We start from the raw sequence: 72,089 nt of genomic DNA on the forward strand, positions 1-72,089 counted from the left end.
AAGGACTCCTTGATTGGCACATGAGCATGGTGCTTGATTACCACCTTGTTTCTGTCAGTCGTAGAAACATTACTTCTGAAACCCTGGTCATGGGACCATAACTGAGGTTGCTCTCAAGAGGGGACGATGTAATGACCATGGTTTCATGTCCCAGTGGTAGCATTCCTTTTATGATGAATGATTAGCACTGGAGATCCTGGCACCACGAGTGTTGGGCTGTGAAATTGATCGTCATGATCAGTGGACCGACAGTCCCCAGTATATTGTTGAATCTCCCTCTTTCGTTTTCCCTTCTTCTGTCAAGACCTAGATAGAGGACCCGGGTAGAAAAATCGACGTAAAGACCTAGGTGGTCGAAGTTGAAGGTACCTTGATGAATGACTTAGCGAAAAGACCTGGTGGACACCGATCGACCGTGGAAGTTATGAATCCCGTCCATGAATCTCTGGTTGCACGTTGTATGCTCTGGAAGCTGTAGAAACCTCATACGACGTCGGAATTCGATGCTTGACCCCAACTTTTGAATCTAAGAGATTGAGTTATCACATTATAAAAGAATCACTCAATTTGGAGTTGTATAAGTCAGCCAAAGAGGTGTGCACATTTGTAATTTGTAATCTCGTACAGATTTTTCAGATCTCGTAGACCTGACAGTAAAGGCCATATCTTTTAGCTCGTATGTCCGATTGATGCGCCCTTTTGGTATGTTGTAGAAGAGACATAGACGAACATCTTTTGTTGAGGAAGTATTGTCCTATTCCTCACTCATTGGTACGTTTTTGTAAACCCATGGGCTGAAGTATGTTGTACTTTATCTGTAGAACATCTTGTAGAAGACTTTGGCTTGTGACCGTCCACCATGCAAGCTTTCGGAAGATGCTCATGCTAACGTGTTTTCACGTCTAGATACCTTGATATGAATCATTAGTGCTTGGAGAAGCCCGCTTCATGTGTAACGCTTCAGAGAACGGTTAGTTGATGAAGCCATGTCATGAGGATGTTTCTCCCGTTGTTGATGCTGAGATCACGATTGAGTTTTCTCCATATATTCTTATTGATGCTGAGACCATGGAAGGATTTCCAGCAGATATCTTTGCTGATGTCGATGCTATGGTTAGAGCTGCTTCAGAGATCGAAAAAGGCTGGAACCATGATTTATTCGTTGCTCCATTCAGTGAGCATTTATATTGACGAACTAGTTAGTGAGTTGAGAATCCGGTATACTGGGAGTTCAACCTGAGTGCTCTTGAAAGCATGACTGTATCGTGAAGCGGCTTTGTAAGTGAATCCACATTGTTGTGGAAGATAGCAGCATAAATCTCCATTCTGGATCGGTGAAGGGAAGAAGTTCCTCAGTCATGCAGGGTTTTGTAATGTAGAGAAGTCCCCGTTGATGAAGTTTCACGGAATCACCTCAGGTTGTCCAGTGTATGTTGAAGGAGTTAATGCCATCCACGTATGAATGATGTTGCATCTGCTTCAGAAGTATTATCATGGGATAATGAAGACTTATTGATTGTAGTTTAGTAATACTTTGATCGTGCTGGTGTTGAATCAGTGTAGAGATATTTGTGTTGAGGCCAGAGGCGCCATTATCGAAGGTGTACTCTTTGATTGGGAATACAATTTGAAGGCTTCTTAGATGCTTGATTGTTGAAGCATCATATCCCTTAAGCATCAAATGTTGTAGCTTCGATCATCTCGTCCCTGGGTATCTTCTGTTGATGCAGCATTCTTCTCGTTGCGGTAGTAAGATTCAACACTTGTGCAGCCATCAGAGTTTTCTGATTTTGTGGCACACATGGACGCTCCTGCAAAGCTATGGAGAAACTCCCAAGGTATTCTTTGCCATGATTGGACATCATATCGGTAATGAATGTTCAGTGCTCGATTTGGAGAGGCTACCATTCACAACGTCTTGCAGAGTTTCTAGAAGAATTGAGTCCCCATGCTAGGATAGCATGTGAAGAAATAAATGACGTAGACACGGGAGGAATGAGACTTTCCTGAGTGTGGAACCTCTTGATGAATGTCTATGCATCTTTTGCAGGTTCTTGCTTCAATCTCGTCAAATTTCGAAATTCCTCTAAGTGCTCTGATGATGGTATGTCCGTAAAATCTTCTGGATCAGAAATTTTTCGTTGGGGATATGTGTAACCAGAGGCGCTTTATAGGTACCCATATTTTCAGCGTGGATCCACGTTCTTCTGAAGGACATGTCATGTCCTGGATCTTCCTGGTTATGTGAAACATAGTTTCTGCCCAGTTTGGATTTATGTTCATTTTGAGAGTGATGTAGCCAGAAGTATTTCCGAGCGCTCCTTCAAGGTCTATGAGACGGGAGCATGAGCGTCTTCTTGTCGAGTGATGCCTGCGGATCTGATGGTTTTCAGTGGAATGTTGTTGATGGCGGTGCCAGCATCGATCAACGTTCTTCCAAATTCGTTTCTTCTGAGATTGACTGTGGTAAGCAGTCCCCGGTCGTGCATCTTCTTGTCTGTGGATGAAGGTTTCAAGGAGTTTTCCAGGATGGAAAGACGTCTGACACAATATGATTCGGTGTTGTGAACATGTCTTTCCTTTGTGCCTTTGATGAATAGAGCAATTCACAGATATGCTCGATCAACGATTGAACTGCTTCTTCAACTGGTTGTTCGGAGAGTGTAAAGGTTCCGATTGAGAGAGGATTCTTGTTTACTCCTTCGGTCCCCAGTTGAAGCCATGGTGGATCCACCTTATATGTTGCAGTTACTTGTTGGATGATTGATGAGTCTATGAAGACGGCTGTACCTGGGATTCTCCATTTTTCCTTCAGTTGGCCCTCTATGATGAACAATATATTGCATCATCTTAAACCCAGAATTCCAGTAACTCGATCACTTCTTCAGTTGGAAGATGGCAGTTTGAGTCCCCGATCATTTCCCCGTTCTTTGATGTCGGGTCGAGGTTTGTGCATTTCAAGGTTGGTTATCTTTTGCGCCTTTAGAAGAGTCTGGGATGTTGGAGAAGCGATCTGATGCCGTGTCTAGGATTTCCTTTCACTTCTTTCAGCAACAATGTTTGTCAAAGGCTGGAGATTTCACTGATTGCTGACTAGGCGTCGGCTGATTCGAGGTTCTTCGATCTTGTAGACTTTGTTTTTCAGGAAAGCAGGTGCAGTAGTCGCGGATCGTTTGGCTTCTTCATAAAACTCTGAGAAAGCATGGAACCGGAGGTTTTCCAGTAAGGCTCTGTAGACCGGGATCATTCTGTTGATGCACAAGTCTACTAGTTGTTGCGATGTGACGTTGGGTCGTGGCAGTCCAAGGCTTGAACTCTGAAGATTTTCACATAATCATCAAGATGTTCGTTGCTCCTATGAAACATACTTCCTAGATCAGAGAGAGTGACTTGCTCTGACACGAAGAAGTATTTTCTGTAGAAACCATTAATCATCTCTCCTAGATCGGTGATACTTCCTGGTGCGATGTTGTTGTACCAGGTGTATGCTCTGTTTGTCAGAGACTTTGAAAATTCCTTCAGACGGACGACATGGTTGTGCTCGTGTTCTCCCAATAATTCCAGAAATCGAGAAATATGTTTTTGAGTATTGGCAGCAGGATATGGAGGTTGGCGAAGATGGACAAATGATGTCTTGTCTTTTCCTCGATCCTCAAAAGAGTTCTCCAGGTCTTCACGAGTGATGAAACTTGCAGATTCCATTGCTGGAGAGTCATTTGCAGCATTGCAGAATTCTTCATCATGTACAACATGGATGGGAGAGATTTCAGGATCAGCAGTTGAAGATGTTTCTTTAACTTTTCCTTTCTCGCGCTGAGGATGAGTTCGTTCAGGCGCAAGCTTGTCTGTGAGAGTTTTGAGATACGTACACAACTCTTTCTGTGCTGCAGCCACGTCAGTCTGAACCTTCATGAGATCAACAATGGTAGGCTGATTTTCTCTGGTTTCTTCAGGAGATCAACCGAAGAGTAGATTGTTGATGGAGCCAGTGTCGTCGCTTGCAGGGTGATTAATGGAGCACCAGTGCTCAGAGGAGTAGTAGTAGCAGGTTGCGTCGGAGAAGTGGTGTTAGCGGTACCACTAGAGCTTGCGATATTAGGATCGGGTTTTAAACCCAGATTGGCAGACCTAAGACCATCCATCCTTGTGAAAATTGAGATTGCAACCGAGAAATGATCTCCCACTGTGGTCGCCAATCTATAGATGGGGAAAAACGATTTGCTGGTTTTTAAGGAATTGAGGAGACGACCGTACGGAGGAGACTCCTCGAACCGAGCGAAATGATAAATCTCACACAGATGCACCGCTGCAAAGGAGGTGCTTTAGATTCGAGAGATCAATCTGTAGTACTCCGTCCTAAATCAAGACAATGACCGTTCCAGAGTAAATTCAGTCATAAGAGAGGATGGGTTGATCTATAGGAGGGAAGCTAAGAAATGTGAGGAATCAATGGTAATCAAAGATTGTGGGTGTGTGAATTATGAATACGATAAGCTCTGAGTGATTGAAATTGCTCAATTGAGAGTAGTTGCTCAATTGATGAGTTGATGATCCCGTGTTGTCAGTTTGACGTGAGATTGATGATACTGATGATGCTGATGATTCAATCATGATTCAGAGACTTATTTATATTGTTGGAATTTTAGACACCATGATTCCATGAAGTGTGACAATTCATGAATCAAGGAGTGGGGAAGAAGAGATCGTGTTTGAAACCAGTTGGTCAACGTGTGGAGACTTGGTCGATTTTCCACCCATTACCTCGTGAATTCCTTCAACTGATTGCACGACTTTCTCACATTCCATCGTGTGTTTGAACACACGTGTCGTATACCGCCAGACCAAAAACCCTAAGTGATATCCCCCCAAGTGACACGATTGACGTCTCGTGGTTTGTTAGTAAATTGATGACTTCATGGTTTGACGGGACGATGAGTCCACGTAGTTGCTGAATGTCGAACATGATGTTCTGAAACTCATGAATTGAACATGTCATGAGATAGAAGTATAGTTCTTACGATGAAGTGAGCAAGTATTGCTCATTCGATGGATCGTTGAATATTGATTGTTAAACCAATATTCCTTGGTTTGAATAAATATTTATCATCTGAGAAAGTGTTGCTCATGTGATGAATTGTTGAATATTTGATCGTCTGAGCATGTGTTGCTCGTCTGATGGATTATTGGCAGCGTACCAAAAATATTAATTAGAATATTGGTCGTTGAACTGATCATAATTAATAAAATTAATGACCATGAGGTCGTCGTAAAATTATTAAGGTTAGAATCTGGAATGATGATCCTTGGATTCAGAAACCCTAATTTGATCAATTGATGATCAATTCATGGTTCGTCAGAATTTCAACCATGGGACGAAGGAGGGAGCGACTACATGGGACCGTGGACCAACCATGTAGTGTCCATATGCTCACGTGAGCAAATACGGAGAACTCCTGAAAAGTTGACGATTTGTCGGTGGAAGAATGATTAAATGCTGGCTTAATCATTTCTTCAAAAATGCTCGTCTGAGCCTTAGGTGAGAAAACCTAATTAATTATGACGAGGCGAGGGACCGACCACGGAGTCATGAAACTGGCCCTGGGTTGTCCCATGACCACCTGACGATCACTTCATGAAAATCCAAAGTGTTTGGGAGAGTTTTGGACCTAATACGAGCAATTGTGCAAATTAGGCCAAAACTGTGAAAATTGATGGGACCGGCTTCCGTGAGCCAAAGATCCAATCTTGGTCAGTCAAGATAGCGTGCTCGTGTCCCCAAGGCATTCGCGTCTCAGTCCTGAGAATTTTGATTTTTTCTGGCGTGCAATTGAGCATCCATTCGAGAAAATATGTCAAAATTAGGGTTTCGACGAAACTGAGGGAAAACACCATGAGATGATGAAAAATAATTATAAAATAAGGAATAAGGAGGCGTGGGACCGTCGTGGTCAGGGCATGGTCGGCCGGTCACGTGGTGCCTTTTCCTTAATTTTATAATATTTTGATGATTTTATGAAAAATTCATGAATTTTGAGAAATTTGATGAATTTAGGGAGTTTCCATGAATTGAAGGAGTTTTCATGAGTTCAAGGAAGCAAAAAATATTAAAATAATAAAAACAAGGGCGTGTGGGACCGTGGAAGGCATGGCCGGCCGGCTAGGGCCGGTCCCACGAGTTTTCCTAATTTTTAATATTTTGATGATTTGAGGGAATTTTTCCTAATTTGAGAGAAATACCATGAAATCAAGGAATTTGATGAATTCAAGGAAAAATAATAATAAAATAATAAAACAAAGGGGCGTGTGGGACCGGCTAGAGCATGGCCGGCCGGCCAAGGCCCGGTTCCACAAGTTTTCATAATTTATTTTGTTTTATTATTTTTGATGATTTGTGCAAAAATACCATGAAATCAAGGAGTTTTTCATGAAATTAGAGAAATAATAATAATAATAATAATAATAATAATAAAATAATAAGGAACGATGGGGTGTGGGGCCGATTGGGACCAAGGCATGGACGGTTGGCCAATGGTCACGCCCCACACTCCTTTCCTTAATTTTATATTATTTTTTATGAATTTATGGAAGTACCATGAAACCGAGGAGTTTCCTCGAGACGAAGGAGATTTGATAAAATGAGAGAATTTTCATCAAATCATGGAAAATAATAAAAATGCATTAAAAATATAAAACTGGCGTGGGATTGACCACGACACGGTCGGTCAGTCGTGTGTTCGTGCTCCCAACACCCTGGTCAATATTTTTAATTATTTATTATTTTCTCCTCTATTTTGCATAGGTTCATCGTTTCGTTGTATTTTTGAAATACTCGTTCATGCGGTGACTGTTAGTGTATCGTCGTTGAATACACCTTCACCATTTGAATCGGGACTTACTTAGAGGTAGCTCAGATGCCCAGTTGTTGATTATTTATTACTAATTGTGGAATTCGGTGGAGAATAATTCACAAAACTGAGTAATAAGATGTTTATTATTAATTCATAAGACCAGCTGAGGATTCGACTACGAATTCAGAATAATAAAGTGACCATTACCATTCCATGGGATCGTAGATTCGACCATAGAATCAGAGTAATTAAGATTTATCTATTACCATTTATGAGACCAGTTGTGGATTCGATCATGAAATCGGAGTAATGAGATAATATAGTTATTGTTATTCTATGAGATCAAGCCGTGGATTCGATCATAGAATCAGAACAATTGTTATTTCCATTTCATGGAAACAGTCGTGGATTCGACCAAGGAATATGAGCAATTGTAATTATGAATAATTAACTTTGTGGCTCTATACTGGCATAGAAAGCTGTCTAGGAGCATTAATTATCCCGATACGAGCTTGTCGGTAAGTCATATCCTTTATATAGTCAGGGTAAACTTGTTGTTTGTTCCTGAAGACGTTATCGCTCTATACTAGCAGAGCAAGCTGTCTAGGAGCCGTCCATCTCGTGATGCTATATAGAAGTAATCACTGAAATTATTCAGTATTCATGAGATATGCCGTTGTCCAGTCGTGATACTACATATCTACATGTATTCTGAGAGAAAGTACTCTCCGTTGAGAATTTAATGAGAGACCCGTGTCTCGATACTCACGTCTGATTGCTGAATCAGAGCTTCGTATAATTATGAGTTTACGAATTTAGACTTTATTGAAAATCCACCATCTACAACAGCATCAGTGCCTCAACACTTATAACTGTCTTATGACAGCGTCACTGCCTCAACAGATCATCATAATGTTGAAACAACATCACTTCCTCAACACTCATCACTGTGTTATGACACCATCACCGGATCAACCCATCATCCTAGTCTTGAGACGATATCACTTTCCAACACTCATCATTGTATTTCCACGGCATCACTGCGTCAACACATTATCTTAGTCTTTTGATGATATCACTGCCTCAACACTCATTACTGTGTTGTCACAGAATCACTACCTCAACACATCATCTTAGTAATACGACGACATCCCAGCCTCAAGACCCATCACTGCCTCAACATATCATCATTGTATTTTAGTGGCATTACTGCCTCAACACGGCATCCTAGTGTTGAGACGAGATCACTTCCTAAACACTCATCACTGTGTTATCACGGCATCACTGCGTCAATATATCATCTTAGTGTTGTGACGACATCACTTTCTAAAGACTCATCACTTTGTTGTGATGACATCAATGCCTCAACGCATCATCTTATTATTGAGACGACATCATTTCCTCGACACTCATCATTGTCTTGTCACGACATCACTATGTCAACACATTATCTTAGTGTTGTGGCGGTATCCCTGCCTCGACACTCATCATTGTGTTGTTAAGGCATCACTTCCTCAACATATCATCTTATTATTATGAAAACATCACTGCCCCAACACTCATCAGTGTGTTGTGATGACATCACTACCTTAACACGTCATTTTATTATTGAGACGATATCACTTCCTCAACACTCATTGTTGTCTTGTGATAGAATCACTGCGTCGATATGTCATCCTAGTGTTGAGACGAAATGAATTCCTCAAAACTCATCACCGTGTTGTCACGGTATCACTGCCTCAACACATCATCTTAGTGTTATGAAAACATCATTGCCTCAACACTCATCTGTGTATTGTGACGGCATCAGTGCCTTAACACATCACCTTAGTGTTGAGAAGAAATCACTTCCTCAACACTCATCACTTTGTTGTGACGGAATCACTGCCTCAACACGTCATCCTACTGTTGAGACGACATCACTTCCTCAACAACCATCATTTTTGTTATCACGACATCACTGCCTTAATGCATCATTTTAGTGTTATGACGCCATCATTGCCTCAACACTCATCATTGTGTTGTCATGACATCACTACCTCAACACATCATCTTAGTTTTGTGACGACATCACTGCCTCAACACTCATTACTGTGTTGTGACAACATCATTGTCTTAACATCCATCATTGTGTTGTGACTGCATCAATGCCGCAACAATTATTTTATTGATATGAAGGAAATATTTCACTAATACTCGTCTATGGTCATGAAAGCAGCAAGGCGCAACCACCACTTCATGACAATCCATTATTGGGAGGACCACCAACTCATGCTCTTTATACGATGCTTCCCTCGTTCCGCCCTACGGATCATTGGTCCTTGGATAGCTATTTGACATCACTACACCAAGAGTATCAAGTCAAGTCAACTACAAAGCCTCTGGTAAGAAATGTCACAGTAAGTTAAGTTAGATCTCACAATTATGTTAAAAAAATTTACAAAATCACCATCTAGTGCTTATCATACAACAATATTATTATTCTGGGCTAAGCAAGAGACTTAACGTTGATAATGGATTTTTGACAAAGGGTTTAAACAGTTATTTTTGGGTAAATTTTCAGACCAGGGGTGGCAAAACGATCATTTTATAATTTAAAGTGAAAATTTATATTCATTGAGTTTCGGAAAAAGGGTAAAATAGTTATTTTTACCAAAAACGATCTAAGAGGGAAAAAAGGTCAATTAGGGGGTTTTCTCGATATTTTCCTTAGTCTTAATTGTCAAAATGTTTTAGTGTTATGTTCCTCAACTGAACTCCTAAAAAAACAATACCTAACATCAACATTCGTTCTCAGCTGAATGATACAAATCTATTAAAGTGTGTGAACAAGTTGTACTCTAAAATAATTGATTGAAGTATCATAGTTATGTTCATAAAATCAGACAATTATCATGCCAGATGCAAGAACTAAAAAAGCTAGCATTTTTGTGTGATCACAGAAAATTTGGCTATTTGGCTCAATTTTGTGTCCACACACAAAATTCGATTAATTTACTCAATTTTGTGACAACACATAAAATTTGATTATTTTGCTCAAAATCATGTGAGCACCATAATTCACCTATTTTGCTCAATTTAGCGTGACACACAGTATCTTGACTCCCATTGGTCATAAACTATCTTACCAAAGCAGGGAGTGAAGACCTCCCATGATCGGTTACAGTAAAACCCTAATTATGGTCGAGAAACTGTTAGAGCATTGCTCGGTCGAACTCGCATGCGTTGCTATCTCAAGCATGTTTGTCAATATTAGTGATCAAAATTGTAAGTCTTGATTTCTAGTCTATTATAGCTAAGTCTCGGACTAGGATAGAAAGTGTAGTTGAGCTCAAGGACTTCATGACGATTCATCATACAAGTAGAAAAACTACTCAAGGAACCGGTGGAACTTCTCGACAAAAAGGTATGTGAAGACTTGAACTTATCTGTCACTCAAAAGTCTATCTACTCTATCTCCTACTTCTTGAGACATCGTCTGCTATATATATAGACTTAGATTATACACATTTGGTATTTCGAGCCGAGTATACCTCGCCTATCTATATCTCGAAATATTTGTTGGTAAGCTTTTCACTTCGACCAAGTTTATCTTTACCTAGTGACGAAAGTCATGATATGTTTCAATCATCTTGAAAATTGCTTGACGAGAAATGGTGTAACAACTATATAACGTCCTCTAAGAATGTATCAATGATTGGAATGAGAGTTTAGATTATATAACCAATGATGGACATAAGCATTGTTGTGGAAACACATTTATGTATAAGTCATATTCCTTGAACCAAAGTTTTCGAACTTTGTTGATCAAGAGAAACCGGAAGAATGGCTTGTTGGCAAGTCCGCGAACTGAGTCCACGAACTGCCGAACTTCTCATCTCGAGGAATTCTGCTGGAGTTGACAAACTAGTTGCGTGAGTACCAGTCCGCGAACCCAGTCCGCGAACCGACGGAAGGTCTCTTGCCGAGATTTTCTGCAGGACTTTGTAAACTCTGTCCGGTTGCTTAAGTCCGCGAACCTAGTGTGCGAACTTAAGAAGGTTATATATCTGAAGATGATTTCTGAACTTAAACTTTAAAAAGACTAAGGAATGCAGTTTTCAAACCGTGGCTATAAAAGTTCATGAACCGATTCAAGTGAATCAAATCATCTTTGTTTCAATTGTGTCTTGTGTAGTTACATAAGATTTCCTTGCAATTAAACAACTCTCTAACTAGTTCATTTGAGTCATTTGAACTAGTTATGGTGAAGAAGAACATGGTTGATATGAAATGCTCATATGGCTAACCTTTTGGTTAACTATTGTTGAACCAATAATGTACACGTTTGGGTACGGTTAACAAACCTAGAAGCGTGTCTTTAATTTGTGTATACCAAGCTAAGTTTTCGATCTAACGGTTGAGAAATATTAGCTTGAATCTAAATCAGGTTTTCATCTAACAGTGAATATTGATTGCTTTGTTACCAAGGCAAAACCCTGATTTGAAAGACTATATAAAGGAGACATCTAGTATTGTGCAAAACTAATCCCCACACCTTACATGTGATACTAGTTTGCGTACTAGAGTCGGTTCTCCTTTAACCTTTGGTTTTCTTCTTCTAAAACCAGGTTAACGACTTAAAGACTTCATTAGGATTGTGAAGCAAGACCGACACTACTTTTATCGTAGTTGTGTGATATGATCTTGCATATTCTATCGTACGAGTACAATCAGATTGATTGGCTTGAGATTTGATATCTCCGATAGGCAAGATATAAAAAATAATCACAAACATCTTCGCCTCATTGTTTGTGATTCCACAACATCTTGTTTCGCTACCATACGATTAAGATTGTTGTGAGGTGATTGATTAATCTAGGTTGTTCTTCGGGAATATAAGACCGGATTATCAATTGGTTCCTGTTCACCTTGATTATTATCAAAAGATGGAACAAAAACTTTAGGGTTTTTCTGTGGGAGACAGATTGACCCTTTGATAGACTTGTCTGTGTGAGACAGATTTGTTTATTGTCAAAGCCTGCGATTTTGGGTCGTAGAAACTCTTAGTTGTGGGTGAGATCAGCTAAGGGAATCAAGTGTGCAGTATCCTGCTGGGATCAGAGGCGTAGGGAGTACAACTATACCTTGGATCAGTGGGAGACTGATTCGGGTTTAACTACAGTCCAGACCGAATTTATCTTGGAGTAGGCTAGTGTCTGTAGCGGCTTAATACAGTGTGTGTTCAATCTGGACTAAGTACCGGGGTTTTTCTGCACTTGCGGTTTCCTCGTTAAAAAAATTTCTGGTGTATGTGTTATTTCAATTTCCGCATTATATTGTTTTATCTTTATAATTGAAATAATACAGGTTGTGCGTTAGATCAATCAATTGGAGAATCCGACCTAACGGTTGTTGATTGATATTGATTGACACTTGGATATTGGTCTTTGGTACCATCCAAGTTATTCCTTGTATTTGATTAGTACTCGCAGTTTCTGTTTGAGGAAATCAAATCAAGAGAGAGATATAATCGTTGATATACTTTTAATTGATTGAGTCTTGTTGATTCTCTTAAAAGTATATTCGAGTTTGTCCATACAGATTGCTAAGGAAAATATTGGGTGGTGTTGTCAGACCCCCGCTTTTTCAATTGGTATCATAGCATGCAAACACATTAAAGATCTTATAAGTCTGTGTTTGTAGTGATCTGATTATGGACGAGTCTATCTCTAATAACGTACCAGTTCAAAAATTACCAGATGATTCTAAAAACTTGGATTCACCTGAGAGAACTATCACATCTAAGTCAATATCTAAACATTCTCTTGATGTAAAAATTGTTGATTGGGAAACTCTCCTAGAAGAACAGTTGGATGAACTTTCTGATGAAGGTGATTCAGATATTGATAGAGATGTTGATGAGGAAGTCTCAGAGTATGTTAAGTTTTTGGATTCGTAGAAGATGAAGAATATTACAACTTCTCATGTCTCACCTCTTCTGACTCCTCTCGTCGAGAAAACAAGAAATTGAGAAGATGTTATGCAGGTGTTTATTTTTCGAATCGTTATAACGAATCGATCCTCAAGGATTCTGAGGAAAACCTACGTATGAAGTCACTTGAATGTGATAATATTTATCAAAAGTACTTTTTATTGGAAGAGAAACTTGCAGAATCTGAAGCAAGGTTTAATTCCCAACAAATTAGTTTTGATGACAGAGAAAGTGCTTGTCTCACTCGAGAAAAACACCTTGAGGCTGATTTAGCTGCTGCTCTTGATAAAATCAAGATGTTGGGAGATGACTTGAAAAAGTTCAATGCTAGTTCAAGCAAATTAACCACTATTCTAGGAGCAAGTAAAAATCATCGTGATACACGAGGATTGGTCTATAAGGGAATAGATGCTCCAAGTATTAGCAAAGAGGTAAAAAATTTCAAGGCTAGTGATTCTTCTCAACAAAAGGTTTCCACTGATGGAAAAAGTGAAATACCTTCACCGGCAATTAAGGTTCGAAAGAGCAAAGAATATCAACCTCCAAAGTCAGCACATAAGGATCGAGGTAAGAACATTCCTTATGTTTGCCACTATTGCGGAAATAAAGGTCACCTGGAAAGGAGATGTCGTTTTCGTATAAGGAATAAGAAACTTCATGATGTTCTTGTTTGGGTATCACAAGAAGTTGTGAAACCAAGATCATATGCTAGGGATAATCCCCTTAACATTACAGGTTATAACTTTCCAACCTGTAGGCAAAGGAATCGTTGTTGTGATAAACATAGTTTTGCCTATAAACGTTATACGAAGCCTTTTCACAATCGTAATTGTTATCAAAAGGATAACTTCGTAAATACGAAGACAAGATCCGATGCTCCCAATTAAAGAAAGACTAACTTGCAAAAGAATACACAATCCAATTATCTTCCGAGAAATCTTGAAGAGAGTAATGGGAAGAAGGTTTCGGTTGTTCCTAAACGCACTCATAAGTGGGTACCAAAGAAAGCTAATGATGCTTTGAGTGTGAAAAGGAATGATCTTCCAGAAAATTCCATGACTATGGAGAAGGGAATAGAATTGGATGTGAAAGGCTCTAAAAGTGATCCCTTTCATGATAATCCAAAGGTCAATTGTGGTGAACAAGACATTGTTCACCCCAACGCAACTTGATTGTGTTGTAAGTGCATCCTCACCAAGAAATACCCTGCTATGTATATGGTGAGGGAAGCACGAAAATTGGGGCGCACAGATTATGTTCGGTAAGGCTGTAGAATTCAATTGGATTCATCTAAAAAGGTATTCTATAAACTTGAGCAAGATTTGTGCTTTTATTTGTTTATAGAACTTATAATGATTCATGTACCTTTCTTATCGTTCTTTTCTACCTAACTTGATCTGTGTTTAAGGTTCTTAAACGTTTAGGTTTGAAAATAGTAGTTCGGGATGTTTGAACTTCATGGTACACCTACCAGGTATGCGTAACATCTTTTAAAATCAAAATCCAGGGGTTAAGTTCGCGGACTTGAAAATTCGTTTGCAAACCCTTATGCATACTTGACGTCGATATTCGGTAAACTTGTTTTGGCCGTAACTTCTTCGTCCGAACTCGGAATGACCTCATTCTTTTTGCATTCTCTTCCTATTTTAATTATCTTCAAAATGGATATGAGAATTATTGTATTTGGATGAGTTAAGATTGATATTTGTCCTGTCTCTTGGTTTTGAGTGTTTTGCTCAGTTTCGTTGCACTTGTTCCACTTTTCTTGGACTTGGCACTTGTATTATTGGAGTACTACTCTTCTAAGCTCATTGTAGCTTTTACAAGAATGTTGTTGGTTAATCACAAAGAAGGAAGTTCAAGAACAGGCAGTAGTATGCATTGTTATGGGATTCTTGAATGTTCACAATGATCCTATGTGAACTATGGTGCATGGTCGTTATTGACTTTGTATGTTCTTCTTTGTTAAGAAGATATTTTTATACGCCTTTGGTAGATATTCTTGGTATAAATCCGGGCGAAAAAGATTTATTCTACCCTCTAAGGACAAATCATCTTGTATGTGCATTACGAGTTTGTCTTGATGCCTAGGAAACTTCTTCTTAGAATTTATTCTTATTTTTTAGAAGGATTGCTAGAGTTTGGAATAGCAATTATTGTGATTACACATAGCTATGTCCAACGTTTTCATCTTCATGTTTTAGATTTATTGGTTTAAACTCTAAATTTGTTTTGAAGATAATTTTTGCAGTATTAATCTTTATGATTTATATATTGCAACGTTTTATGGGATATGTGTGTTTACGTCCGTGAACTTTGTTTGTCCCATACTTTGTCAAAAGTAAAGTCGTTCATTGTCGATATTCACGTATTGATAAAAGAATGAATGGACTTTTGACAAATACAAAAGTTAAGCCTATATTGTCAATTATGTTGATGGAAGATAGGTTAAAATATTTTGTTTTCAAGGATTATGTCTATTATTGTTGTTATGCAAATAATGATTGAAGATAGAATGAATCCTTGTGTATTCTGCAATATTGATCACCCCTGATCCATATTCGTATGTATTACTGTGAGGCTCCGTAATGTGTCTTATGTTGAGCACGATACAACCAAGTTGATTATTTTTTATTAGCTTTGTTGGTTGTTCCGTAAGGTACTTTATGTTGAGCATTTTGAACTAAATTAATCATCTTGTTTGGTTATTTAGTTATTGCTCTGTAATTTTTCTTATGTCGAGCAAAACAATTGACAATTAAATTGATTACTTTGGTAATTAGTTTGGTTGTGTCTTCCAATTAGATTAATTATGGGTTCTCTTGTAATTAATCTAGTTGAGTATTTTTGTGTCTCCATGAGTTTTCTTATGTTGAGCACAAACAATTGAATTGATCACTTTTTGTGTTTGATTTGATTGCGTATACCGATTAAATTAGTCACGGGTTTTACTTGTGATTAATTTGATTGAGTTTTTGGATATAAAAAATAATTCTTATGGTTTTTGGTGTCCAATAAAATCCTTCTTTTCTTTTGAAATTAAGGTCGCTCTTGTTGTTCTTTCGGGAATGACATCAAATGGGGGAGAGTTCTTTTGAACTTGTGCTTAATGGTCATATCTTGAGGGGTGTGCGGCTGTGGAATTTTTGAGGGGTTATCTTGTATCTTTAAACTCCTTGATGAATGCTATTAGCTTAGGCTATATTATTTTATCTAAATAAGATGATGCGTGTTCTTTCTTTTTAGTCATGAAATGTCTCTTACGGAAATTTCATTATGATCTCGTTCTTGTACCTTTGCCAATTTTATTAACAAAAAGGGTGAGAATTAATATGTAGTTCACACTACAAATACATATGGTCTTCGGGTCATTATGTAAGGGGGAGTGGTTTCCATGTGAGATGGAGTATTGACTAAGGGGGAGTGATACATATCACCATAGTATTATTGTTGAAGTTGTGATACAATTGAACTTTGACGCTGTGTAATAATACTATGACACTGTATAACAATGATCAAGACCGATGCTTTCTCATTGTTATAGCTACGGATCTTCAACAGCGGTGATGCTAAACTTACAACCTTTGGGATCATTGGAGCACTTGGAAGTGACGAAGATTTCGAGGAATGTTGAAGATTGGACATGTGGAATAGGAGCTACTTAAGTTTGTTTATCTTTTTTGTATTCCATATGTATTGATAGTTTTGTCACTAAAATTGACAAAGGGGGAGATTGTCAGAGCATTGCTCGGTCGAACTCGCATGTGTTGCTATATCAAGCATGTTTGTCAATGTTAGTGATCAAAACTATAAGTCTTGATTTCTAGTCTATTATAGCTAAGTCTCGGACTAGGATAGAAAGTGTAGTTGAGATCAAAGACTTCATGGCGATTCATCATATAAGTAGAAGAACTACTCAAGGAACCGGTGGAACTTCTCGACAAAAAGGTATGTGAAGACTTGAACTTATCTGTCACTCAAAAGTCTATCCACTCTATCTCCTACTTCTTGAGACAAAAAGTCGTATGCTATATATATATAGACTTAGATTATACACATTTGCTATTTCGAGCCGAGTATACCTCGCCTATCTATATCTCGAAATATGTGTTGGTAAGCTTTTCGCTTCGACCAAGTTTATCTTTACCTAGTGACGAAAGTCATGATATGTTTCAATCATCTTGAAAATTACTTTGACGAGAAATGGTGTAACAACTGTATAACATCCTCTAAGAATGTTTCAATGATTGGAATGAGAGTGTAAATTACATAACCAATGATGGACATAAGCATTGTTGTGGAAACACATTTATGTATAAGTCCTATTCGAACCAAAGTTTTCGAACTTTGTTGATCAAGAGAAACCGGAAGAATGGCTTGTTGCCAAGTCCGCGAACTCAGTCCGCGAACAGCCGAACTTCTCATCCCGAGGAATTCTGCTGGATTTGACAAACTAGTTGCGTGAGTACCAGTCCGCGAACCGGCGGAAGGCCTCTTGCCGAGATTTTCTGCTGGAGTTTGTAAACTATGTCCGGTTGCTTAAGTCCGCGAACCTAGTGTGCGAACTTAAGAAGGTTATATATCTGAAGATGATTTCTGAACTTAAACTTTAAAAAGACAAAGAATGCAGTTTGCAAACCGTGGCTATAAAAGTTCATGAACCGATTCAAGTGAATCAAATCATCTTTGCTTCAATTGTGTCTTGTATAGTTACATAAGATTTCCTTGCAATTGAACAACTCTCTAACTAGTTCATTTGAGTCATTTGAACTAGTTATGGTGAAGAAGAACATGGTTGATATGAAATGATCATATGGCTAACCTTTTGGTTAACTATTGTTGAACCAACAATGTACACGTTTGGGTACGGTTAACAAACCTAGAAGCGTGCAGTTCATTTGTGTATAACAATCTAAGTATTTAATCTAAAGGTTGAGAAATATTAGCTTGAATCTAAATCAGGTTTTCATCTAACGGTGAATATTGATTGCTTTGTTACCAAGGCAAAACCCTGATTTGAAAGACTATATAAAGGATACATCTAGTATTGTGAAAAACTAATCCCCACACCTTACGTGTGATACTAGTTTGCGTACTAGAGTCGAATCTCCTTTAACCTTTGGTTTTCTTCTTCTAAAACCAGGTTAACGACTTAAAGACTTCATTGGGATTGTGAAGCCAGACCGATACTACTTTTATCGTAGTTGTGTGATCTGATCTTGCATCTTCTATCGTACGAGTATAATCATATTGATTGGATTGAGATTTTATATCTCCGATAGGCAAGATATAAAAAGTAATCACAAACATCTTCATCTCATTGTTTGTGATTCCGCAACATCTTGTTTCGCTACCATACGATTAAGATTGTTGTGAGGTGATTGATTAATCTACGCTGTTCTTCGGGAATATACGACCAGATTATCAATTGGTTCCTGTTCACCTTGATTATTATCAAAAGACGGAACAAAAACTTTAGGGTTTTTCTGTGGGAGACAAATTGATCCTTTGATAGACTTGTCTGTGTGAGACAGATTTGTTTATTGTCAAAGCCTGCGATTTTGGATCGTAACAACTCTTAGTTGTGGGTGAGATCAGCTAAGGGAATCAAGTGCGCAGTATCCTGCTGGGACCAGAGGCGTATGGAGTACAATTGTACCTTGGATCAGTGGGAGACTAATTGGGGTTCAACTACAGTCCAGTTTGAAGTTAGCTTGGAGTAGGCTAGTGTCTGTAGTGGCTTAATACAGTGTGCGTTCAATCTGGACTAAGTCTCGTGGGTTTTCTGCACTTGCGGTTTCCTCGTTAACAAAATTTCTGGTCTCTGTGTTATATTGATTTCCGCATTATATTGTTTTATCTTTATAATTGAAATAATACAGGTTGTGTGTTAGATCAATCAATTGGAGAATCCGACCTAACGATTGTTGATTGATATTGATTGACACTTGGATATTGGTCTTTCGTACCATCCAAGTTATTCTGTATTTGATTAGTACTCGCAGTTTCTGTTTGAGGAAATCAAATCAAGAGAGAGATATAAACTCGTTGATATACTTTTATTGATTGAGTCTTGTTGATTCTCTTAAAAGTATATTCGAGTTTGTCCATACAGATTGCTAAGCGAAATATTGGGTGGTGTTGTTAGACCCCGCTTTTTCATAAACAATTAAAACGAAACTAGGGTTAAACTGTGATCACCCAAGTCAGTCGCCGATTGATCCCGAAATCCAACTTGGTCGGCCGGTCTGACTATCCTTCCACCTTTCATGGCCGAACAATCACGTCTCTCGGACTTGGCCGGCCACCCCTCTATTGTACCAACCAATCAAAACGCTTAGAGATTGAAGGACAAACTGACAATAACTGGCCATACTTGGCCATACGGACTGCCGCAAGCATGTGAAAAGCACATTCGAATATCCAAGAGAGTCGCATAACATTGAATTCTTACCAAAGGCTCTGCAACACTTATAAGTGTTGCATTACGAAGGATGAAGATAAGCCTGGAGACAGTTTATTTGCTACAGTATGTGTTGCAATTTCGTTTACAGCAGTTGCCACGTACGTAAGTGTTTCAAAACACCGTTATAATGCTCGAGAATAAAGCATGCAAAGCTTTAGCAGTTGTAATACCTAAGAAACGTTGCAAAAACCGTTGCAACGTTCATATCTAAAGCAAACCACCATTTCCAAGCGTCACGATCATCACTAAAGGAATCAGTGACTTCCTTTAAGTATCAGACTCATACCATTGATTCATGCGACCTACTCCAACAGTTCATTTTACATGACTTACAAAATTCAACTTATTCAAGGATGCCACACATTAGTATTCATCGAGTATTGCATGAGATTCACCTAATCAGTCATATTTCTATAAAGTTGACTTGTCATTCGTGACTCTTCATACATGCCTCACGTTGACAACATGTATGAAAAGCAGTGTTTGACCTACTCAACACTCATGCTTGACATCATTTGTTCATCTATGCATATCAACATTAATTGACGCCACATTCTATCTGAGAGTCTCAAATGCTCGACAAAATGCCTAATTAAATGAATATATATTCATTTTAGTCTGCGTACCTCATACAATCCATACTAGTATCATCAGACTCATCAAAACTTGTCATCAGTCACAGGTCATCTTTGACTTAACATTAAAATTAGTATTTCTACTAAAATTATCCGAGACATCAATAATGTCACAAATATGGGATGTTCACAGAGTATTGATCCGGCGGTCTACGACATGCGGTGTAGCACTACACCCATTGTAAGAAATTGTTAGGAAGAGATGACAATGAACAAGAGTATAGGAGTAGTGGATGTGCAATCGTCCAGTCCTCCCTAAACAATAGGGGCACGATTTTCATCACTTTCACACAATTTCTTCCTTCTCACTACTTCACGACTTCCACTTCCTATGAGGTCAATGTGTACAGTTATGACTCTATATAATAGAATCCTCAATATATTCAAATCAGAATATTCAAAACGCACAAGTCTATTATCTGATTTATACAAAAGCCTTCTCTCAGTCATCTACAGAAAATTCTTCACTTACAGTCATATACACCATCACACCTCACAGAGTCTACCACTCTGAGCTTAACATTTTCTCTGCTTCTTTCCCTAAGACCAACCCTTCTCTTTCCTCTGTGACCGAAGCAAGACTGGAACGACCATTTCTTGGTTTAAGCCAGTATAGATTGATCTCTCGAGTCTCAAGTAGTCCTATGCAGTACATTTGTTTAGGGTTTAGACTCGTTTTTAATCAACCTACCACATTTTGTCATTTTTAGTAGAATCAGTTTTCACTCATAAATATGCATAAAATATGGGATTAGTTTAGTAGTTTTCATAGTCCACTATATAACAAACTTATTTCTTCGTCATTTTCTTTCATCAACCATTCAGGACTTGAGATTGAGATGTAAATTTGCGTTTTTTTTATTTGTTTTTTCTTGATCGGTATTCAAGTCATTTTTGTTAGTTTTCTTTTCTGTTTATAATCTAAATTTTTTTAATTACAAAACAAATTCATTGAATTATCCGCATCCAATCAGTCCATTTGTGCACTCATTTGATGCAAACTTGTTGAATTGGATATGGATGACAAATTTAATATTTGCAGAGAATTGGATTGGATGTGGTTGAGATAAAAACCGGTCCATTCCGGCTATGCTCACCCCTAGTTTACTGTTAAAATCGTATCAACAAGAAAACCCAAGAGAAGAAGATTTTTTTTCTGTAACAATCCACGTTGTTACAACTTTATTCACTGGACTGGATTACAAGAGCTACGTACAATTAAAGTATTATATACTATGATTCAATGATAAAACTTAATACTCCCTCTGTTATAGGAAAAAATATATTTTCACTTTTTCAATTTGACTCAGAAGATAATAGGTATGCCTAAACAAATTCAAAACGCATAAGAAGTCTTGTGGAATTGAATTTTTTGCCGTCTCTGTCATGGAGAGGAACTGTTCGGATACCAGGTCTTAGATCCCGAACAGGCAAACAAGTCTGGCCACCAAAATCATCCTTCTCGCCCGTATCATGATCGCGAACTTCAAGACGAAGTATTGCTAATTCTGGAACCGTCAATGGGAATGAGAATTCTTGGTTCCAAACTGGTATCCAAGTATTGTCTAAAGTTTCTGTTTTAAATTTTTTAGCATCTGCTGGAACTCCTACTATATGCACCTGTCAATGAGCAATTTCATCAGTACTCAATAATCTAAACTTACCAACTCAAAGTGCAAGTATCCAGAACCACAGGTCGCAAAATGGGCAAATAAACTAACCTTCACGTAGAAATCAGGTGGGGAGTATGTGTCAAAATGTGTTGGCTTAAAATCCAAACGCCATCCATCACTCATGTACACTCTCACCTGGTTTCAGCAGTCATAGGGTAAGAGCTCATTCAATGGCTTATCAACCAAAAGAAAACTGTTAGATTTAAAATTCGAAACTAACTTTTAAGCATGTCTTCACTGGCAACTTTTCCTCAGGATTAAAAACCTTATTTCTTTCATCCGTTCTCATTAAAATATCAGGCTTTTTCACATAACCGCACCCTCCGTTGGATCTGAACAGTCCCTGCATTGCCCACAGTCGTTTGCCATATCCCTGTCATAGGAATGTTCACATGTTAGTTTATGTTTTATGAACCTTCGGATACCCAAGAAGATGTTTTTAGTCAAGCTTCAAGAGAAGAAAAAACTCTCAAGTGAAAGAGTAATGTAAAAATTGAAAAAACTTGATGCTGGCATGTAGAGTGCAACTAGTCCCAGCAAATGTAGTGGTACAAATATGTAAAAATTTCTTAAATACCAGATTGCAGGAACTACCTGCATATTAAATGCTACCATTTGAGCTCCATGCATCCATCCAATCATTGGGTTATAATTTGATGAATTAAACCGTGTTCCTTTTGGATATATCCTCAGCAGATTCCGCTGGGTGAACCTAGAAACAAAATCATCGTTCACTAAGAAATGAGAACAGCCATATACCTAGTGAAAATAATTGGAAAATGGAATCACAAAATAATACTCAAGCTTGACTATTTTGCTGCCAAGCCAAGTAAGTACCTCACAAGTTCGGTTCCATGATTCTCGGCTCCCTTTTCAAGCTGTTGCTCACTCAAACTAAGGCGTTCAACTTTATTAGGATCCAGCTTAAGAGATTTGGTTAACCCACCCTTGTGTTTCTTAGCATGAATTGCAATAAGACTCTTGTATTTATGAACTCCTAATGAGCATAATTTATCCTCGGAACTATCAGTATCTTCACTTTCAACACTGCTGTCCTCACTATCTTCAGAGTCTATGTCATTTTTGTCTTCAATGACTTGTTTTTCATTTTCATCGCCAATGACTTCCTCATGCGGTTCTTCGTTCTCACACAAGTCCTTCTTTTCCTCGTCAAAAGCCTTACCGTACAAATACTCTTTTGGTGGTTTGGTGGAAAGAAGGATTTTACCCTTCAGTGCTTCTGGCGATGGAAATTCCTCTAAGCATTCTAATGATGTAAAAAGCACGTCTCTGAGAGTTTGAGTAATCATCTATAAACCAAAAACAATGAAATGTTGTCATGAAAAAACACCTGAAATCTGAAACTGAAACCAATGCAAGTGCCTTCAACTTATTTTACACAAACATCATGACTACCCACCTCAGCAGCTTTAGCCTGAAGTTCTGGAGTAAGATGATCTTCCAAAGTTACCACTAGAGGGTATTCTGACGCAACAAAGGCGTATTCCTTAATGGCCTTCAGGCAATCAATGAATTTTACTGGAGAAGTCAGAGTCCTGCAGAAACAGGAAAAATATTGTAAAATACTTGAAATAAAATTCCCTAATATATCATGTAAACATTTGTGAGGCAGGTCTTGCCATGGTTTTGGCATCCAAAAGGGATCTCAGCAAGACACTTGTTTTGGCAAAATTTGATATAAATGGCGAATAAAAGTCAGTCAGTGATTACCTTCCATGATAGACCTTAATGTCATCTTCTGCGGAATTAGGCCAAATATCCAGTTCAATAACTCTGACACCATTCTTTAATGCATTAATAATTGGTACACAACTACTTTCACTATTAAGTTGGTTCCCAGTTAAATAGGAATTATGCCCTGTATATATGAAGTAATGAGACAATGGAGCTGTCATATCTTGACATACCTGAAAAACACACCAAATTTAGATTTTCAACCCTAAAACCCAAAACGAATAAAAAAAAGCACAGATTGGCGTGATTTGAACATCCGACCCCAATCGACTTGTTTTTTGACCGTTCGAAAGCAGAGATATCGTATAGTTGACTATTTTGTTTTATGCATATAAACTTGATCTAAATCTGAATCAAAGCTTAAATTAAAGTAAAAATGATGAGAATACCTGGGGATTAATAGGGAAATTAAGATGTTGATCGAATAGATAATGATGAAAATCATCAAGATTAAGAGTATTACTTCTAGTAAACTTAGCAATGTGATGTCTTGTTTGAAGAATATGTGATATGATCTTATCTGCATCTTCAATCTTAGCATCAGATTCTCCTTGAAAATTAATTAAGAAATTTAATAATTGATCCGATGTCATTAGATTATTACCATCTGAGTACTTTAAAAAGGCTTCTTTGACATCTGATGGTGGCTCTGCTTCTTTTATTTTATATGTTCTTTTGAAGAACCTTAGAAACTTGTAGGCATATCTGCTCTCTTTTTCCTCGGACATCTTATCACTTGATGCCTAGAATTGTTAACTAATGATCTAAGTCTTGAGTTCTGAATCTGGGTTTGTGTTTTTTTTTTTGGTTGTTGTTGGTTTTGAGATTGAAAATGAGTTGAAACGACAAAAACTGAAAAATGATGGAATCAATCAGTCTGCGATCGATCACTTGTACTTGGAGAAGATGCAATAACTGAAGAAGGAGAAGAATATATATAGTCGACGACAAATGTATACCACACGGATCGGGACACGGCTTTTCGGAATTATGAAATTTGGATTTCATTTTCGGCAGTAACTACTACTGTAGTTCGTTTGGTTTCGTGTATGATATCGTTATCGTGTTGGCCCTACTCTGACTTTAATGCTTTATTTGGTGGCACGTTAAACACTCTTCTTTGCTTTATGCGGATCTCACCTAAAAAAATCTTGGATTTCATGGAAGTCTGTAGTTTCTTTTGGTCTTCTGAATTGTACTTTGCATATTCGTTGCTTTTCTTCTTTTAAAGTTACTGGGAACATGTTGGGGTCTAAATGTCTATGTTGGCTTTGCCCTTGGAGTCGTGATAAAATGTTCTTTTTTTAAAAAAATAATTTTTCTATAACTATAATAATGTTTTCACTATGCCTCATAAATGACAATGCTGCCTTGGATTCTAGCATATGTAATATACAGATCATAGTTACAGATCATACAAGAGATAATCAATGGCCTTAGAAAACGTGAACAACATTTTACTAATAGTATTTTTATATTACATTCAGCTTTTGTAGAAAAGAATGCTGGATCGTGCCCATCACTTTATACCAAAAAAGTAAGTAGCACTTTGATTGCCTTGGTTGTAACCTGTAAGCTTCGGGGAGGGGGGGCGGAGAGATGAAAGCAGGAACAAACTAGGTGGCCAAATATGACATGGTTGTCAAGTGGCCAAGTTAAAATGCACAACAGCGCTTTATCAGTAACTTGGCCAAGGTCAAATACGCGGGACGCATGTCTGAGTTGCAGCTAGACGATGATATGTGCCAAACAGGGTATGGATATGGCCAACAATGCGAGGTTAGCATCAAGAGATGCCACATGAGTTTGGCATATAAACTGTATGCATAAGGCGTGCATGCATGCAAGCAAGACTTGCGTTAGCACACTTGCATCATTGGGAGAATGATGCTCAGCAATGATTACGGGACTTTGGCTGGCAAACGCAATCATTGTGCAACAAGGCTGGATGACATGTGCCGGACACATGGCCTTGACGGTTTCAAGTTGGTTACACGGAAGTTGTTTTGCTTTATGCTTTCTTAAAGGATAGGAAGGGCATGTTTGGCTTTAGGGGAGCGGTTAGGCAAGTTGGCACAGTTAGCCAACTGCCTTATAAAGTAAATTTGTAACTACCTGACAGTTACTTGTATATAGCTTTTGTAAGGATATAAAAGCCTGATCTTGTGAACGGATTGGGTAATCCGGAACAAGAAGAGTGTGTAACCCTAAGTGTGCAATAAATAAAAAGATACGACCTGGTTTAAAGCTAAGTTCTGTTGGTGCATTTGTCCCTTTGTTTGGCTTACTGTTTATGCATCAAAACGGAGTGTGTGTATTTGATTGAAAGCTTGAAAGATTTGTGATCAGAACCTCTATTTAGTATGGGTTGAATAGAGATTTAATCAAGAAGTTGAAGTATTGGCTAAGTGCGAGTTGGCTGAAATTGTGCTGTGGAGCATAATTGTCATTGTCAAGGTTGGTATTGCATTTGGGTTGTGCGAATCTGTGACACCAAACAAGCCTAGAGTGCATCACTGCACATAGCAACAATGAAATCTTGGATAGATCCAATCCGAGTTTTGCTAAGGAAAGTGAATCGAAGTTAAAACAACTAAGATTATCAGAGTACCAATAACTAAAGGTTTCAAAATAACATGAATATTGGTCTTTTAAATTTAGCTAAATTAGTCGATAGCAATCCAGTTCATGTTTCTTGTATCTGGACTCAACATTCCCTTTATAAAAGTGTAATTTTTTAATGTGGTCAGCTGCACAAAATGCAATACTAACAAAGGACAATCTGTTGAGAAGAGGCTGTCAGATACAAAACGCTAGTTGTACTCTTTGCAATGCTCATCATGAATCTGTGAACCATCTGCTGATTCATTGTGTATTCTCACACAAGGTTTGGAACTATTTTCTTTGGGGATTTAATGTCAGATGGGCTTAAGGAGAAACCATTTCTAAGCAATTAGAAGCGTGGAAATTTAAGACAGGAACAGGGGAAGAAGAATTTGGCCACTTATAATTTTTGTGATCTCTTGGGCATTATGGAATGAACACAATAGACGTGTCATGGAAAATAAGGGACCAATTACATAGGAGGAAATCATCAATGAGGTTAAACTTTTGATCTACACTTGGGGAAATAAGCAACAATGGTTCAAATTTTTAACCTTTAGAGATTTGATAACCCACTGTAAGGTAGTCATTGACAGAATGTAATAGTTCATACACTCTGTAAAAATGGGAGAAGCTTTGCCTTATTACATTTTTATTTTAATACGACTTAACCTTTCTCCTCAAAAAAAAAAAAATCTGGCTAAATCACGTCGGATCGACATTGGATTTTTGGTAACGGTTTCTAGAGATGATGAAGTTGATGATGTTCTTGATCTTGTTGTTGATGTTGACGTCTTTGTTTCCGATGATGAGGTTGATGTTCTTCTTGTTGCTGCAGTAGTAGATTTTTCTCCATTGAGAATCATGGTCCAACCCTTTAGCAAACTTTTCATGATTGAGGCAGATAAATAAAAGCCCAAAGCCTAAAAACTAAAAATTAAACCCCTAGAAGTATATCAAGCCACTACAAACACTAGCCAATGATCATACTTCTGACTGGAATGTAGTTGAAACCAAATTAACCCTCTAATCAATTCAGCTGCGGTCGTTCTTCCCGCGTCTCTTAAACCTTGTAAGGCTCTACGAAATTGATTCCCTTAGCTGATGTCCTTTACGTCTAAGAGTTTCTTCAACCTAAGTGAATATTTTTCGACCGAATAGTGTTTAACAGTTACTATGCAATCACATGTAGAAGTTGTAAGCTAGGTCAATTACGTGCGACTCTTGCATGTGATTGCCAAAATAACCTCAATTCACAAGGATAATTATTTCATTGAGTTAAACTTGTCTCACTCTTGTGTCAATTTATTTATTGATAATGATTCAAAGTACAACTCTTGCACCTTTGATGATATAAGGAGTTTTACCAGAGTAAGCCTACTATATGAAGCTTCAGGTTTATTGATATATATAGAGAAAATTGATGTTAAGTATGATTCAGTTGATAACATGTTGGAAGATGAAAAGATGAAACCTTTCACAACTTTATTTATTTCTGATAATTCGTATTAATATGTATTTTTTAATACAGTTAACTTTAGTCACAATTAAAACCCCCCTATTTATATAAGTAATCGAAAATCCTTAACAACCCATGGATTACGGGCCAGGCGTCACTCTGACCTGATAACTGGTCTCCCCTCTCCACCCAGCTCTATCAGCCACCCGAAGAACGAACTTGTTCTTAAAACTGTATTTTAATCCATATTTGTGCAGTAAAGAACTTCAAAGTAATATTTACTGATCACCAAGCAGGCTTGCTCTTAGATTTACATTCTAATGGAATTCTTAGATAGTTAATGGGCACTAGAGCAAGTTCATAACCAAAACATTCATCACAAAGAAAACTATTATGCTTAGTGTCAATTTCCACAATTGAAGTTTACTTTTGTACTTATGCAACAAGTTCAAAAGCAAAAAAAGATACTCTTGAAATTACTTTCTTGCTCCACAGGATCATCCAAGAACACAATTAGATCATCTGCAAATTACAAGTGATGAATACTAGTTCCATCTGGTCGGACTTTAAAACCAGATATCACATTATTGAGGCAACTCTTTTAAACATCGAATTAAGAAAGAATTTCAACAACCGTTAAAAATAGAAAAGGTGATAACTTGAATATGTTAGTAGCTTCTCCATTAATAAGAATAAAAAAAAAGTTATTATGTTTTTTAGACGCATGAAGTCAAAAAGTACATGAACAAATTAATTACGACCATGCTAAGCTTAGGCCAAGCAGTGACGAGCAAACACATAAACCAAAAGACTCGTGAGGAATTCATTTGAGCATCTCACATTACCTCTTTAATTGATTATTATTAGTATAAGAAATATGTATAATTTGATAGCCATGTTTATATTCTTTACATAAATGTTTTAAAATGCTTTCCAATTCTATAAAGTTTACGAATATCTGTTGTACAGTTTGAGAGATAAATCATTTCTAGATTTTACTAGTAATCATCGATAAGGATATAGTTGTAAAAAATACTTAAAATTTTTCTTCTCTCCTTTTTGCCCTACGAATTGTGGAAACTACAACTAGGTTATCTAATTTGGAACCGATAGAGTGTAAGATTTTGATAATTAGTTGGTCAAAAATAATACTGTGCTCCTTGACAAATGATGACCAGACCTTGAGAATTTGTGCTTTCTTTATGGGAACCAATTAGCCCCCACCAGTCCAAACCTGATGAGAATTTGATTTTTTGATCCATATTGGTAACCAACTACAGTAATCCAAAACAAATTGAAAGAAAGAAACTTTTTTTTCCAAATCAATAGTATTTCAGAACTTGCAAACAATTTTGCAAAAGTAGTGTGGAAAGAATGAGTGCAGCAGAGTCCACCATCCTATATTTACCACACGCGTTGGACACATAATGAACCAGGGCAGAAAGCTTTTTCTTCTTTCCGGTCTTTTGCAAGATACCTCTCTTAACTCTCAAGTCTTAACCACTCCATCCTTCCCCAAACGTCAGCTTAAATACTTTGTTGCAGTCAAATTAGAGGAAATAATCTTATCGACTACCACTATGTCATCTCTATTTAAATACTTCCACTGGCTTGATATTAGCAATAAAAAAAATAAAAATAAGCCGAACTTTGAGAAATGCATTCACATTGATAATTGTTCCACTAATTAAATTGTACCCCCCGCCGGCCATCATTTATGATCTGTATTTGTTTTTGCTATTCTTGTTCCTACCTTCTCTTATTTTTATTGCCAAATACTAAAGATACGTAGAAGAGAATTCTGAAAAAGAAACCCCAAGCCACAGTGATCCACAAGCAAGACCACTTGTTCAGAGCAGTAAAACCACTCTCTCTCAGTATATCTACTCCTGTTGTTATGCAAGTTTCTGAATTCACGTTCATTCCGGAAGCATCACTCAACATCTTTAAAAACTTAAGTTTCGTATCAGAATGAATTCCTGCCAAAGGTGTTCTATCAAATATCTGAACACCTCTGACGAAACATTTAAGCGGATGGTCGAATTCGTTCTGCATAACTCCTTCAAATGGATACTTCAATAACGATAAGTAGTGTAACCAAATCCAGTACCATGGAATTCTATCTTGGTTGATGAAAACCCCGCTGAAGAGAAAGAAGAAACCTAGTGAAAGTAAGACGATTATGTAACCCATCATAATATGAGGGACTACTGCAGAGATGAAAGCCATGAGAGAACTCCCAGCCCAAAATGACGCCAAGACTGTAACAAAGAAGAACAAGTACCCCTGAAAACCACCAGCTAAACCAACTGCCCAGAATGTTGTTATTGTGATGGCTAAAGAGAGGATGATCAGTGAAGGCATTTCTGTAACTGTTTTAGACAAAACATATGAAGAATAACGATACGCATTATAAGCGGTTTCTCGACATAAGATGCATCGTTCCTGGAAGAGAAGAGGGAGAGCATCTCCACAGCTGAAATAAGCTATGACGATTAAGAAACCGAAACACCCTAATCGCTCTTGTGCACCTTTTGGTGAAATATCAAGTTGCCAGTAAATGGAGGCGATGACTAGACATGTGACTATCATTGGCACTAATCGTGCTATAAACACTTCCCGCATTCGACTTATGTTTTTCATCGATCGTTTTGTTAGCACCAAAAATTCGACCCAAAATGAATTTGCGGATGTCTGACTAGAATGGTTATAAGCTGAAGTAGATGCCAATTTCCCCCTAGATATACTAGTGCGAATGGCATCTTTCAGTGATAGAGAACATTTACCAGAGTCTGAGTTCCCAGGATACTTCGCGTTCTGCCATGACTTGTAGAGCTCAATTAAGCACTTTGTTCCCCCTTCGGACCCTTCGTATTCGTTGATTAGATCGAGAGCAAACTCAGTTGGGTTCTCATTTTCAGAGATCGGATGGCCTAATTCAGAGAAGAAACGGGACAGATCTGTGGGCATGCCAGAGTAAACTATTTGTCCGCGCGAGAGGAAAGTCAGACGGTCGAGTAGGCCAAGGATTCTGTAAGTAGGTTGGTGAATTGACATGATAACTATACTTCCACTTTGAGCAATTCGTTGAAGGGTCTTCACCACCGTGAAAGCACTAGACGAATCGAGGCCCGAGGTTGGCTCGTCGAGAAATAATAAGACTGGATCATGAATTATGTTGATTCCTATTGAAACACGAAGGCGTTCACCACCAGATACACCTCTGTGACTTTCATCTCCTATAATCGTCTTAGCTGCATTTTGAAGCCCCAACTGATCAATTAGAGCTTGAACTCTTGCCTCTTTCTTTGACTTTGAAAGCAAACAAGGCAATCTTAACTCGGCTGAGAACATGAGCGTCTCTTCAACTGTCAACATTGGGAACAGTAGATCGTCTTGCATCACATAAGCCGACAGCAATTTCAGAAGCCGAGTATTAAGAGCTTCAGCATAACTGACCCCTTCAAGCTTCTTTTGTCGATCCTACCTGCAAGTGCATCAATCAATGTAGATTTTCCAGAACCACTAGCACCAAGAACGGCAAAAATTTCACCCTCTGTAGCTGCACCGGAGATATCATTCAATAAACCTTTGTGCTCGAAAACCTACTACTAGTCTCTGCAGTCTCAACCATATTCACCACATTCGGTGCAACCACCGGAGATGTTGTCTTACGACGCGACTCCACTGTGTATACCAGATTATTAAATGAGAGAACAAAAAGAGCAGGTTTTGGAATCAGGTCATCCATGTCACCTAACTCGATAACTTTCTGTTGATCCGGAGCCTGGTGATCACTTCCTTCCACGTTATTCACGCATTCCACACGATTCAATATATCATCATGGAGTATGGGTGATGTTTCAGAATTGGTGGTTGTAGTAGTATTATCGGTAAGATTCTCCGGGTACTCCATTTTTGCTCACCTCCTGGCACGAAACCCATGTAGGTTCTTCTCTTGGGAGTCAACTGAAACTCTGTATCAGTATACAGAAAGATCACCAGCAACTTCAGAAAGAACAATGATTCCAACTGTATTACATGTTAATGAGGGAAAAACAAGTAATGGCGCTACGGTTTTGGTGCATAAGAACCCTCATTATATTAATGTCACTAGTATGTAATACTTCAATTAGAGTATATCAAAATTATCACCGGAGGGTTTGGTTGAAATTCCACTGTGTATCGTATTAAGTGTCACTTCCCTTTTCCTCTGTCCCATTTTATTTGGCAAGAATTGTTTTATAAAAAAAATTCCACTCATTGGTCGAAATAACTCAACGATGATTCACGATCGAATTATGACAAAGACCTTCGCAGAAACATACCAGAAGACAGCGAGGAAGATAGCTGCTTGTGGTTCGATAGAGATATTAAGAGAGGAAGGTGTGGTATGATCCGTATGAAGATTCGCACCGGCTACGATGTGGTCGGGTCACGTACATTTTGTACGTGGTCTCTCTTTATTTTCTGACACTTATTTAACTAAAAAATCTGCCCCTCTAAATCCCCGTAACTGCTCCACTTTTTGAGAAAAAGTAGGAAATTGGAAGAAAAAAAGGATAAACAGTTAGGTAATAAAACAGTTTTTCAAACTTTTTCCTACTTTATCAGACTGTCATCATTTAAAGAGGGACCACATACTTGAAATATGTGACCCAACCACATCGTAGCCGCACCGATGAAGATTTCTTTGATGAGTTGTTGCACTAAGCTAAAATGGTCCAGCGCGCCCATGACAGTCCTATTTCGCGGAAACTGTCCCTTTTTGAACATGTCTAGTTCAGATCCCGATTTGATCATCTATTAAAATGAATAAATGATCAGAGAAATATGTGACAGTTGTATGTGAACATGTATCGATAATCATGTTTATCGACGTGCTTCATGTTGCGCGACACACTATGTTTGTTTACTTCTGACTCATCTGAGTCGTCTGGATCTGAGTGAAATCACCTGACTCATCTGGATCTGACTCAATATGTTTGTTTTGAGTCAGATCTGACTCATCTGACTCAAAAAACGTGAGTCAGTGGTTTGGTCTCGTGAGTCAGGGGTATTTTGTTACCTGACTTAAATGAGTCCGAATCAGGAGTTATGTCTGAGTCATAGATCGAGCCAGATTTGACTCAAAATGCAAAACAAACGGTCTGACTGCTGACTCGGCCCGAGTCAGAGGTTGACTCAAATCCAGACGCCGAGTCAGCTGCAAACAAACAAGATGTTACATGGCTACCCTGTTATTCCAGAACAGGTTGTCTGGAAAGGACTGTTTTAGTATTTCTAATAGTGAATTGCAACAAAAGAACATTAATAAGTGATCATGGAGCTGGTTAATGTTACTACCAACCACACTCAGCTCAGGTGGTGAGACTAAGTTGTCGGAATATATGGAGTTAACCAACATCTGCTCTTCCAACTTTTCTTCTCTCATTCCGTAATTTAACCTACAGTGTCAAAATAAATCGAAAACGAACAAATCCAACTTATATCGCTGGGGCGCGTACTAAATCTTCTGGCTTAAACCAGAAGGTTCTGTTAAATGACATCTCGGGCGAAGCTAGAGAAGGTGAGATCTTGGCTATTCTTGGTGCAAGTGGTTCAGGGAAATCGACCTTGATTGATGCACTTGCAAATAGAGTTTCTAAAGGAAGCTTGAAAGGATCTGTGACTTTAAATGGTGAGATTTTGGAGTCCCGGATTTTGAAAACGCTTTCTGCTTATGTGATGCAAGACGATCTTCTCTTCCCTATGTTAACAGTTGAAGAAACCTTAATGTTCTCGGCTGACTTCAGACTGCCTTGTTCTCTCTCGATACAAGGAAAAAGTGCACGGGTTCAGGCTGTGATTGATCAGCTGGGGCTCCAAAATGCAGCGAAGACCATGATTGGAGACGAAGGCCACAGAGGAATTTCCGGTGGTGAGCGCCGCCGTGTTTCAATAGGAATTGGCATAATTCACAGCCCGGTAATATTGTTTCTTGACGAACCAACATCAGGGCTCGATTCTACCAGTGCTTTCCAGGTGGTTATGGTTTTGCAACAAATCGCTCAAAGCGGGAGCATAGTTATTATGTCGGTTCACCAGCCTAGTTACAGAATTCTTGGTCTACTCAACCATTTGATCTTCTTGTCATATGGAGAGGCTGTTTATTCTGGCTCACCAGCAAATCTCAGTTATTTTTTCTCTGAATTCGGTCACCCAATTCACCAAAATGAGAACAAGGCTGAGTTTGTGCTTGATTTGATCCGTGAACTAGAAGGTTCACCCGGTGGGGTGAAGAGTTTAGTTGAATTTAACAGATCATGGCTGAAGGATATGAAGTGTGCGTCATCTGAAGGATTTAGTCTATCCCTAAGAGATGCCATGAGTGCTTGTGTAACAACACGAAAACTAGCCTCTGCAGCAACAACTGATAACTATGATGTCAGCTCTATATCTACCGGCATGTCAACTTTTGCAAACCCTTTCTGGACCGAAATCATTTTCTTAGCAAAAAGATCGATAAAGAATTCAAGTCGACAACCTGAAGTATTTGGCATGCGGCTAGGGGGGATTCTACTTACAGGTTTCACCTTAGCCACCATATTCTGGCAACTAGATAATTCACCAAGAAGTATACAAGAACGATGGGCTTTCTACATTCTCACATTGGCTTCCTGCTTCTACATTTGTGCAGACGTTATCCCTGTATACCTCCAACACCGGTATATCTATATTCGAGAAGCAGCTTATAACACGTATCGCTGCTCCTCTTATGTTGTATCAAATACGATCGTAACCATACCTTCAATGGCCATACTCTCCATTGCTTTAGCAACAACAACATTTTGGGCAGTAGGTCTATCTGGTGGAATTCATGGATTCGTTTTCTTTTTCATTACAATTTTCAGTTCATTTTGGGCAGGGAGCTCTTTTATCAGTTTCTTAACTGGAGTTGTTCCACACGCCATGGTGGGTTATGCTATAAATTTGGCAGTTTTAGGTTTATACCTTCTGTTCTCTGGATTTTTTCAGTAGAGACAGAATTCCATCATATTGGATTTGGTTACATTTCATTTCTTTGCTTCAGGGATGAAACTAACCGCCACTACTTGCTTCACAAAGGGTGCTGATATATTGAGAGATCAAGGCTTGACCGATCTAAATAAGTGGGAATGCATTCTGGTCACTGTGGCTTGGGGTTTCTTCTTTAGAATTCTGTGGTACGTCTGCTTACTGTTTGGGAGCAAGAACAAGAGAAGCTAGGTTGGTTTTTTTTGTCTAGACAGAGATTTTATGTGTGCCAGTTCACATGCTGGCCATAAAATTCACAATGTGAAAATATAAATTTTACCAACTTCCTGGTTTTCAACATCTTTGAATTACATAAATGGTTAATGAATAATTGTCTCTGTATATACCTTGCTAGGTTGCACGGAATTATAACCCTTTAACTGGGAAAGTCCAAATAAGGCATGGACTTGCTCCTAAATGGGAAAACCCAAATGAGGCATATGGACTACTCCTATGCTGGTGTGTTACCGCTAGCAGCCTAACGCTGCCGGGCACCACCTACTAGGTTTCCAGCATTTTCCCAACCTTGGTGAACCTGGAAGTCAGTCTTCCTACACTGAAAAATTACAGTAGAAAGCTAGCAGTATGATTCTCACACAGAAATATTATTTCTATCTCATGACGGTATTCTCCCCAAAGTCAGTGGTGAAGAATCAAAAGGTTTCAAGAGAAATTTTATGCAGAATAGTACCTTTTTCTTGCTCTATTTTAGATGCTCAAGGGGTCCTCTTAACTCACATTAGAGCTCCTTCACCAGTAATAATGGATGAAAAATGGAAAGCAATCACCAGGAGTAAATGAATTTCCAAGGCTCAAAGCTCTTGACCCTTCAAAGTGGGAGGCCTAAAGACCCAAAAGAAAGAGAAATAGATAGAACCACTGACAGTACCAATAGAAACAAGGCAGGCACAAAATCATAGAAAAATAGCAATGGAGACAATGCAGGCTCAAGATCATTGAAACTCTACTGCAAAACATAACATGTTCAACTCGCAAACTCTATTACCTTTCCAGCCTACAAATTTCCTTTATTCTCCATTTTCAAGGGACATAAAACACATGTCAGGGGTCAGGAACAAGGTTACAGTCTGAAATCATAATGCCAAGACCAGGGAACTAAATACATCATACAATTTCAAGCTCACAGTTCCACAACTAAATGAGACGGAAAATCCCCTCTTGGCCCAGGACCTAATTGATATTTGGTATAACAAAAGCTGGGAGTGCTGTTGTCAACACTACTTAAGTCATTCAAAGTCACAAACAAAAGCTGCGGACTGCTGTGTCAACACTACTTAAGTGGTCAAAATCAGCTCAGAAACATTCAGAAAAGCAACATAGGTCCACCATTGTGGTTATATATGACTATCACGAGTTCAGAAATGATGACATTTCCACTGAACACATTGATGACGACAACTAAGCTAAACCATTAACTCAACCACTTCGTAGAGGTCAATAATGAAGGCAACTCTATAGTCTAGAACAAAATTGAAGTTATGAAGTAGGACTCTAAACTCCAAATTTGCCAAGGAGATCGCTTGATCTAAGAACGCAGCAACAAATAGAGGCCTATTTTAAAATTTTGGAAAGGGTAATCTCATAATCTGACTACAATCGAGGAACTTACGGTTAACAATTTTCAACTAATTTTAAACCACGATACTAACATGAACTTAAAGAGGCTATGAGTCAATACTCTGCCCATACAAAACAACTAAACAAGAAAACTAAGAAGAAATGGTGGTACATATATCCAAACAACAGCACAGTTATGTTTAATTCGCCAAGAGAGCTAACAACACAAATATTCCGATGAAGCAGAGACTAAGAATTCATGTTCGCACACTTATCTAGCATACAACAAAATCCTAGTATCCACAACAACAGATGTTTATCCATCCAATCCATCTTTCAATTGCGACAATATATTGCATTATTAGGGAATATTCAATAGAATATATCTGAACCAAACATCATTCCATAAGATTCTTAAAAACAACAACCTTTCTTCTTCAGTTATACAGAAGAGAAACAAAACTAGAACACCTAACATTTTAAAAGATCCCCACGACTATCTATATCTACCAGACACATTGGAACAAATAAAAAACAAAACATTCATATATGATTATTTTTTTCCTGAATAACCAAGGAACAGCAAGGAAATGATGTCTAATTCTCACCTCCAGTGCAAGCCTTCGATTATTCATTCAGACCGAGCAGCAAATCTTTCAACCTTACTATCATTAAGGTTAATTCCAACCATAGCTTCACCCAAACCAGAGCTAACATCAGCAAGAATATCAGGATCACTGTAATGGGTCACAGCTTGCACAATAGCCCTCGCACGACAAGCAGGATCACCACTCTTAAAAACACCAGAACCAACGAAAACACCATCACAGCCCAATTGCATCATCAAAGCAGCATCAGCAGGAGTAGCAACACCACCAGCAGCAAATTGAACCACAGGAAGTCTACCAAGTTGTTTAGTCTGCATAACTAAATCATAAGGAGCAGCAATTTTCTTTGCAAATGAAAACACCTCATCATCATCCATATTACGCAAAAGCCTAATATCACCCATTACAGACCTCACATGCCTAACAGCTTCAACAACATTACCAGTTCCAGCTTCACCTTTTGTTCGAATCATAGCCGCACCTTCTCGAATCCTCCTTAAGGCTTCTCCCAAATTACGACAACCACAAACAAATGGAATCCTGAAATTATGCTTATTAATATGATGTTCTTCATCAGCAAGGGTCAAAACCTCACTCTCATCGATATAATCGACACCAATCGCTTCAAGAATCTGAGCTTCAACAAAATGACCAATTCTGGCTTTAGCCATGACAGGAATAGTAACAGCCTGTTTGATTTCTTTAATCATCTGTGGATCACTCATACGAGCAACACCACCTTGAGCACGGATATCTGCTGGTACACGTTCTAATGCCATGACAGCACAAGCACCTGCTTCTTCAGCGATTCTGGCTTGTTCTGCATTAACAACATCCATGATTACTCCTCCTCTAAGCATCTGTGCTAATCCTACTTTAACAGAGAATGGTGAGGTTTTTGCCTCTGTTATTGCTCCATTTCCATATACTGTTACTACACCACTTCCTGCCATGGCCTTCTTATTTTTCCTTCTGAAAAAACAAGATTTTTTTTGTGTTCCTTATCAAAATCCTCTAGAAATCCTGAAAAAATTCAAATTCAAAATCAAAATCAGAATCAAAATGAAATTGCAGATATGATTATGAGAAATCAAAAATCTGAAACCCTAGAAATGAATACTTACAGAGAGAAGATATGAGGAGGAGGAAAAGATAGAGAATGGCGAGAGATGGGGAGGAAATTTGGGAGATAAATAGAGAAGGGTTTTGAGCGGTTCCTTTGTTTATATAAACAGGAAAACTTCACTGTATTAAACTCATCAAGTATCTGATATACAGACATGTAAGATACCGACACGTGTGTACTTGCGGTCCCAGTGTGGGTCCCTGAAATTGTTATTGGATATGGTAATACTAAGTTCAATGTTTTGATGTTGGGGTTGTAGGTAAAGTTAATTTCAGTGCCTCTGCTCAGTTCTAGATAAGAGTTTTTTTTTTAATTTCTGACCTTTTTTTTCTGTAGGTGTATATATTCAAGGTATATTCAATGTTTCAATAGTTATTGCACATTTACTGAAATTTCTACTGAAACGGGATCTTTTGATTTTCTTTATTAATTTTCTCATCGGAGAGTTACCATTTATGTTGTTCAGCATCATCAAATCCTGGCTGTAATTTGGTGATTTTGGGGTGCGTCTCAAGTATGGGATCCCTTTTTGGTTTTGTGACACCTATCATAAAGAAAAAAATAAAATCTTAAAATAATTAAATACCAGAGAGTGTAACTAATTTTTTTTTTAATTTCCTATTTTTTCTCAAAAAGTGAAATATTGACGGAAATTTGGAGGACAAGTTTTTAGTTGTAATAGGTGTGACAAAACCAGGAGGAACCACGTACTTATATGGCCCGACCACATCATATCCTTAGCCGTGATTTTGATTGATATTTTCAGCAAGAAATTTATAACGGCTGTTTTTTCTTAATCGGAGCAAAAATATGAGTGATGAGGTAAGTAAGTGGGACCCACTTTCAAACACAGGAAAATTGCCTGACTGATGTCTTTGTTAGTTTCCAAACAAGTACCAGACCGGTGCAGGGATTTACACGTATATCCGCAGGTAAGGTACTGATACGGTACATTTTGATTGTGCAAATAGTAACTTGAGAAACGTACGTTGCTATTGCCGATAGGTTCAAGGACGTTTAAAGGGGTGAAGAGGAAGGGCCTAACGGCCTAACTAATTGGTTTGGGTAGCTGATACAATTCTTTATGCAGCCCAATAACTTTTTAATTTTTTAAAATAGAAAAATAATATGAGGCGGCGAGCAGAGCTAGTGAGAGCGCCGCACGTTCCCAATCTGCATTAAGAGAGGCGGAGGTGCATCCAAGTTTTCGTATTCTTTTTCTTTAGAATTTTTTCTTTCTTTCTGAGAGAGATATTTCATCATAAAAAAGTGAGTTGATTTAGGTAGGTCCGTGATGATCAACAAGTGGAACTTTTGTCTTTCTATAATGGGGTCTTTGAATTTAATTATGGAGTTTTAATTTCTATAAACACAATCTTTGACTCAAAATTCGCGAATAAGTCAAAAGGTTTACAGTGATTAATTATCGATCGAGGGCTCGATAGATTTGGACATCGTTGTAGTGTGCTACATCACACACTTTTATTACAAAATATACAGTCATGGTTCCCGGATATTACATGCTTATCTGCTTTTGTTCTTGTTTACGATGCAAGTCTTGCTATCACGTATTTATTAAGTGCAAAATAGAACGATGAGCATGCATTCCTGAACCGGTAGATTTGACATCTATTTGTGTACATCTCTATAATAGCAAGTTCATGGTGCACCCTAGTGCCCGATAGGTGTTCTAAAATGACATTATTGTTGGACAGCCTATTGAGATTGTTGCAACTACTGTTCAAGCTAGGACTGGTCAGTCGAGTCTGAAATTTTAGTCGACATTTTGACTTCTGTGGGAATAACTGGTCATGATATTCTTGCCGAGTGCCTTGTCTAGCCAACTAGAGTAAAAAATAAAAAATAAAAACAGTTCCATTTCTCAACCAAACAAGCCTGAAATAAACCAAGCTCTTACTTACAAAAGCTGCTTTCATTAAAGCTTAAACAAAAGAGCATTCCTCCTTCTTGGAATTGATGACGTATTCAGTTTTGGGTTTTGTCCCACTAATAGATGACCGATATCACTAAACATGAGTATATTTCTAAAATTACATTTTTAATTCATTGTTGTTAGTATAAGAAATATGTATAGTTTGATTTTGTTTTTTAATAGAAAAAAATAATTCATTAAGCTTAACATCATGATACAAACAGTTTCTCTCTCACGAGAGTTGTCAAGCAAAAAGGAGAATCACTTCCCCAAAACAAGGAAATAATACTAGTCCAAGTTTTCTTAGCCCAAATAGTTGGTTACTTCATTTGTATCTCCAGGAACATGAACACAGACCGAACTACTGAAACTTCCTAATAGTTCCTTGCAATCCATGATTATCGGGTTATGAATCTATCTAACAGATCCTAGATTGTCATTTATGGCCAGAACACATTCAGACAGTCTTCCTCCAAATGCAACTTTTGAATGTTGTTTTTTTTCCCATTTGATTGCCTCTCAAGTTACAATAGCCTCTGAATGTTCTTCATTTTCAGCTACTCCTGGGATGCACCATGCTCCACATAAAGATTCTGCATCATCAATCAAAATCAGATCAGATTCCATAGTTTTATTTTCTTTTTGGAAAGCTGCGTCGAAATTATTTTTTTTAAAATCAGATTGTGGAGGGTTCAATCTGATTGGCTCTCTAACTCTGCTAGCATGCAAGTCCCCAACTATGTGTTTTCTTAAATGGTCATTACATTCAAATATATCTTTATTAACCATCCTTACAATCATCCACTTGGAATTGAGTATTTTCAAATACATATGAGCATCTTGCTTTCCAAATATTCCAAAGAGTATATCCTGCAACAATTTTGAAGCTATCATGTATATTATTTGATGTAAACCAGCTTGAGATCCAATCCTTGAGAGAGTGCCCTACCATATTCCTTACAAAAAACCTATCCATTGCCATCCACACCTTCTTAGTTAGATGAGAATTTAACAACAAATTATCAACATACTGAATATCATTATTACAAAGCGGACAAGAAGAGTTTATACTTGGAAAAAATCTAGCAAGTCTTTCCATGACAGGTAGCCAATTATGAACACATTTCCATAGGAAGTGTAAAATATTCGGAGGTAAAGGAGCCTTCCAAAATTTTATCCAAGGAAAATTCAACTGAGTAGTAATTAGGTTAGCATCGTGACCTGCACTATTAATAGTTCTATAGACAGTCTTCACCGAGAAGATATCATTGTTTGAGGGAGTCCATCTTAATATATCACTTTCATGGGAATTTTAATCTTACAAATTTCATCAACAGTCTCACAATCAAACAAATCTTTTAACATCTCTATGTTCCAAGTATTAGTTTCCGGTATGATTAGTTGATCGACAGTCTTTAAGTCAGTAGATCTAAACCTAGGTGACACCAAATCAGATCTATTGGGAATTTATTTATGATCCCAAATTGAGATTGATTTTCCATTTCCAACCTCCCAACAATAGTTCTCCTTAATGATTTGTAAACTATCATATATTTCCTTTCAGACCCATGAGCCGTACTTTTTAGCATAAACAATGGGACGACTATTTGGGAAATATTTATGTTTCAAGACCCTAACCCAAAAAGCATCTGGTTCACATAACATTCTCCAAACAAGCTTGACAAGGAGAGCTACATTCAAATCAGCAGTCTTCTTAATATTCAGATCACCTAAGACTTTAGGCATAGTTGAAAACACTAGGGGTACCAAAATACACCACCAACTTTTTCGTAGGCAATCTGTATGGACAAACTCAACACAACTCCGAGATTTAAAACTCAATCAAGGAAAGTGTATAGAGTTATATATCAATCTCTCTTGTGATTAGAACGTTTACATAATTGAATTCGTGAACCTAATCTCAAAGAGAGTTCTTGGACGGTACCATAGACCAATATCCAAGGATCGATCAAGTCATATCCAACAAACAAGGTGACTTATCTACTGTGATTGATCAATGCACAACCTGTGATATTTCAATTATAAAGATAAAAAATATAATGCGGAAAAAGAAATAACACAGACACCAGAAATTTTGTTCACGAGGAAACCCAAAATGCAGAAAAAACCTGAGACCTAGTCCTGACTCCTGATTGAACACCAAACTGTATTAAGCCTCTACAGACACTATCCTACTACCAATTAACTTCGATATGGAATGTAGTTGAGCCCGAACTCAATCTCTCACTTATTCAGGTACAGTCGCGCTCCTTATGCCTCTTGAATCCCAGAAGGACTCTACGCAAATGATTCCCTTAGATGACGTCACATCAACTAAGAGTTGCTTCAACTCAATTGAAGACTTTAAACCAAATTTTCCTCCCACATATTAATCCTATATGATTGATTTCTCGATTTATGATCGAAACAGATGATCAGATCAAACGTAAGATCCAGGTGATGGAAATCGATAGCGACTTGACAAAAGTTTGGTTATCCTACTTATGCAACCCAAAGTGCAACCTAGATTATTATTCACCTCACAAGTATAAAACTTGTGGAATCACAAAGTTTGAGACGAAGAGAACTTTGTGATTTCTATCCATCTTGTTCAAGTGATAAATCAACAATCGAGCAAGATCATGATACACAAGTAATCGAGATAAAAGATAACTGGACCTGGCTTCACGAATCCCAATGAAGTCTTTGATAGTCGTTAAATCCTAAAAGGGTTTCTGAAGAGGACAACTCTAGTTACAACTAGGACACACCAAAAAGTAGTGTCAGGATTCAAAGATCCAAGTTTCCAAGAGTTCCCCTTATATGGACTTCAAAGCCAATGTTGCTTTGGGTTTAAGCTAAGATATCTTTGGAACCAAGCAAACAATATTCACTGTTAGATGAAAGCTTTGAATCTTAATAAAATATATAGGATATACACTATGGTTAGGTAAACCGTAATTGAACCGTGTATAAAGACTATGTCCAACATGGTTATCCGAAACTAGCCGATTTGAACTTTAAAAGCTTAATACTCATTTTCATGTTCACTAAGACATTGATCTTGAGTCACAATCATGTGATCAAATAAGTCTAGTGTTAATTAGAGAATTGATCAAATACAAATTATCTCAGAGAAATAATTAAATCGCAATTGAATCACAATCGACATAGTTGGTAAATACACAAAGTACAATTACTTAAGTAGTTCGTGAATCGGATGAGTCAAGCTACACGGACCGATTTGCAAATTTACAAGAAAAACCGAGTTCCGGAGTTGACAGAAATTTTTCAGTTCACGTACCGGTTTGCAAAACTTAGGTGCAACACTAAGTTCCGAAGTTGACAGAACTTTTTCAGTTCACGGACCGGTTTGTAAACTTAAGACCTTTACCGGTTTCGGAGTTCACAGAACCTTTTGCAGTTTGCATACGGGTTTGGTACTAAACTAGTTCTAGAACATATAACTGTTTTGGTTCGTATCCTGGTTTGAATACTTAACTTTTTTCCCTTACCACAGTTCCAAAATGGTTTATATAAAAAAAAATACATACCTATGCGATTCACGAAACAAACAGATTTTCCCGTGATGTGCATACGAATATGCGTATCACACAAATATGAAAGTCGATATATAGCTACCCCTCTACGTGTACGAGTACATGTAATACGACTTCATACATATAACAGTTTTCCCAGTTTGTAAGACTGGTAAGTCTTGTATTCCGAATATAGTAGTTATATATTTCTCTAAATTAATTCGAAACATTCCTGAATAACATCAATAACGCATATCACTGTTCCAGGCTATTTTCGAATGATAAACTTGAATCAAGAATTGGTTCCGAACAATAAATTACTCTCCACCGAATTTGATAAAGTATGAACAAATGTTCATTAAGCTTAGTCATAATATTTCGAGAAATTCATAAATTAAATAATTAGTTCTCAACTCGAAATTCTTGTCTATGAAATCTAGTCTAATTAGTTATGCGACAATCGACTCGAGGATAAAAAGGTGAATATAACTTGAGAAATAGGTGGTTTAGTTTTCACTTACCTTTTTTTGATAAAGTTATCCAAAAGCTTCGGTTGATTTTCTCCTTCAAACGGTAGAACACAAATGATGACTGGTTCGTTTCTCAACTACCTCTATCCTAGACCGAGACTTAACTAATTGTAGACTAGAAATCAATATATAGTTTTTACAACTAAATTTGACAACAAGCTTGATATAGAAACACTTGTGAGTTCGACCGAGAAATGCTCTAACAATAGTGACATTATCCCATCCCTTAATAACTAAACTTCTACCAGATTGTTTTTTATTCCAAAAAAAAATCCTTTGAACGTTATCGAGCTTATTTGTGAGTCTTTTTGGCATATGAAAAATATCTAAGTGGTGAGAAGCTAAGGATCCTAATACATCTTTTGTCATAACTATTCTATGGGGGTTGATTAAGGTGTTTACCTTCCAAGTTGATAATCTACGATGAAATTTATCTTGCAGGGTCCCAAAAGTTTCCATATTATTCCTTTGGATTAACAGAGGAACGCCAAGACATTTGTCTTGGAGGGCTAATATATTAATCTCCAGTGTGTCTGCAACCTAAATTTTAATCGAGTTATCCAATTTAGGGCTAAAAGTTATCCCAGACTTATCAAAATTAATTGACTATCTAGAATACTTACTAAAATCTTTAATGACATTGTCTAGATATTTTTCACACTTATAACTAGCTTTCGTGAAGATGAAACAGTCATCAGCAAAAAATAAGTGACTTATTGCTGGACTGTCTCTAGTCACCTTGACTCCATGAATATCCCCTAAAGACTCGACATTAATGATAATCTTAGAGAAAGCTTCCATACAAATAATAAACAAATAGGGAGACAAGGGGTCTACCTGTATAAGACCCCTTGTAGGATAAAACACTTCACCAGGAGACCCATTCAAAATCACAAACGTTGAAACCATAGACACACAAGCATAAATCATTTTACACCAATCTTCATGAAAACCTAGCTTTCTAAGAACAACAATCAGGAAATCCCACTCAATCCTATTAAAAGCCTTAGATATATCAAGCTTGATAGCCATAAGACCTTTCTTTTTGGCTTTACATTTTCTCATACTAGCTACTAGTTCATGGGCAACCACTATATTATCAGTTATCTGCCTTGAAGATAAAAAAAAAGATGCTTGATAAGGGTTTATGAACTTGTCCATTACCTTTTTAAGCCTATTATCCACGAGTTTACTAATAATTTTATAAGACACATTACTTAGGATTATAGGTTTAAAATCAGATACATGCTTGGGACAACTAGATTTAGGGATTAAGGAAATAAAGTTATGATTCATCTGTTTTTGGAGATGTTTCGAATGAAAGAAAGCTTGTACTATCCTAACAGTGTCTTGACCAACCACAACCCATATTTCCTGGTAAAACCCAGGCAGGTAACCTTCAGGACCCGGAGAGGTCCAAGGTTTCATTTGGAAAACTTTATGTTTAACCTCATTTGCAGATAGTGTACTAAGAAGGGCATCATTATCTTCAACATAAATACATGACACAATATTAGCAAGCAAACTATAATGACTAGGAGGGTTATTAGAACGACATATATTGCGAAAGTGTCTATTAAGTTCACTAGCAATGTTGTCTCTGTCAGTCAGCCACACACCTATATCAGATTGAATAGAATCAATCTGAGTTTTTCTCTTTCGAAAATTCACTTTGTCATGGAGATACATCTTGTTTTTATCATCATATGAAAGAATATTCTCCTTAGACCTTTGCATATAGAACTCTTGTTGCGCATCATACCAGTATTTAAGTATATCTTCAAGCTCTTTTATACTAGGAAAATGCATGTCAGCATTATTGGTATTCAGTATAGCTAACTGATCCTGAACTAGCTTCACGTTTATATTCGTTATGTAGGTGTTTTAAAATGCTTTTCAGTGGTGTAAAGTTTATGAATATCCGTGGAACATAAGGGTAAAAATGTAAAAAAAAACTCAAAAAAACTCCTCTCTCTTATTTGTCTTAAGAATTGTGCAAACTTGAAATATGTCATCTATTTAGGAACGGAGGGAGTACTAAAGTAGAGCATTGAGTCTGTACGTGGACCATGCCAAAGGCACAAAGTAAAGTTTATCTTTGTCTGCTTTCTTATCAAATCTCATGTTTGTGTCATGTGGTTGAACCCATCGACTTTTTTTAGGGGCAGTTGTTGTGGACTTTGTTTATCCAATTGGGTAGGAGGATCGGGTTTGCCTATGTAAAAAATGTAATTAGCGATAGCATAAGAATTATGCGGTGAATGTTATGATGCCCGAGTTAATATATAACGCTAGTGGTAGAACATGAGTTGTTGGCGGTGGAAGTCCATCCGCCAACGACTCTATTTCCAATGGCTTTACTTTCCGTTTGCATTTATGCTACTCCACCCTCAGTGTTAGAGCATTTCTTGGTCGAAATCACAAGTGTTGCTATCTGAAGCTTGTTGTCAAATTTAGTTGTCAAAACTGTATCTTGATTTCTATTCTACAATTAGTTAAGTCTCGGATTAGGATAAAATATGTAGTTGAGAAAAGGACATCACGGCAGTCATCATTGTGTTCTACCGTTTGAAGACGAAGATCAACCGCAGCTTTTGGAGAACTTCATCAATGCAAAGTAAGTGAAGACTAAACCACCTATTTCTCAAGTTATATTCACCTTTCTATCTTTGAGACGTTGTCGCGTAACTAATAAGACTATCATAAGTATATCAAGAATTTCGAGTCAAGATTGTTATTGTAATTAGTCCTCGAAATATGACTCAGCTTAATGAACATTTCATACTTGATGAATTTTGGTTAAGAACAACTTATTGTTCGCAATCAAAATCATGATTCAATATTATCAAACAAAAATAGCCTGGAACAGTGATATGTGTCATTGATGTTATTCGGGAATGTTTCAAATCGATTTATAGAGAAATATAGAATTGTTATTAATTCAGATACAATACAATATATATATATATATATATATATATAAATCAGTCTTACAAACTGGGAAAACTGTTATAAGTCTGAAGTCGTAATACATGTACTCAGTACACGTAGCGGAGTAACTATATGTCGACAAACAGATTTTTGGTACGTATATTAGTATGCACACTTTTAAAAATCTGTGAACTCGTGAATCCGTATAGGTACGCAAACTTGTAAGCATACTAGAAAAGAATTGTTGGTTACGGAATCGATTTGGTGTCCATACCGGTATACGTACCAGAAAAATTATGTGGACTCCGGAACGTAGATATGTTTAAATGGTATCCATACCAGTATGCATACCACAAAAAATCTGTGGACTCTGGAACTCGTTATGTTTAAATGGTATTCATCCTAGTACGCATACCGAAATAGTTGTGTGAACTCCGGAACTCGGTTATGTCTTAAGGTTTACATACTGGTACACGTATCGTGACATAACTGTTCACGAACGGGTTAAGTACGTGTAATTTGTACGTCTACTTACCATGTCGATTAAATTCATATGCACATAAAATTATTTCTTCGAGATAATTAGCATTTGAATAATCTCTATTTATATTTAGAAAACAACATAGACATGTTTGATCACATGATTGTGTTTCGAGTTGAGTCTTAAGTGTTTATGTAAATGCTCAATCTTATAGTTCAGTTGGCTAGCTTCGGCAAACCATTCGTGAGCGTGGTATTATACACGGTTCGGTTACGATTCATCCAACCATAGTGTATATCTTGATTATGTAAATCATATTCAAAGATTCATCTAACGGTGGATATTGTTTGCATGGTTCCAAAGCTATCTTAGCTTAAACCTAAAGCAACTTTGTAGATGGGGAAAAACGAGTTGCTGGTTCTTAAGGAATTGAGGAGACGACCGTGCGGAGGAAACTCCTTGAACCGAGCGAACTGTCTAACCTCACACAGATGCACTGCAAGAGGGAGTGCTTTGAATTCGAGAGATCATTCTGTAGGACTCCGGCCTAAACCAAGACAATGGTCGTTCCAGAGTCAATTCGGTCACAAGAGAGGATGGGTCGATATGTAGGAGGGAAGTTGAGAAATGTGTGAGATCAATAGTGATCGAAATTGTAGGTATGTTGTGTATTCTGCGTGAATAAATAAGATAAGTTCTGATTGATTAAATTTGCTCTGTTGAGAGTAATTTTTTCAGACGATGAGTCTGTGTGCTCTTGTTTTACGAAAATTGTCTGTTGTTTCAATCATGATTCAGAGACTTATTTATATTGCTAGAATTGTAAAACACCTTTATCCCATGAAGTGTGACAGTTGCTGGAGTCAAAGAGTGGGGAAGTGGAAATCGTGTTAAAAGTAGTTGCTCATCGTGCAGATACTTGGCTGATTTTCCATCCACTACTTTGATAACTCCTCCAACTGATTGCACGACTTGCTCACATTCTCATCGTGTGTATGAACACACGTGCCGTAGACCGCTAGACCAAAACCCTAGTTAATATCCCTCCATATAACACGATTGATGTCTCGTGATTGTGGGTCTGCAAGGCAGACGTGTATTTAGTTAGTCAGTTGTTGACTTCATGGGACGATGAGTCCTTGTATTGCTGAGTCGAACGTGATTTGGAAATGTTCTAAGACTCATGAATCGAACATATCTGTTGAGACATAGGTATAATTCTCGAGTAAATGTTGATAGTTAAAGTGAGAAAATATTGCTCATTTCGATGGATTGTTGAATATTGATAGTTGAACCAATATTCCCTAGTCTGAGAAAATGTTGCTCATTTGATGAATTATTGGTAACAGAACCAAATAAAATATTAATTTAGAATACTGGCAACTGAACCGAGTATAATTAATTAAAATTTTGATCACGAGATCAACGTAAAATTATTAGCGTTTGAATCTGGAATTATGAACATTGGATTCGAAAACCCTAATTTTGATCAACTGCTGATCAATTGATGATTTATTGAAAATCAACCACGGAGTGAAGGAGGGACCGACTACATGGGATGATGAGTCGACCATGTAACGCCCAGATGCTCTAGTGAGCAAAATACCAAAGTCTCTTGAAGACCAGTTGGTGAAAAGATGATCAAATGCTGGTTTAATCATTTATTGAAATAATGTTCGTCTGAACCTTAGGTGATAAAACCTAATTAATTATGAAGAGATGAAGGACCGACCAAGGGGTCATGAAACCGGCCCTGGTTGGTCATGGACCGACTGACGCTCGTTTTATGAAATTCCAAATTGTTTGGAAGAGTTTGAACCTAATGTGAACAAATTAGGTCAAATGATCAAAAAGTATGGGACTGGCCTCTTGCAAGCCAAAGGTCAGTCAAGGTAATATGCTCATGTCACCAAAGTGTTCGTGTCTCAGTCCTGAGAATTTTGATATTTTCTGCCGTGCATTTGAGCATTCATTTGAGAAAATATGAAGAATTCAGGGTTTTTGCTGAAACTGAGGAATTTTCATGAGATGATGGAAATAATAATAAAATAAGGGATTACAAGGTGTGGGACCGTCCATGGCTAGGTGTCCGGCCGGCTAGCAAGCCCGGTCCCGTGACACCTTTTCCAATTTTATGTAATTTCCTTGATGTGAAGTAAATACCATGAAATTAAGGAGTTTCATAAGGTTAAGGAATTTCCATGAGATGATGGAAATAATAATAATAATAAAATAAGGAATCATGAAGTGTGGGACCGGCTATGGCCAAGGCATGGCCATCCGGACAATAAGCCCGTTCCCATGGAACTTTTCCTAATTTTATATTATTTTCATGATTTTAGGGAAATACCATGAAATGAAGGAGTTTGTTGAAATAAAAGAGTTTTCCTTAAAGTGAAGGAGTTTCCATGAGATGAAGGAAACAATAATAATTAATAATAATAAAATAAGGGGCATGTGGGACCGGGGCCGGCTAGGGCATGGTCGGCCGGCTAGGGCCCGGTCCCGTGAGTCTTCCCTAATTTTATATCTTTTCCTTGATGTGAAGGAAATATCATGAAACCAAGGAATTTCATGGGATGAAGGAAATAATAATAATAAAATAATAAGGAATGCAAGGTGTGGGACCGGCCACAACTAGGGCATGACCGGCCGGCTAGAGAGCTTGGTCCTGCGACACCTTTTCTAATTTTTTATTATTTTATTGATATGGAGGAAACACCATGAAACTGAGAAGTTTCCTTAAAATGAAGGATATTTGTTCAAATGAAGGGATTTTCATGAGATCAAGGAAAAATAATAAAAATATAATAAAATTGAGAATTAGGCGTGGGATTGGGCATGGCGTGACTGGCCGGCCGATGGGCCAAGTCCCCTAGCGCCTTAGCTAATATTTTATTATTATTATTTTTCTTCTTATTTTGCATAGGTTCATCGTTCCTTAGTATTTTGGAATGCTCGTTCGTGCTTTCAGGTGCTCGTTAGTGTATTATTGCTGAGTATACTTGTACCATTTTGGTTGGGGCTTACTCGATAACGGCTTAGATGCCCATATGTTGAATATTTATCACTAACCCATGGAATTCTGCTGGGAAAAACCATGAATTGAAGTAATGAAATATTATGAAGAACATAGAATATTTCCGAATATTCAGTTAATGAATTTAAGGATTAGAGATAATTAATTGATGGCTTTATACTAGCATGCATGCTGTCTAGGAGTATTAATTATCTGAGAGTCGAGTCATATGAGCTTGTTGAAGCATCATATTTCTTTTATATAGTCATGGAAAACATTGTTACATCCTGAAGACATTATTGCTCTATACTAGCAGGCAAGCTGTCTAGGAGCCGTCCAATCGTTCGATTCTATATAGGAGTAATTACTGAAATTGCTCAGTATTCATGAGATATGTCGTTGCCTCAGCTGAGAGGCTACTGATAGACGCATTTATGTGTCTTATTTGTCCTAAATGTTTCGTATTGTTAGTACTCGTTTTCATCCTTATTATTGTGTTTTTAGGTATTTTTAGGTATTTTTGGAAATAAACATTTTTGGGAAATTCGGCTCGAAAAGTTGTTCGGGGCACCCCCGGAGGACAAGTGCTAAAAGGACTCTCAGTTTGGATAAGGGGCACCCAGTTACTAAGGGGCACCTTCTTTACTATTTGCACCCCAGACCACCATCTGCTATTCACACCCCTGCTCTGCTAAGGGGCATCTCTTCTTCACGTACAAACTTTTTGGCGGGGAAAATGGTGTTTCACCTGCAGAACTTTTGGAGACAATTTTGACGGGATTTCTGTTCGATTTCTTCGTGGGTTTGGATTGATATCCACCTGTTTCACCGAAACAGGGTTGGTATATGGGTCAGATACGATAAGGGAGGCAGATTTCTTCATATCTCGGCAAAACAGGGACACGGAATTCTGTTGTGCGTTCCCGTGTTTTGTGAGTAATTCACAGAGGTTGGTGTGTGTCTTCAAGGAGTTTTACTACAACATAGATTATGTCTCAGCGTGTTTAGAGGATGCAGGCGCGTGGAACTGATAAGAAAAGGAAGTTTCCTTCGACAAACAGGGCAGTTAGAGCATCGGATATTCTTTCCTTGTATTTGGGGGATATGCTTTGAAGGGGAGAATATTTTTTCGGAGGATTTAATTCTTTAACAGTGGAGAGAGCATTGACAATTCATTAGACAGCAGAGAAGACTTTCCGTAACTGACAGTGAAGAGTAAAGGTGATTGATAGTAGATTATTCTCGGAATTTATTATGAGAAGATACAGAGATTGTCGCAGCCTGTTGAGTATAAAAAGAGTTCTGGAGATCATATGAAGGGGGATGGAGAGTTAGGGGAGGAAACAGAGCGTAAGAACAGTCGTTCATCAACAGTGACAACGACACAGACTGAATCGTTGTATTTTCTACAGTGACAGTGGCATTTCCCATTTATCGTTCTTTGTAACAGTTCATTTTGCAACGCCTTTATACCATTGCAAATCTCTGTTTTCTACTATTTTTCCAATAAAAACACCATTTGAGCTATGAGTTATCTTTTTGAGTGTGTTTTCACCATGTGGAGCTAGAACCCATCACTGGGACGACGGAGGAAGCTGTATTTCATCCTTGGGGTAATTTAATAAATTCCTTATTTACTTTTTGCACAAATTTTAAATGATTTATGATTTCTATTAATCAATTGTTATCTTGTTAGATAGTGTATGCTTAGTCTTAGATGTTTTAGATACACTATGTTTGTAATTTACAATTGATGTTTTACGAAATCTACTTTGGAAAAGAATAGAGTTATTGATTCTTTTGTTTTGAGCTATAAATGTCTAGGATTAATTTATGAACCCCATGAGCATGAAAAGCATTGGAATCCCGAGTCCCGGTCCCTCTTCATACTGTGACAATTTTTTGTACATATATTTTTCTTTTATTTTAGTTTGTTAAATCCTAAAATCATTTTCAACAAGTCCGAGTGAACGACAACCTATTTTACCACTATCTAAAATTACATTAATTTTTGGCGCCGCCGACGCGGACTTGTGTATAGATTTGTTTTTAGGTTGTGTTTTTTTATTTATTTATTATTTTTGTTCTTTTTATGCGTTTTGGTATTTCTTGTTTGCTTTCAGATTTGGAGCTGAGCTAAAGAAAAAGAGAGAAAGTGCTGAAAAGAAAAGCGAAGCTAAAGAAGGAAACAAAGAAGGAATCCAAAAGGAGTGAAGAAGAAGATTTTGTATATTATTTTATTTTATTTTTTTAGAAACTGTAATTAAGGTTTTTATTTTTGTAATATTTTATTTTCAGACATTTTTATTCTTTCGGACATTGAACATTGGACTTTATTTTTAAAACCCTAAGGAAGGGTTGGTTTAAATATAAACTGCACAGGGAAGGACGACAGTTACGATACTGTCTCGGCCCCTCGGGTTCGTACACTGACATTGGAGTTGGTGGCCCGAGTCGACCTCAACGGTTCATCCCCCGTCTGGAACGGGAGGTAAGAATTCTAAACACCCGCGAATCCCCTGTCAGCGGGTTTACTGGATGATTTTGTATGCATATATGTTGAGGACCTGAAATCGGATTTAATTTTTATAGTAAAGGGAAATGCCTGGCCAAATCAAGATAAGGACTTAGATTTCATCACCGTTTCCTTCTTGCCCTCCTTAGGAACACGTAACCTACGTGAACCTAAGCTTAAAATACTGACTAGAACAAGACCGATAGGGTAACGATCTTAATAGGAAAGTCATTCGAAAAATATTGGTTACTCTTTTAAGCATACTTCGAAGTTCATGATGGTTTCTGTGAGTTGAATGCGCGACTGCGCCGCCTTGTAATTCCGGTGAGGCCTTGGGTATCAAAGCTCCACTGAGCTTACCTCGCCTCAATACAACTTACTTTTACTCGGATTGATTCTAGAGGGGTTTGCTCAAATTGTAACGAATTCCGTTTCGAAGGATTAGAAGCTGGTCTAGAAACAATCTAAGGGATCCATCATGCTTTTTGTTTTCTAGATAAAATAGGTTTGTTGTGGTCGAGTCATCCTTGTTTGTACTTGTGTAGAATTCCCTTGCAGTTAGGATGTCAAACTGGTATTATAATAGCCATCACAATGAATATGATTATCCAACTGAACATTATGGACATTACTCTTACCATAGTGTGAATAGTGATGGGGAACGCCAACCTTTGGAAGGATATGGGCCATACCCTGGTGATCCCAATTACTATCCACACATGCATCAGTCTTACGAGCAAGAAGATTATAGTGCTAGTTCTTCGTCTCTAGAGGATACAATCAAACTATTGAAAAGTAGTCCTTTTTATGATCCCTTTGTTCCTATTCCTCCTTTAGAAGAGTCCCTCAGGAAGTTAGCTGAGTCGACGCGTAAGTTAGCTGAGATGAATAGTATAATTATAGACGAAAGAACTACAATAATGAGTGAACCTTCTTTAGAAGACCACCTCAAGCGGATAGCTGAGACGAACGAAAGAATTACTCGAAATTATATGAATTTCCAACACAGTGTTCCCAGTTTTACCCTTGAAAATGAGGATAGTTACTATTCACCCAATCAAGATGACGAGGATAGAATTGGAGACACTATTTTAGATGAGGTTCGATCTCTTTCATGTTATTATGATGAGGATAGTGTTGATGGAGAATCATACTTATGTAGGAATAGTATTCAGGAAATGGTTACTCCAATTGAGCTTTACAATGATAATATTATTTCTAGTTCAAATCCAAATAATTTTAATAATTATTCACCTATTCAAAAGGACGAGGATTTGACTAGAGATACCCTCATTTTAGACGATGTAGTATTTCCTGTTTACAAAGCCGATACTGATTTAGAGGAACGAGTTTATTCTGAGAATAATGTTTTAGAGTCTAGCGATTTAGAAACAATAGTCTTAGATGAAGAAGATGAACTCGTAGAGATTTTAAATATGAGTGAGGATGCATCACCTGAGTATAACCTAAAAGAAACAATTGACCATTTTCAGGATTCCGGTAATCTAGAAATTGGGGAAATTGTAGTTAGTCTATCTAGAGACACCCAAAACTCTAAGTTTGGGGGTGATTATCATTCTCCCTGTGCTTTACCTTTAACTCTTAGAAAGTTCCCTCGTGTAGGACTTGACATTTGTGCCTCAACCATCTTACAAGATTATCTTCATACTCTTTTTCTTGAACCTAGTTATGTTCGTAAGAGAGCTCAGTTGTTAGAAACCCATCCTCTGGTTGATGTGGTTAACCCAGGCTATGATACCAAGATTGACTTTGTTTTCCCACCAAAAACTTTTCTTCCAATTGTGGGAACATATGATTTTCAGATGTGTCGGTTATTAAGTTTTGAGACTAAACCTAATTACTTTAGGAGATTAGGGTCGGCACATTTGTTTAAGGAAGACCACTACTTTCATCGTGGTCAACTGATTGAATTAAAGGATCCGCAATTATTTAGGTTATTATTATGTGCTTCCAAGTTTTTACTTGAGTTTTTACAGACTCTAATACCTGAATCGGACCTTAGCTACGAGGAAATGCAGTCCATGAAAATATTTTATCTAGACCCAGTTATAGAACCTGAACCTGAACCACAACTAGATATAGTTGTATTAAATAGGAAATTAGACAAGGGCGTGCTTTATCCGTTAATTTTCTTGGCATGTTGCAGATTCCTTTTACTTGTGATAGCCCTATTTGGTTTTGGTGATTCGCAGTTATTCCGGCTATTACTTTATGATTCTATAAGGTGACTAATCCTTTCTTAGTCTGGCTGAAGACTTTAAACTTAGCACTTCTTGGGAGGTAACTTTAGTTGCAGGAAACCCTACACTAAACCCCTCATATGATTTTATTATTAATCAACTCATTTTTTGGTTTACATTCTTAATTTTATTGATCAATCTTTGAATGTTCTTACAAGAAAAGATAAAGAAATCAAGAATGACCTCTGCTCTATACTTTCTCTCTCCTGTTTACTTGTTTCTTACTCAAAAAATATCTCTCCTTTTCTTTACAACTTGAACGACTATTTATAAGAAAATACATAGTGGATGACAGCTAATCTGTCCTTTATTTTCGGGTATGATCTGCGACATTCTCGCAACCTTACAAATATTAATTTCGCAAGCTCTCTAATTTTCGCAGGACTATCACATCTTTCTCGTGATCTTAGCTGACGTCATTTATTATATTCTTCCTGAAATTGTTCCGTGACGCTGTTGTATTGTGTTGTTGATAATTTCGCTGAAATATTGTCGTTGCGAGATTCTGATCCTACATCTTGCCTCTTCTCATATCTTTTCTGAGAAGTAGATAATGATGTGAGAAATGCCGCAGCTGTTTTCCTCTTCATATTCTGCATTTATCACACGTATTCTTTCTTCCATCTATTTCTTGACACGTCTTTTGTAACCGTTGCTTTTTAACCGCTTATATCTTTCCGTATTAATCGTGTTTATTTTCTCGAGAAGAAATTCCCTGTATATATATTCCTTCTCACTCTCTTTTTCTTTCTTTTTATTTTCTCTGCAACTTCGTCGTTCTTCTGCAAATTCATTATTGCAACTTTTCTTCTTTCTTCTTCAATCTTTTTAAGTTCTTCTTCATCTTCATACTATTTCTTCTGCAAATCTTCATCGTTCGTAATTTTCTTCGAAACAATCTCCCTGCTATTGTTTTCCATGGATTCATCAAGGTCAGTTTTCTTTTTTCTTCTTTATGGGTTTTGCTGAAATTGATCTTGTTTATTGCCTTATTTGATGTTGTTTATGTGATTCCCATACTTTTGTTATTTCAGCAAAAGCGCCTCCAACACTAGATTTACAGTTCAGAACCCTAACATTCCCAAATCGCAGCATAAGGTTGTTGCGCATAAAAGAAAGTCTGCGAATGAAAAGGTAGTAAGAAACACTATCCTTTTCTAATAACAATATTGTTGCCTCTGTTTCTTATCTGGATTGTAATTCGCCGGGTGATAAAGATGTCAATAAACCTCTCAAGAAATCTCGCCACCTTAAAACTGTTCCAACTTCTGTTCCCTTCCACTTACTCATCTCTTCTAAATCTCCTGCGACATCTTCGCAAAATAAACCTTTATCTCCAATTCGCAAAAAAGATGTCTCAGACTTCATTTCTTCAGCTGACCTTTCAATGATTGAAACCCCCCTTGTTGATCCTTCTGTGAATGAAACCTCTTCTCTTCCCATTGAGAATGTTTCTCAACCTTATATCACTACCAATTTTCTACTTAAGTCTCTTCCTCTTTCGAAAGAAACCGTGGAAGGGATAAATATTGCCTTCAAAATTTTATCTGAAGTCCTGGATGATGTCAAGAAGTCTTCTATTGATCCTATAAAGTCTAATGTTTGCGAAATTTTGAGCAAGCATTTAGGTTCTGATAGAGCTGCTTCGCAGACAGCTTTGGAAAAAGAATGTAATGCTCTTCGTCTCGAAAATCAAAAGCTTCAGAATGTTTTGCTGGATCGTGACAATCTTCGCAAGAAGAATGATGAATTAAGAGGTATGATTTTCTTATCTGTGTCTTTAATTTTCCTTTTTAATGGTTTTATCCTTCCCATATTTAATTATCCTTGAAATCCCTCTTTCGCATGTTAAGCTTTAAACCAGAAACGAGTAATGGAGAGATTTGAATCTGCTGTTGAAGAAGCCCGTGTTGATAAAGAAATCTTGATGGATCAATATAACCAATTAGATAACCTCTATTCATATTCTCTTGATCATATAAATAATCTTACCAATGAAAATACCCAATTAGTTCAAAGACAAGATTTATTAAGTAATGAAGTATCTCGCCTTTCTTATTCTTTAACTAAAGCTAATTTAGGGATGGAAACTTTATCAGATGAGAATGAAACCTTATCTCAGGAGAAGCGAACTTATTTAAAGAAAATGGCGATATCTTCGCAACAACTTAGTATTCTTCAAAAAGTATGTGACGACCAAGAGCAATCTCTTCGCTCTTTGAGAAATGAACTTAAAGAAGTAACATAGTCATCTATCGCTGAAAGAGATACACTCTTTCAAGGTAGAATAGCTTTAAGTGTAAAGGAGAATCACTTAAAGAACAATATTCCAAATTAGAAGAATCTTATTCTTCTCTTGCGAAGAAAAATGCCTTTCTTATTTCTAAAGAGAAAAATCTTCAGTCTCGACTTAAAGGTTTAGTTGGAGATAAATTTGATGACGCAATGGACCGTTGGGAGAATAGTTGTTGTCCTTGATTCAACACCTTATTTCGCAAAAGGAAGGTAGTCATAATAGTTTGACTGCCTTAATTATCTTTTCTTTGTCATCTCTTTCTGAATTCTTATCTTAATAAATTTTGTATTCTATCTTTCGCAGAGTCTGAGAAGAATCTTCATTCTTCCATTTCTGTTTTGGAGGCTAAATATGCCAAAATTCGCAAAGAAAATGCATTGCTCGTCTCCCTTACTGGTTCTCGCGACCGAGCAGAAAGAAGACTTGATTATCTTGCTTATTTTAAGGATATTCAAGATAGGAATCATCAGAGAGCACTTCTTCGCCAAGTTCATCTCCGGGCTGAAGTCCTTGTAAATGACATTTTATTGTCCAATCTCTTCCTCCTACATCAATTGATCCTTTAGAAGTAGATGATGATGAAGTTCCTCGTCCTGCTGATAGTGATTATGATTACGAAAGCGGTGCAGAGGATAATTTCTTGGAAGATGAAGAAGAATTCCTTCTAAAGAAGCATCTGCTGGTGTTAATCAAATGAGAAAGAAATTCTCCTGAAGAAGTAATTGCTGGCGATAATCAAGATGCTAGTCAAGGCGAAGATCAAACCGAAATGAAGGAGAGCTTGCGAGAATATTGGCGAAGAATTTCTGTATCTCCTGCTACTTGAAATTAATACTGAAGCTTGAGCTTCTTATCTAGTTTTCTTCTTGAACTGTCTTATTTTTATCACTTTTGCGAGTTACATTTTTCAACCAACTTTGGAATCAACTTTTCCTTTTAAGATTTTGTTGATGAGAAAGATAATGCTTCTTGTGTATTGATTCCCATACTTGCCTCTCATTATCTTTCTTGCAAAAAATAATCTGTTACGAATACTTATAAATATTTTGTTTTATCATGTGGTCTTATTTTTCCTTCCTAATTAAAGGTCTTATTATGCCACCTCTTGTCATTGCGACAAAATCGCAGGACGTCCTTGCACTTTCATGCAAAAACCCATTGATCTTGCCTTAACTTTTTCTTTTGTGTTATGGCCTCTTCAGGAATGTTGCGACAATATGACAGGCCTAAATATTCTTGCAAAAATAAAGCCCCATGACATTGTCGTCTTGCGACAAAATCGCAGGACGTCTTCGCACTTTCATGCGAAAACCCATTGATCTCGTATTATCTTTTTCTTTTGTATTATTGTCTCTTCAGGATTGTTGCACAAATATGACAATCCTTAATATTTTTGCGAATAGAAAGTCTCATGACATTTGCGTCTTAAGACACTTATCATCTCCCTAATGGAGGGTGCCGCCCTTATCTTCCCCCTGGTTTCTCCTTCAAGGAGGCGTACTTCTACCATACAAGGTTAGCTCCTCCCATCCAGTCTTAACAACAACCAGCTGTTTTCGAAACCTCTTATCCCTTTTACCTATAGGGTTTATGGTTACGAGACTGCACCCTAAGTGGGGTTTTCTTCGGGCCGAGTGCAGTATAAGCCAAGACTTGTCAAGAATGGAAAGGTACGCTTCAAACGTCCCTGGCACTCTTGACTCAACCGTGTACCTCGGCGCCTTGATCAGATCTGCATTCCTTGGGAGAGTCCTTATTACCTTAGTCTCCCAACCCAAGTCATATGCTTAAGCTGAGAATCCAAGGTGCCTCTCCCGGATGGGATTTATTGACCCCAAATCTCCATGACTCAGGTTCCGGTGGCGGTGTATCCTTTCCCTGAGTCATGCAACAGGTACCCCCTAATATGACGTACTTTAGGTCTTACATTTGCCTCTTGCGAAATTTTATTCGCGAACTAGGGTGTACGCCATAAAGGTTCGCCCCTTTCTTTTATGTCATTGTTATGTGATTATCTCTGCGAGAATTTCGCACATCATGATCTTGTTTTGATATGAGTAATCTTGCAATTATTATTTCAGAATCCATAACTTCTCAAAGCTTCTTACGGATAATATCTTTTTATGTACAACCTGTTCCATGGTCTATCTAATCTATGACCAACATCTCTTCCTTCTGGATCCATTTATCTATAAGCTCCTGTTCCAACTATCTCCTTAATGATGTAAGGTACATCCCATTTTTTTCGCTAATTTTCCACCATTTTCTCGTTGATATATTGGTGTTTCTCGCAGAACTAAATCTCATGGTTGAAATTCGCGTATTTTAACACGTTTATTATATTCTCGTGCTAATCTTCGCTGATAATTCTCCATATGTTGTAAAGCTTTTTCTCTTCTTTCTTCTAGTTCATCAAGTTTATTTAAAATCAAGCCCACACTAAGATTTTTCTCCCAAGCTTCTCTTTTTGTTGTCGGAATAACAACTTCTGTTGGTAACACCGCTTCAACTCCGTATGTTAAACAAAAAGGTGACATTCCAGTGGCTTCTCTTCTAGTTGTATTATAAGCCCATACTGCATTATGTACTTGTTCGCACCATGCTCTGTGATGTCCTTCCAATTTATTCTTTAATATATCTGCAATTGTTTTGTTTGTTGCTTCTACCTGCCCATTAGCTTGTGGACACAAAGGAGTAGACTTTCCACATTTTATCTTGAATGCATTAAGTAGCATTTCTATATTCTGTCCCTTAAATTGTTTCCCATTATCATATACCAACTGTGCAGGAATTCCGAATCTGCAAATGATATTTTCGAATATGAATGTAAAGATATCTTTGTCGCGAATATGCTGTACTGCCTTCACTTATGTCCATTTTGTGAAATAATCTGTTGCGACTATTAATATCTTCTTTGTCCAGAACCTGGTAAAAATGGTCCCACAATATCTAAGCCCCACTTTCCAAAAGGCCACACACTGGTTGAAGATGATAGTGGTGCTCCAGGTGCATGTATTTTCTTTCCATGCCGCTGACAATCTTCGCAACGTCTTGATATTCGTTTTGCATCTTCGTGCATGTATGGCCAGTAATAACCTTGCATTTTTTTGCTCTATGTGCCAAAGATCTTCCACCGCTATGATTTCCAGCATCCCCACTATGTAACATTTTTAGCACTTTTTCTCCTTCCTCTCGTGTCAAACATCTGAGTGATGGTCCATTAAAGGATTTTCGGTATAACAACCCATCTCTTAATTCATAATTCGTTGCACGGCTTTTTAACTTGTGTGTTTCCAATCTATTTCTTGGTGTTTCTCCTTTCGCCAAATATGCATGAAGTTCCCTTCTCCAGTCTGTGATATTGTTTATTTGTTCTTCTTCTTCTTCATTGTCTATTATCATCACATCCACGTTTTCTTCTTCTTTATTGATTGATGGTGACAGAAGTGTTTGTATTTTTATGCATCGCGCAGTTGGATCTGTAATCATGCTTGAGATGAAAGCAAAAGCGTCTGCGAGTCTGTTATCCTTTCTTGAAATGTGCCTCCATTTTATTTTTGGGATTTTCACTGACAATTCTTCAACTAGCTTCTTGTATTTCTTCATGGATGGTTCATTTGTAATATACGCTCCCTTTATTTGGCAAATAACTAGCTGCGAATCACTAGTGATCCTAGCATTTTCTAGTTTCATTTCTATTGCGAATTTTAAGGCATGTATCACAGCTTCATATTTTGTTTCATTATTAGTGGATGCAAATTCCAATCTGAATGAAAAAGTCATCTTTATTCCTTCTGGCAAAATTAAAACAATTCCAACTCCATTTTCTTCTCCATTTGATGATCCATATACCAATATCTACCATCTATTTTGTTATGTTAATAAATATTTTGGATCTCCGTGTTCTTCTTCTACATCCATCATTTCTTCTACTGCTTCATCTTCTTCTAAAGGAAATTCTGCCAAGAAATCTGCAACAACTTGTGATTTTGGTGAAGACAAAATTTCATATTTAATATCAAAGTGGCCTACTTGTGCATTCCATCTCTCCACTCTTCCTGATATTTTAGAAATATTCATCACTGATTCAATTGGTACCTTTGTTAATACCTTTATCTTGTGCGCTTGAAAGTATATGCGGAGCTTAAATGATGCATAAACTAATGCTAAGATTAATTTCTCAATCTTTGAGTAATTCTTCTCGGCAGTATTAAAAGTTTTGCTAATGTAATAAATGGGTTTCTCCACTCCTGCATCTACTCGCAATAACACATCACTTAATGCATGCGACGTCTTCGCAAGATAGATCAATAATTCTTCTCCTGATTCTTCTTTTTGTAAAATAGTTGTATTCATAAGATGTTCTTTGATCCCTTGAAAAGATTTTTCACATTCATCAGTCCATTTAAATTTCGCACCCTTCTTGAGTATATCGAAAAAATATTTGCATTTGTCTGATGATCGCGAAATGAATCTCCCCAGCGAAGCTAGAAGCCCATTCAACTTTTGTACATCTTTTATTGTTGCTGGTGTTGGCATGTCACAAACTGCTTGCACTTTTTCTGGATCAACCTATATTCCTTCCTTTGATACAATGTAGCCTAAAAATTTTCCCGATGAAACTCCAATAGTACACTTCTCAGGATTCAATTTAATGTTATACTGCCGCATTTGTTCAAAAATCTCCCTCAGGTCTTGTACATGGTCTTTAGCTTCTTTACTCTTTACTAACATGTCATCCACGTATACTTCTAATGTTTTGTGTATCCATTTTGCGAACACCTTCTCTACCATTCTTTGGTATGTCACTCCCGCATTTCACAAACCAAATGGCATTTTCGTGTAACAATATAAACCTCTATGGGCAAAGAAAGCAGTATGTTCTTGATCTTCTTCAGCGAGAGGGATTTGGTTATACCCTTTGTACCCATCTAAAGACGATACTCTATCGTTTCCCACTGCGGATTCCACCATTTGAGGAATATCTGGTAACGGAAAACTATCTTTGGGGCAAGCTTTGTTTAAATCAGTGAAATCTATGCAAATCCTGATTCCTTTGTTTTTCTTTGGGACAATGACCATATTCGCTATCCATTCTGGGTATTTAGCTTCTCTTATGATTCCCGCATCAAGAATTTTCTGTAGTTCTTCTTTTATTTGGGAATGGTAAGTTGTTGCAATTTTTCTTATTCTCTGTTTAAACGGTCTCATATTTTTGTTAATCTCCAACTTGTGGCATGCAATTGATGGATCTATTCCCGGTATCTTATCCATGCTTCCTGCGAAAACATCTTTATATTCTCGCAACAAGTTAACAGTTCTTTCTTCTTCTTCCACATCCATTTTGGTTCCAATTCTCAATATTAGAGGTTCTTCTATAGTCCCAACGTTTATTTCTTTTGTTGGTTCTGCGGCAGTGTAACTGGGTTTAGGTTCTCCCATTTGTGTTGGTTCTTTTATTGTTTTCATAGGTCCTTCTCCTTCTTCCGAAATTTCGCTGGGTATTCCTTTGCCTTCTTTTTCCCTTATCATATATACTCTAAATTCTTCTTCTTTCTTTGTTTCCTTTGCCAAATTTCTGCGAAATTGTTTCTTTTTTGCTTGTCCTTCATAATTCTTTACTTCAATTTGATGACATAATTTCGCATTGTCAACATCTCCTCTGATTTCACCTATTCCATTTGGTGTGGGGAATTTAATACATTGATGCAACTTTGATACTACAGCTTTTATCGCATGTATCCATGGTGTTCCTAATAACATATTATATGGCGATTCCATATCCACCACGCACAACGTTACATGTGTTTCGATTTCTCCAAGTGGAATTCGTACTACTATCTCTCCTTTAGGTTTTGTTGTGGATTTTCCAAAGTCGTGAACAAAATATGTTGAACTGGACATTTCATCTTTAAATCCCATTTCCCGGAATGCGTGATAAAATATTATATCCACTGAACTTCCTGTATCGATTAAAGTTCTGTTCAATATCCATTCTCCTGTGGATTTTGTCGTTGTCTCCTTCTCTTTTCGCGTAATAGGCACTGTGATAACCAATGGTGATGTGTGGTTCAAATTTTCTTTTGGTATTTCTGCCGCCATGAATGTAATTTTTTTGCTTTTTCCAATCTTTCAAGGGTGATGTCTTTTCTACCGCCATAACCTTCCTTCCTTCAAAATGTCGTTTATGTATTATTCCTTTGATGTTTTCATGGAATTCATTAACCATCGTTTTTGTTATCATATTACACTCCAATCTTTTGTCATCTTCATTAATTCTATTCATCTTTCTTTTAACTGGTTCACTGATTTATTTAATCACTTTCTTGATTTGAATATTCTCAACAACAATCTTCAACTTTAGATCTTGATTTGAATATTCCCTGTTTCTAGCGCCATTATGTAGTTGCAGGAAATCCTACACTACACCCCTCATATGATTTCATTATTAATCAACTCATTTTTTGGTTTACATTCTTAATTTTATTGATCAATCTTTGAATGTTCTTACAAGAAAAGATAAAGAAATCAAGAATGACCTCTGCTCTAGACTTTCTCTCTCCTGTTTACTTGTTTCTTACTCAAAAAAGATCTCTCCTTTTCTTTACAACTTGAACGACTATTTATAAGAAAATACATAGTGGATGACAGCTAATCTGTCATTTATTTTCGGGTATGATCTGCGACATTCTCGCAACCTTACAAATATTAATTTCGCAAGCTCTCTAATTTTCGCAGGACTATCACATCTTTCTCGTGATCTTAGCTGACGTCATTTATTATATTCTTCCTGAAATTGTTCTGTGATGCTGTTGTACTGTGTTGATGATAATTTCGCTGAAATATTGTCGTTGCGAGATTCTGATCCTACAGTAACCCAATATTCATGCGACACAGTAATATCTTTCCTTATCTCTTTTGCTTCAATTGGTAACAGTTTCTCCTTGTTCATGCTTTTAATTTCATCTTTAAAACATTGAGGACAATGTTAGATTTCAGTTTGGGGGTATGGGAGAAACTTTTTAGTCGCATTTTTTTGAAACTTCTAACGTCACATAGTATCCGGTTAGCTAAGTTTACATACTGTTTCTCACCGAAAAGATAGAAATTGGAATGCTAGAGATAACAATCTTTTGAGACATTAGAGAAAAAGACATTGAGATCTTTGAAATTCAGGAGAGAACTTGTTCCTTTTAGAGGGTAACCGTGATGGACCTAACCATCCATGATAGAAAGGCAAGTAGGTCAGAAGCAAATGCCAGAAAGACAAAGCAACCTCACAATGTAGTCTTAGTTACTGGATTACGACTCTCTCTCAGTAGAAACTTATCATCATCAACAAGCGAGGCGACATCAAAATCTATGAAGAAAGTTGAAGACGTTTAAGGTTTAGAAGCAACAATAGAAAAGAATATTTCAAAAATCAAAGTTGAAGACTTAGTTACAAAAATATATAAGAGAAAATGATATAAGTTGAAGTTCATGATACCAAGACATCACAAGTTGCGAAGATCCAAGTTCTAAAGTCCTTCTCTCATGGCCATTTAAATTTTTGTCTTGTTATTTTTGAGCTAAAAAAAAATGAAAAAATGAAAAAATCATCGTTACGTTTTGTTCAATAAGGCCATAGGGAAGTAGAAATCTTTAAGGAATTTTCAACCAAGAAATTAAGGAGAAAAGTTAAATTGTCAAGGTTCTACGAGGTTCGAGAGTTTATTATCAACAGTTGAAGCCGAAGAAGACGTTGTTTCTACTGAACACAATGAGAGAGTCGAAGAAAGATGCATTTTGGTTGCTTTGTTAGTCCTCTTTCAATCTGGCACAAGATCTTTCTAGCACTGGTTCAACTCATCACACGTAATTAGTCCAGCTGTGTAGCAGATGTCCCTCTCATCTTTATCTCTCTCCTAATCTTATCCAGCTGTAAAGAAGATGCGTCTTACAATGTTTATCTAGCTGTGTAGCTGATATCTCTTTATCTAGCAGTGTTGCGGATGTGTCTCCCCTTTTCTTTAGTCAGCGTTAGAGCTGGCACCTTTAATTTCTCTGGAAATTCTAGTTACTTGGAGATAAGTTGAGATTATGTATGTCCTCATAGCTCTTTGGATACTTGTGACCAATTAGAAGTCATGGTTTTGTGGGTACACCTCTGGTAAACCCTCCCGAGATTAACTCGGTTTTATTTTTTATTAGTTTTGCTCGAGGACTAGCAAATAATAAGTTTGGGGTATTTGATAGACGCATTTATGTGTCTAATTTGTCCTCAATGTTTCGTATTGTTAGTACTTGTTTTGGTCCTTATTATTGTGTTTTTATGTATTTTTAGGTATTTTTGGAAATAAACATTTTTGGGAAATTCGGCTCGAAAAGTTGTTCGAGGCACCCCCGGAGGACAACTGCTAAAAGGACTATCAGTTTGGATAAGGGGCACCCAGTTACTAAGGGGCACCTTCTTCACTATTTGCACCCTAGACCACCATCTTCTATTCACACCCCTACTCTACTAAGGGGCGTCTCTTCTTCACGTACAAACTGTTTTGGCGGGGAAAATGGTGTTTCACCTGCAGAACTTTTGGAGACAATTTTGACGGGATTTCTGTTCGATTTCTTCGTGGGTTTGGATTGATATCCACCTGTTTCACCGAAACAGGGTTGGTATATGGGTCAGATACGATAAGGGAGGCAGATTTCTTCATATCTCGGCAAAACAGGGACACGGAATTCTGTTGTGCGTTCCCGTGTTTTGTGAGTAATTCACAGAGGTTGGTGTGTGTCTTCAAGGAGTTTTACTACAACATAGACTATGTCTCAGCGTGTTTAGAGGATACAGGCGCGTGGAACTGATAAGAAAAGGAAGTTTCCTTCGACAAACAAGGCAGCTAGAGCATCGGATATTCTTTCCTTGTATTTGGGGGATATGCTTTGAAGGGGAGAATATTTTGTCGGAGGATTTCATTCTTTAACAGTGCAGAGAGCATTGACAATTCATTAGACAGCAGAGAAGACTTTCCGTAACTGGTAGTGAAGAGTAAAGGTTATTGATAGTAGATTATTCTCGGAATTTATTATGAGAAGATACGGAGTTTGTCGCAGCCTGTTGAGTATAAAAAGAGTTCTGGAGATCATATGAAGGGGGATGGAGAGTTAGGGGAGAAAACAGAGCGTAGAACAGGAAGTTGCAGAGCTTGTCTCTGCTGCTGCAGAGAAGAAGAAGACGAAGAACACAGACGACTCTGTAAGTCTGTCGTTTTAGAACTGTCACATTTTCTGGTCTTAGTGACAGTTTTTCTACGACAGTTTCCGAATATTGTTTACTGTAACAAGTGCTTAAGTTGTAACGGGGCTTTTGTAACGGCTCACAACCGTTGCAAACTCCCTATTTATAGTCTTTTCTCTTCTTTTCTTCATTGTAAGCACCAATTGAGCTATAAAAATATCTTTTGAGAGTGTCTACAATATGAGGAGTTAAACCCCTACACTGGGTCGACGGAGGAATCCGAATTTCATACATGGGTGAATTTATTTTATTTTCTATATGACTTTTGCACTAATTAAAATAGAATTATTATTTTGATTAATTAGTTATCATTTTATTAGATGGGTCATGCTTGCTTAAATGTTTGATGTCCTATGCTTACGATTTATAACTAATGTTTTGAGGATCTACTTTGGCAAAACAAGACTCGATGTTATATTTATTTATTGAGCGATAATTGTTGAGAATGAATAATTGAGCCCTATAATATGAATGCGGTGGAATCCTAGACCCAGTAACTCTCCCTTTATTGTTAAATCTTTAAATTCAGTCTTCACAAGTCTTAGAGTTCGAATCTTAATTACTACGACAACAAATTAAAAATCACAACAGATACACATCTATATATACTCTGAGAGACAGTATTCTCAGTCAGAGATTCTTGTGGCATGATCTTTCATGCTTCGATGAGAGACACGAGCCTCAATACTCATATGATTACTGGATCAGGAGCATGTATAATTATGGTTTTACGATTTTAGCCCTTGTCGAAAATCCACCATCTACATTAAGTCCCCTGCTTAGTGAGGGACAGTCATGTTCCTCAGTCATCATTGGATGATGATTTTCCAGTTATAGACGGAATGAGTAATTGAACTTAGTCGTAAGATAATATGTTACCGGATTTTCGATTGCACGAGCGAACCATGGCTTGAACGAAGATCCCAGTGGCATGATAGAGCATTGTCTAACAAGCGTAAAGTGGTATAGCACCTCTGATTTGGTGATGAAACCTTGGTCGGTTTAGGATTCACGGGTCCGGGCCCAAAAAGGAAATCCTTCTGGAATTAGGTTTTGGAAATAAAATTTGGTATAAAATGGAATAAATACCTTTTCTTTTATTTCTCCTTCACACACAACCGGCCACCACCTTCATCCCCTCAACTCCTTCACGCCAGCAGCGGAGGACATCAGGAGAAAACTTTGTCGAAGTTCCGTCGCCACCACCGGCCGACCATATTCCGGTCGGCGACCAGGTAAGCAATTTTTTTTGTTTGTTGATTCATGTTTTGTTCATGCTAAAGTTATATGCATGTGCATATATGAGTGTGAGTTTTTTAGAAAACCCTTGTTTGAAAAACGTATGTTCGTTCGATCGTTAGTTTAAGAAACTAGCAATAATCCCTGATTTAGAAGAGAGATTTTTTATATATAGACCTGTGTCTAGTGATAAAATTTTGTCTATGAGCTTTCGTGAAAACCAAAACTTTATCTTGATGTATGAATTTTCATGAAATCGGAGTAAACCTTCGTTTCAAAGACCGACGATTATACGAAGGAAAAAGAGATGTTTTTTTTTATAAAACCGTGGAATATCCACGATTTTTTTTTGTATATAAAACCGTGACATGTTCACGGTTTTGTTTTAAACGTGAGTTTTTGCTCACACCAAAAATAATGAAATTTATTCTTCATGAATAATTCACGTTTTTTATATATATATATATATATATATATATATATTTTGAAAGTCAAAGTCTGACCTCGAGTAATATTTAAAAGTGAACAATTATTTATGATGAAATATTGTTTAGTTTTCCTAATTCTATGGTGAATGCTCACACAGTGAAAATTATGTTCATGATTTTATGAAAATCAGGTTTCGATTTTTGAAAATAAATGTTTTGCTTATTCTTTGCAGGTTCGAAGAAGCGAGCAAGCTTTGAAGTGTTAACTCCTTTATCACAATCACTACTGTTAGTGGAATCGTAAACAAGTAAGAGTTAAGAGTTACCATTTTGTAGATGCTTGCACGAGCATTTTTATCATCTAATTGCTTCATTCCATTGTTTCGTTGATGTCTGCATCTTGCATGGATGATATACTGAAGTAGAGTTTTGTGTGCATATTACAGCTCGCAAGGATGCCTGACTCCCAAGAAAATGATGTTTCCAGAGACGATACATGCATGTATGAGACTTCTATTGGTGAAGAAGAAGAAGAAGAGACACCTGGAATCAAGAATGTTACGAATATAGATGATGTGTTTTTTGAGGTTCAACAGGAAACCGAAAAACGTCTCAAAACCCCAAGGTATCGTCTTCTGATAAATCCCAGAAGTTTTACTCAAAAGAAGTTGGTGACTCCTAAGACAGTGATCCGATTTTGTCTTGAACGAAGACTTTTCCTTGCATCAATCATAGAGTTTAAGCTTTCTCGACGACCTTTAGAAAAACTCTTTGGATGGGCGAGACATATGCTGGGTTTCCCTCGCGTTAGAGCTATGCTGAATCAGGCACAAGTAACAAGGGCTATTCAAGCATCTGGAGACTTGTTCATTTTTCATGATGTGCGAGGTATAGTGGCTCTACTTGCTCGTTGGTGCATTCCGACCCATACCTTTATATTCATATGGGGAGAATTTACCATCACTTTAGAGGATGTAGTTGCTTTGTTGCATCTCCCAATCCCGGGCAATCTTCCTTAGGGTCTCTCAGCTGAGGAGACGTCAGTTTCTAACATCTTGGCAGCAGAAATGGAGAGGATTAACAAGGTGTCTATCAAGTGTTGTTATGCTCACTGGTTGACACGCTGGTGGCCAAGAGATGAGGCTCCCGATAGTCCCATTGACGGTATGTTAATCCATTGTTGCTTTCTTATGTTTATGGCTGTCCAGAGATGTATTTGAAGATAGTGAAAATTTTTTGAAGCAGTTCGTGATTCCCTTTGCTATCAAGATGGATCAAGGTGAGCAACTTCCAATAGGTAGCCTATTCTTGGGTTCTTTGTACTCTAACTTAGACACCCTGATTATAGACTCCAGTGTATCGAATGGCTTTATGAAGATCAAATGCTATGAAAATACGATGTTTCTTCAAGCTTTGATGTGGGAACATTTCAAGAATTACGCACCTATCCCACGTACTATCTTGCAAGGACCGAATGCTGATGCTCGTCATGTTTTCTCTGAGAAAGATAATGCCAGGATTATGCGCTGGTCTACAAAGCAGCCTCGGTTCAAGACACGTCTCATTGATGTGTTAGATAATGAATCTGAGTTCGATTTTCGCCCATGGGTGTCAATTCCTTCTTATATTTCCCAGCTGACAACTTTCAATACTGGAGAGAGTATGGCTTTGGCGTCTAGTGCAGGTTTGAATGATGGCGAGAGATCTTTTATGTTGAGTTGCACTCCTGGTCACTTGATATCAACGACATATGGAGAACTTTCAGTGGAGGAATACAACATTGATAGAGAAGCTCGACAAATGGGTATGGATCGGTGTGTTCTGACTTTTCGAAGAAGGAAACCATCGGTCGTGCAACTTAGGACCCATTTAGACCGTACGCATGTGGAAGGAAGCGATTACTGGTTCCCTTTCTCTGAGACAATTACGTATGTAACTCCATGTTATGTAGACTTTTGGAATCAACAACTTGAGCGGTTACATGATTTCGTGGTGGTTGGCCAATCTCCGGTGAAAGATCCTCTGTTGAGATGATTTCTACTCGACCAAGATTGAAGCATCTCTCTGGTGGTGATAAACGAAATACGTCTCCAGGATGTTCACAGGTATGTACCTTTTGTATAATCTTCATAAAATTATGATAATTGTATTTTAGTCATTGCATTAAATTTTACCACAGGACGGTCGTAACGTAAGACCTCGAATCCATGTAGACTTCTCAGAAACTGAGGCGACTATTCACGGCGGAGAAGGCATGAGCAAAAATTATAAGTTGTTACCTAATACCATAAAGTCCCCAGTTGTTTCCTTGGTGAGTTGTCAATATTTGTTTTGTCGTTACTTCTTATTATCCGCATAATTAGGATTATAAAACTCATATTTGTTATTCCGTTGCAGAACTTTACTCCATCAAGTATTGACGGCCTTCAATTCTCTGTTGCCGGGCAAACGGTTTCTGACTCGAATGTTGAAGAAGAGGCTGAGTAAGTATTTCTTCGTATAACCAATTATGATGCTTTGTATATAAAATGCTAATTGTTGAGAATATATCCAGGAGGATGTTGCCATGGAAGTGGAGAATACTGGTGATGCTCATTCATCTTCGGAAGTTGGTGACAAAGAGGATTCTCAGAACTCAAGACCGAATGAGAGTAATGATGCTCTTAATACTGATACAGGCAATCACAGCTCTTTGAATGCTTCAGAGACCACCCAAGTAAGTATTTATCTTGAATTTTATCCATAGAAGTGTAAACTTGTAGATTTATGAATTAATGAATGAGAACTCATGTGAATATACGAAAAGTTTTGCCGAAAATACGTCACCAGAAATTCCAGAATTCAGCCCTTTAGCAAAAACGCTGTAGAATCTTCATATGACGTCAGATTTTCGCGATCAACCCGTGTATCCTTATTCCCAGGAAATTTTAAAGATTTCACATAGAATATTTTAGAGTTTTGAGCATGTTTAGGGTGGCTGAAATCAGCGAAACAGAAAACTTCCAGGAGACCTTCAGCAAATTTTCAGCTGACATGTAGTTAGATGTTTTAGCCACATCTTTTTACTCGTTCATCCAATCATTATGAAATTTTGATATGTTATATATAACATCCATACGAAGATAATGATATATAACTCAACCTTATATTCTTCACCAATTGCTCCCAGTTCGTCGTCTTATACAGGGAAATGTAAAATCTCTTCAGATGAGCTTGTCGTAAAACGTGTTTTTATGACTTTCACGCTATTTGCTCGTATCTTGAATGCATAATGATGAACTTTGATGATGTTAGATACTTATATGCTGGAGTTTATGATTCCTTTGGTTTCCATGTTTAGATTGCTCTAATCTCATGTAATCTTCGTATTAGGTGCCAAATACCGAAGTTGAGAATAATGAAACCAATAATGATAAATCAAGCGACCCTGGGGTTATTGATGAAGATACAACCATTTCTGAACTTCAATGCCATGAGAGGGTTGTTATTGATGCTGTTAAGGAGACCGAGACTTAAATTGTTGTTGCTTCAGTGGCGGAAGAAACCGAACCACAAGTAGAAGAAATTGTTGCCATGACCGTGGAAGTTGCTCCAGTAATCGAGAATCGTATAGTGGTGCATGAATATCCGAGTGCATGATTTTCTTTCGATCCTCCATTTGATGCATCACTCCCATACCACGAACTAGTTGGTGGATTCAGCATTCCTATTGGATATGCCGGCTTGTACGAGAAGATATGGAGGAGATTTGGTCACATCATCGTTACCAGAGATCCCAGGCGTGCTTATTCTTTAACAATGCAAGTAAGTGTCATCTTGCGTGTTGTAAGTGATATATGCGCTAGGGCCAGAAATATT

At 37.5% G+C, this 72,089-nt stretch overlaps 2 protein-coding genes and 2 pseudogenes across 2 annotated transcripts; 1 reads left to right on the forward strand and 3 right to left on the reverse strand.

Moving 5' to 3' along the window:
• Positions 1–21,071: 21,071 nt before the first annotated feature.
• LOC113313227 (phosphoinositide phospholipase C 4-like) lies at positions 21,072–24,373 on the reverse strand. The gene is made up of 8 exons (XM_026561968.1): positions 23,741–24,373; positions 23,328–23,524; positions 23,017–23,152; positions 22,434–22,906; positions 22,191–22,308; positions 21,817–21,969; positions 21,645–21,731; positions 21,072–21,543 (listed from the first exon to the last, which is right to left on the reverse strand). Exons 1-8 carry the CDS (start codon positions 24,077–24,079, stop codon positions 21,250–21,252), a joined length of 1,797 nt encoding a protein of 598 aa, XP_026417753.1. The 5' UTR covers positions 24,080–24,373; the 3' UTR covers positions 21,072–21,249.
• Positions 24,374–29,163: 4,790 nt separating this feature from the next.
• Positions 29,164–31,347, reverse strand: LOC113308322 (annotated as a pseudogene).
• A 1,390-nt stretch (positions 31,348–32,737) lies between these two features.
• LOC113312505 lies at positions 32,738–34,662 on the forward strand (annotated as a pseudogene).
• Positions 34,663–36,380: 1,718 nt separating this feature from the next.
• On the reverse strand, positions 36,381–37,867 carry LOC113308323 (pyridoxal 5'-phosphate synthase subunit PDX1.3-like). The gene is made up of 2 exons (XM_026556800.1): positions 37,781–37,867; positions 36,381–37,679 (listed from the first exon to the last, which is right to left on the reverse strand). Exon 2 carries the CDS (start codon positions 37,607–37,609, stop codon positions 36,680–36,682), a length of 930 nt encoding a protein of 309 aa, XP_026412585.1. The 5' UTR covers positions 37,610–37,679; positions 37,781–37,867; the 3' UTR covers positions 36,381–36,679.
• Positions 37,868–72,089: the final 34,222 nt, after the last annotated feature.

The sequence above is a fragment of the Papaver somniferum genome, chromosome 9 (genome assembly GCF_003573695.1).
Source record: "Papaver somniferum cultivar HN1 chromosome 9, ASM357369v1, whole genome shotgun sequence".
Classification (NCBI taxonomy): domain Eukaryota; kingdom Viridiplantae; phylum Streptophyta; class Magnoliopsida; order Ranunculales; family Papaveraceae; genus Papaver; species Papaver somniferum.

Excerpts from the sequence above, each read along its gene's own strand:
- LOC113313227 (XM_026561968.1), bottom strand. The coding sequence starts at position 24,079 with ATGTCCGAGGAAAAAGAGAGCAGATATGCCTACAAGTTTCTAAGGTTC. Across the intron at positions 22,907-23,016 it reads TTCAGGCTAAAGCTGCTGAG|ATGATTACTCAAACTCTCAG; the intron begins GTGGGTAGTCAT and ends TTTGGTTTATAG. Across the intron at positions 21,732-21,816 it reads CAGTGAAGACATGCTTAAAA|GTGAGAGTGTACATGAGTGA; the intron begins GTTAGTTTCGAA and ends TGCTGAAACCAG.
- LOC113308323 (XM_026556800.1), bottom strand. The coding sequence starts at position 37,609 with ATGGCAGGAAGTGGTGTAGTAACAGTATATGGAAATGGAGCAATAACA.